Source organism: Erpetoichthys calabaricus, chromosome 3 (assembly GCF_900747795.2).
Source record: "Erpetoichthys calabaricus chromosome 3, fErpCal1.3, whole genome shotgun sequence".
NCBI classification, from domain to species: Eukaryota; Metazoa; Chordata; class Cladistia; order Polypteriformes; family Polypteridae; genus Erpetoichthys; species Erpetoichthys calabaricus.
Genome location: NC_041396.2, coordinates 47,834,836 through 47,904,408, shown reverse-complemented (window position 1 = coordinate 47,904,408; position 69,573 = coordinate 47,834,836). Strand labels below are relative to the sequence as shown.

The 69,573-nt window shown below is 39.1% G+C and overlaps 1 protein-coding gene across 1 annotated transcript; it reads left to right on the top strand.

Annotated features, from left to right (window-relative positions):
* Positions 1-26,004: 26,004 nt before the first annotated feature.
* On the top strand, positions 26,005-67,921 carry LOC114649282 (angiopoietin-related protein 7-like). Its single transcript, XM_028798785.2, has 6 exons — positions 26,005-26,553; positions 40,054-40,285; positions 51,820-51,957; positions 52,619-52,835; positions 59,535-59,730; positions 66,931-67,921. The coding sequence occupies exons 1-6, from the start codon at positions 26,059-26,061 to the stop codon at positions 67,075-67,077; spliced, it is 1,425 nt and encodes a 474-aa protein (XP_028654618.2). The 5' UTR covers positions 26,005-26,058; the 3' UTR covers positions 67,078-67,921.
* Positions 67,922-69,573: the final 1,652 nt, after the last annotated feature.

The following is a 69,573-nucleotide window of genomic DNA, read 5'->3' as shown; positions in this document are numbered from 1 at the left end:
TTTTGGGAATACATTTTGATTTAGTTTTAGTATTAGTCTTCTGACTAAATTGCATTTTAATTTTAGTCACATTTTAGTCATTTAATTATTGTTAGTTTTAATCTATTTTTTGTCGACAAAAAAGAAATAAATTTTAGTCGTGAAAAAATAAATTGGTTTTAGTCAACTAAAACTAAAAGTAAATTAGTCCAACAGTCCAAATCAAATGGATATCTTGTTTAACATATGAATATGCACAGAATATACTGTACCTCTAAACTACTATACTAACATGTACACTAAGGAGCCAAACCACATGTAGTGATTACTGAACATAAAATGAAGAGTAGGTGTAGAAAGAATTTATTCCAAAAGCTCCAGTCAGATAATGGCAACTCTGGTCTGCCATCACAGTTTTCTGGCCTTCAATATGCCTTAGTTATGCTGCTATAAGATTTTATCCAAACAAGGCTGGGCCAAGCAGCACGCGTTTTATTTCAGCACAGAGCCTATAAAGAATGAGATCATCATGGCCTATCAGATTTATCTGATTATGTGCACAGTTTATATTTATTCTCAGATATGTTTTCTCCAGCAACTGAAAATACTGTATAAAATAATACTAAAAATAAAAATTCAAACATTACTGTATCTGTACTGTTGAATTAGTGAATTCCAAAATAATTTAGGATAGTTACATTTAAACATACCCTTAAGAGCTGTTTTTGTAACAAATACTTTTAAAATCTGGTGTGTCAGAGAATCACTCAGTTAGGTTTGCAACATTTGCTATTGTAAGATTTATATTTACATCATTAGCTTGTTAAAAAAACTCACTAAAGAGTAACATTTAACGGATGAGTCCAGTTTTTTACATTAATCCAATATTTCAGAACTCTTGTAAAAGAGCATTTACTGTGCTGTTTCCAAAGCGTCTGACATGAGTGATCAGACTTTGTTTTTGCTAACTGAGGCAGCTAAAGGGCTTGAGTAAGGGCAGTTCCGAGGCATACCGGGATGTGGCAGAGTACAGTCACTCTTTTTCTCCCTTTCCTGTAGACCATTCACAGGAGATTCCACCTGGCTCTCTTGACGTCACTTCCGGGACCGAGCCTATGGAAGGAGACCTTGCCGGCTCTGGCCCCTGTGATGTCACATCCGGGCTCGAACCAATGGCTGAAGAACTTCATGAGCCCGACCCCTATGATCTCACTTCCTGTCTTCCCCTTTAAAAGCCTGCACCTTTTCCTTATTCCCTCAGTTCTGTTTTGGACTCGGTTTTGTGCACAGCAGTGCTGTATTTATATACTCAACTTTGCAGCCAGGAAACCAATTATACGGGTGGCTGCCCCAAACCTTTTCATGACTCTGAGTCGAGTTTCTGACAATATATATACACACACACACAGATAAAGAGCTACTAACTTATCTTTCTCTTGTATTTTCTTTTTTTACCATGCACAATAACTAATTTCCAGCCCCAACAGATACACCTTTGATGGTTAAATCTACTCTATATATATAACAGTCTAAGCCTAAAAGTGCAACGATTTTGTGTAACAGTTGTATGTGACCTTTTTATGTCACATTTTTTGTCATGCTTTAAATCTGGCTTATTTTAAAATCTACATATATGTTTGGTATCATACTTTTCAGAATTTATCGAACTTTATTGTGATGTTGTTAGATTTTCAGACTCTTATTCCATTTTTAAATTATAAACTAATTATAAATGAGACTTTGTGCCAAGAGATGGGGCCGGAAATAAAAGACAAAGAGTAGGACAGCTGCTGTACAGGTTTTTAAATGTTCAAAGCGCTGTGCAAGATGCAGATCATGCGGCACGACAGCAGCAGCAAGCCAGCAGCTGATTGAGATAAGAGGAGGTAAAAAAAACTGTATTTGTTTCCTATTGTTTTACCATTTAAGAGGGGGTTTCAGAGGAGCGACCTTGTCTCCTTGTGGTGTGTTCAGCCCCCCTCTTCACAGCATGAGCAGCAGAGATGCAAAAACTAAATCTTTTTTTTTTTTTCAAGCCAAACCATTTCTTAACATAACCTTAAATACTGGAGTTGAATTCCAACCCACAATCCAAAGATGTTTAGATTAAATTTTTCAGAGATTTGTATTAACCTTGTATGGGCCTGTGAGTATTATGGTCCCAACGTTGCCAGTTTAAGCACAGGCTTCCCAGCAGGATAAATGTAATAGAAAGGAATGGGTTCAATCGTGAATTTTTGTTTTTACCCTTCAAGGCACTATGTGACAAATCTCCTTCATATACTATATTAATCCAGTTTGATCATCTGTGATATGCCAAACAGGGCTCTTCATTTTGCTCAAATTCCTTTACTTGTGATTCCAAACTACAAGTGGGGTTCGAGCCTTTAGCTGTTATCCTCCTAAAGTTGAAATTCACTCCCAATCAGCATTAGGCAGCTGCAGCGTTTAGAAGTGTTCCAAGTTAAGACTTGAGGCTTTTTTTTTTTTACTTGAACAAGTTTATAAATACCATTTAGGTATTTTTATTTAATTTATTTTATATTTTGTATATCTTGTTCTATTTTATGTTGACTTTTAGTATGTTCTGTATGTCATGTGCTTTTATGATGTAAAGTGCCTTAGACACTTGCTGCATAAACGGGCACTGAAATGAAATCCGTGAATCCTTGGATGGTAGATGGACGGATGAGTCTTAGGTGGGACTTGAGTGTCATAGTGGCTTGTTGGTTGGTTGCTTCTGCATTCCTCTTTTATCTCTAATAGCAGTGTGCAATAATGTAGCCTATAACATAAATATTACTGCATTTTGTCATCTTGTGATTTTTAGAATATTGTTTAGAGGTTCAGAATTTCCAACTTTGGCGGTCATATCTGTGAGTTACTCAAGCATATCAGATCAAAGTAACTGAGACCATGCTGGTTACCTGAAGTACTTTAGAATTTATTCTCATATTCACAAAGAATGCATTTTATTGTGCAATGGGATTAATAGTATGTTCAGTAGCAATTCCTAAAAGAAGAGAGTGAACGTGAAATCCTTTGACCTCAAGGACGCTTTAATCAAAGTTTCTTCATAAATAAAAAGTTACTTCTATGCTAAACAAAAGTACCATTTTTGTGTAGTATATAAATGCATATCACAGATGCCTCTATTCTTGTCCTGCCTTTTAGACAGAGTTTGGAATTTAAAGTAACTAGAAAACTTTTTAGGAAAATAATGTGATGAAAAGTTTTACTATAAACATGCGACTATCACATCTCTGAATTCAAAAGACAAATACAATCACATGAAAGTCAAACTCTGAATGAATATCACTTTGCTTTGAAGTCTTTCATCAAAGTTTTCAGTAGTCACCATTATAAGACACAGGAATAGATACAGCATGTCATGTTTCTTTTTAGAGTCTGCTCTGGCCCTACAGGAGCCATGAACTGGGTTAGACAGATTTCAAATCGAATAACTGGAATCATTACATGAGAAATAAGTATTAGGGCAGGGTGACTTGTATAACTCTGTCAGTCCAAGAAGGACCTGCTCCATGAAACAAGAGAGGCCAGAAGCCCTTTAAAGGTTACATAAAAAGTGTGTATGTCTAGAAGATGGGCACTAGGAGGCCGCAAATAAGTGATAGCTTATGCCAACAACCATTTTAGAAGACCTTCTTTATTAACACAATTTACCACCATGGGGTTTGTTGGGCTCACAGAGATGTTATGTCTGACACCTGCAGGTATGTGAATTTCATATCTGGGTGGCCATTCATCTTGAGGTTAGCATTGGATCTTATTTCATGTGGTGGCTGAAGTGGCTGTGGTGTACCATGCTGGTTTTGGATTTCAAAGATCATTTTCTCAAGAAAAGTCTAGGAAGAGGCAACACCGGATGAGCAACATCCTCAATTTCTTTTCGTTTATTAGACTTTTTCTTTTTCCCTTTTCAAACTTTGGCATATTAAATGGGGGTCGACAGTTATGTGTGGTTCCTATTAGAAACTTCACTCTTTTTTCTTGGACTGAATGAAAAATGAGGTGAGATAAAAAGCCAAGGTTTGAACTAAAACATTTTGAGAGACAGGGATCCCAAAATGAACAATCTACCAGAACACTTTAGTTTAGGTGCTGTGAAAATGCATGTATTACTCATTTACTACCGGTATTATGTAACCAGACCTTACCAAACGCTTCTTTAGGTCTTCATAACACTTACAAAGCATCAGACAAGTGTTTATTCATCTCTGCAATGTGACCTCCTAACAAAACTTCACATTGGCCTGGCCTAAGGTGGCTTAACTGATAAGCAGTTCACTTGATGTTACTTATTTAGTGTAAGAATTGTGAATCCTTCATTTTACCAATATGTCAATTCTCCACACTGCACAGAGATGAATAACCTAATCTACTAATGTTTTATAAGTGTTATGATGACCAAAAGCAGACTTTGTTTAACTCTTGTTACATAAAAGTAAATGAGTCAGAGATGCATTTTTGAAGTACCTAAACTAAAGTGTTGCCAAGTTCAAAATGTATGCATTGCACATACATTTCCTGAAACATCTGTACTGTTCCTAAATTAAGATTCCAAAGTCTAAATTGCTTATTTTTTCCTGTCACTCAACAGTAAGCATTAGTGATTCAGCTTAAAAAACATCTGGCTCATTTAACTCAAGGTCACTTTTTGGTGGGCCACAGTGACTGCAGTTTTCTGCTACAACAAATTTAATATTAGACACCAGTTCCTGTTAATGATGCATGTTACTGTTGTAATTGTATGGCTTGTTAGTGGTCTCACTCTGACACACCAGATATTTTGATTGTTGTATATTTCTTTCTTTCTTTCTTTTCATACAAATGTTTTTCTGAATCCTTTCCATGGTTGCTAAACTTTACGTGACATTCCAGACTAGTCCTGTGGCTATTTTCCAAAATAGCATCATTTGAAATGCAAATTCCATTGATATGCATAAAGGAAGACCACCGCCTTTGCTGTAGCAAATCTCTGCCACCATGCGGCTCAGTGTACAGTCTAAACTGACACAACCGAACAGAAACCCAAAGAGTTATGGGACTTCATTGAGATATTTGCTAACTGACTGAACAGCTCTTTGTCTGGAGAGGAGCAGAACAAGCATGAGGCAGATGTGCTTTGTGTGTATATTGTGATTATTAAAAGAGGGTTTTCACAGACATTTCAGGATAGAAACTTGCAGCAGACAAGCCTCCAGAGGTAACTGCCTTGAAGCTGAAATTAGTTTCAGAAAACACATACATAGATTCTGACGGGTGACATGTGAAATGATTTTAGTGAGTCAACAGAAGGCAGCGCTTCACACTGTCCACGAAGAGTTCTGGCAGCAGTGCTTTATTGCGGTCTTCTGAAGTTCATTAGATTGACTTTTTACAAAATCTGTGGGACACAGAGCAAAAATGCCATAATTGTTTGTACTCAACTCTTTTCAACCGCTTTTCAAAATGTGTCATAACAAACCAAGGCATATTTTCTTTAATTTTAGTTAAATTCATTTTTGTGGCAAAAGTGGTTTTTCCAGACATAATTGTATGTACACTCTGTTATTTCTGTTTGAGACTGATTGATTTCTTTTTTCACTAATTGTGTCATTTATTGCTCAAAGACAGCTATAATATAAAGACCAGATGCTTGAACTCCTGAACACTCAGGGACGTGAATAAAGAGCTTCTCATGAAAGTGGGGAGATGTTCTGTGACCTGAATTGGGTTAATCCATCCATCCGTTATCCAACCCTCTATATCCTAACTACAGGGTCATGGGGTCTGCTGGAGCCAATCCCAGCCAACACAGGGCGCAAGGCAGGAAACAAACCCCAGGCAGGGCGCACACACACACACACACACACACACACACACACATACCAAGCACACACTAGGGACAATTTAGGATCGCCAATGCACCTAACCTGCATGTCTTTGGACTGTGGGAGGAAACCAGAGCACCCGTAGGAAACCCACGCCGACACGGGGAGAACTGCGCCACCAATGGCGCCCATTTGGGCTAATCACCCTTGAGAATAAGTAAATGGAATAAAGTCCCTTTGATGACTAAACTGATGGTGTGTGCTACCAAAAATGGAAAGATGACCAGGAGATGAACCAAAAATCAAAAAAGGACTGATCAGAAATCAATGGATAGGCAGAATGAAGCAAAAATACAAATTGTCAAAATGTAAAGAAATACTCCACTCAAAAAATATTTTTTTATGTGTTACTTCCCCCATGTCCTTTGTAGTGGTGACTAAGAAAAAAAAAATTTTTTTTATACAGAATGGAGAGAAACGCTTTTATGACAACGGCAAACAATGGGAAAAACAAAAAAATTCCTGTTACTCTTGTGACATAATCCACACGTCTGTTAGCATGTTGTATGATCAAAACATGCAAAATGCAGGCTAAAATATTGTTATGTAGTTACATCCTCAACTATCAGCACACACATAAAAAGAAAGCCTAAAGCCTTAGTGCAATTGACTTTTTGAACTGACGACAGGAGTCTTGACCAATGGGTCTTTTGTACTGCAAAAAAACATATAATAATAAAAAAAATGACCCAGCCATGTTCCTGGGTCTGCGGTGGGTTGGCACCCTGCCCAGGATTGTTTCCTGCCTTGTGCCCTGTGTTGGCTGGGATTGGCTCCAGCAGACCCCCGTGACCCTGTGTTCGGATTCAGCGGGTTGGACAATGGATGGATGGATGGATGGATGTTCCTGGGTTAGAGAAAGCTTGTAAATGAATAAGCTGTTTTTGATCAGTACTATAGTTGTACTATAATAATACTTACAGTAGGGGAAAAACTAGCTTTGCTTTTAATTGTGTGCATTTAACCAAGAGCTTAGCAAAATGTATGGAGAAAGTTCAATACAGGCCGAGGACAAGAGCACAGGATAAGAAGTGCTGACAAGCCGGTGATTTAGCTCAATGACAACCTCATACTGTCAGGAACAGCCCAAGGAAGGAGGGAGCAGATACAGGTGAATGAAGACTAGTATTTGAGGTGCAGGTCAGAAAGGTGAAAGTTTCAGAAGACAGTGTTGGCCATATATGACAACTTTAGAAATCCACTAGCTCTGTTCATCTTTTGAACCATCAGATAAACAAATTGAGAGAGATATAAAGGTGTTTCAACATAGCTTTGAATTGTAGGATGCAAACAGACATGCTAATAAAGATAACTCGGGGTGAAATATGTAAATATACAGCAGATGTTAGGAAGAAGTGTTGCCTGTTATGTTTAAGCTCAAATAAGCTAACCAGTGTGTATATGCATGTTAGAAAATGTGAAATTGGGGCTTTTGGGGGATTTATTTATCTTGTACTTCATAATTAGTTAATTGTAACTTATGGTTGACAGAAGAGCAAGACCAAGGGTAAATTGACAATCATTTTTGTGGCTAATGTCAGTTAGTAAAAGTAACCATCAAGCCAAGCAAGTAGCTATTGACATGACACTGATGTATATTTACCTCTGAAGAAAGATGAATATGAAACAGACAATATGTTTGCTTTCAAAATGGAGGAATGATGCATGTTTTTAATGTAACGCTATGAAAAGATAAGCTATGAAGACACACCAAAAATGACATGTTGTCTAAGGAGAAAAGTGCAGTGCCAGCTATGAAATAAAGATGGAAGTGGACTAAGCCTGCTTCTTTATGTCACATCTTTATGGAGCACCTTAGCTTGATTAAAAATAATCAACTCTAAATTACATGGGCATCTACAGGTATGTCCTGTTTATACGGAGTCAAACTGATGTTTTAGACACTGATTTGAATCGTTCAGCTTCTATGTTGTCTTCTTCTTCTGACTTCTAGTATTTATTGCCTGGTTTCCCTGCAAATGCACATTAGTAATGAATAAATTAAAGTTTGAGTATTTCCTCACTGACACCTGCCTTTTCTATTGCTATCATCTGCCCCCAGTGTGCTTGTTTAAATAATTTATTATTTGTTTAGCAAGGTAGTGATCTGGCTTTGTTGGAGTGTGTCTTTTATTTTGTTAAAGAGTAAGCTGTGCTTATTCTGTTAGAATTCTGTAGCCCTTTCAGGGGTGATGATGAAGTAGCCAGTATCTTACCCTTGCTAAGGTTTTGAAATGGAGATCGCCAACCCCTACTGCTCTGTTTGATTTGAGCAGCCCTTTCAGGGGAACAGTGCAGGGCAGTGATCCATTGGCATCGGTAAAGGACTTCTTGCACGCTTTGTTTTCAAGCGAAGGTCGCAAGCCTTGGCAATATTGCTTGATTTGGTTTGTGTGCTTGAGATATCACATGGATGTCATGGGTTGCACCTGTAAATCAACGCTAATAATTTAGCCATTTCCAGTATTAACTTGACCACCAATTTAAAATGAATCTCAGAGGTTAAAGTGTCTTTCCTGGGTACTATTACACCTTTAAGACACCAGGCCATCAGGTTAGATGTGCTGCCATATGTTTAGGGCAGGGGTCCTCAATCACAGTCCTGGAAGGCTGCAGTGGCTGCAGGTTTTTTTCTAACCTGATTGCTTAATTAGAAAGCAATTCTTGCCAATAATTTAATTTCATGGCTTGTTAGTGTTTTAACTCTGCTATGTCAGGTCATTCTCATATCCTAGATTTTCTTCCCCTTTCTAAGGATATCATCCAAATGATTTGAAAGGTAAAATGGAGAAGTAATTCTCAGTCCTTCACTTTTTTCTCTGCACTTTCCTTCCAAGTATTTAATTAAACCAAATAGTGCATGATAAATGCACACAGGTGTAAATGGTAACACGTTAAATGAAGAAATGCTGATCTCTTTTGTCATTTGCATGTTATTGCTAATAAGGGGGAATTAAACACCAAGACTACAGCTGTTTAAGACTAAAATAAGCAATAAGGGTTCAAAATCTTAATGAGCGAAACAACTAAAGTGAAGCAGAAGTGTTAATTGAACAATAAGTACTCCTTATTAAGCAGTTGGGTTAGAACAAAAACCTGCAGCCACTGCGGCCCTCCAGGACCGTGATTGGGGACCCCTGGTTTAGGGGAGGGGGTGCCTTTACAAACGAGAAGCCACATGATTAATAATGGTAGTAATAAGTAGTTATAAACTACTAGTTGATTACCCAATGGCTTCGCTCACTGAGTGCAAGGGAAAAAAATAAAATGTAGTCTATAAGCTATTAAACAGTAAAACATTAACATTTAAGAAGTAAAGATATATTGAGCACTACTGAAGTGGTTTGGGATAAACTACATTTTAAAGGCGCTATAACACAACAGGTAAGTAGTACTAACGGCAGCTAAAATGTATTTGGATTATCTCTCGGTAGTAGATCCCTTGTGAAAGGTGCTACACGACCGCTGTGGTATAGAAATTACATTTTCTATGTGATCGCCGAAATTTCTGCCTGACAACCATGTACTATGTGCCTGTGATTTACGTCTTAAAATAATTCATCACAAAAGGAACCTTGAATGTTGCAGGGTTTTAGTGACCCGAACTCACCTTAAGGGACAGTAAGTAGTAGTGCAGGGTAATTTACAAACAGAGTCCTGCTTCGATGGCACCAATTACACTCATTCACAAAGATTTCCACTCTCCCAGGAGCAGACGGGGCACTTGAAGTGTCACAAACAGTGCGAGAAGAGAGGACGCTGCCTGAAACTGCGAAGCTCTCGACCCCGCGGAGCAGCCCAACATTCCGTGCCTCCCAGCATCCACTTTGTTCTCACATACATTGTTTATAGCTCGCCACAGTTAAAAAGTAGAAAGACGCAAAGCTGTTTTCCTCATCTCTTCTACTATCAAGTACTGCCAACTAAAAAAAAGTTACAATGTGGAAGTTTCCGCGACAGTCACATGGACAAATAAATAAAACTTGTCTGTCAGAACACGCCCGGCGGCGGACGGCTCAGTGCTGTAGTCCAGAGAGGATGACGCGGGGTGCACTTCTATGGGATAGATCGGCGTGTTTGTGTTTACTTCTTTTCAATATCAGTAAAATAACTCTCACACAAATAATAACAATTCGTAAAGACGATATAAAAATGGCGTCCACAAACGAAGTGATTAGTATATGTATTATAATATGTTCTGTGGTCATACGTAATTTCCATATCGCGTGGTCATACGTAATTTCCGTTTCAAATGCGAAAATAATTTTATATATATAGATATATTAGTGTCTATGATCTGCATTACAAGCAAAAAATCCCCCAACAAAATTGTGGTGTGTTCACATCACTGCCATAATGTTAAAAATAATTAACAGTAAGCAAAATATATGTAACACATGTCAAAAGAAGGAAAAAAAAATATCTAAAGGTTTTAAAACACAGATTGTGTTGCGTTTCAGCCAGGATTTTTCCTCTGGCTTGTATTTATTTGTTATATTTTTGATTTTCTTTTTAATGTTTTTATGTAATTCCCATTATATTTGCCTATGGTTTTAGTATTATGTACTGTCATTTTAAATGTGTGTCCATTCCTTGTGGTCTGTTGAAGGTACCCACCATGACATCACAATTCCTGAGACCTCCCTCTGGCTATTTAAGACCCCAGCAGTGGTTTGGAGAGGAGTTTGCATGTATTGTTTTCTTTCTTTTAGTTGTATTGTTTTTTTTCTTGCTTTGCTTCCATGGACGATTTTGCCTTTGGGATAGTGATTTTGGACTTGTTTGCTTCAGATTGCCATTTGGGCATATCAGTTTTGTGCTTTTAAACATTTTGTTCATTTTGTCCTCCATTTGTTAATAAGCTCTCAGTTTATAAAGATTGCAGTTTGGGATTGTCTTTAGAAGCCAGTGTGTTTCATGGTTTCTCCCTAGTAAGGCATATTTTGATCTTTTAAAAGTCAGTCCCTGTTTCTAGGTCTCCTTACCCTGATGCCTGGAGGTTGTAGTGGGGGACTGACCGACTTGGGTAAACCCGACCCGGGAACGTCCTGGCATACTTTATAGTCTTTATGAGGCATCAACCCACTTTCATCATGCTATAAACTGCTATAAACCTATTTGTGTTTTCCAGGGACCTCATTTATAAAACTTGCATATGCACAAAAAGACCCTTGAAATGTGCATACGTAACTCCCCACGCAAACACTGGGATTTATAAAAGAAAAGTTGACAAGTGAACACACATACAGTATATTTATGGTGGCTCTAACCCACGTGTACGCAACATTTCAGAGAAACTGGGAAATGATGACACCCTTGATCGAGTAGAGACAAACCAGCTTAATAATTCATATCACCAAGCCATTACTGTAATTGCATTGATGTGACAAACATTACACCTCAAAAGTGATGAATATGATGTAAAGACTTTATTTCAGTACCCTTTTAAGAGGGTCAATGCTACTTGTTTTCACTTCTCAGGGAACTGGCCAACATGTTAGGAATATCCCAGTCAAACTTCACTTTGTTATGCCTGCTGTGCTGGATGTCTTTACCCGACCAGTTCGGTGCTACTTGCAGTTTTTGTTTGGTTTGGCTCTGCGATAAGTGGCAGTGCTTAATGGTGGGGTATGATCCTCCAAATCATAAATGCAGTAGTTCAGTAAACTGTTCAAAATATAATAAGTGTAAACTATATAGTTTCTATAGTGTGTTGCTGTCAATGGTAAACCCATTTTATAACTGTCAAAAATAGGAAATGTACCCAAAAAGCCATATTTTTAAGAGAATTAGGGTCAGAGTTATCCTAAACCTAATATTAAAGATGCCTTCTTTGCTAATTCTAAAGGAAGAGGAACTTTGCAGCATATGTGCTTAATTCAGGTTGACACAGCATGTAATCTCCATGCTCTAATCCTGGAGTAATGAGTTTAAATTAGTGATCCCTCTAAGAAAAAGTCAATCCATTGGTCTGACCTAAGTGCAGCACCACTATACAAAGCAAAACGAATCTGAGAAGAATGCTACTAGTATTTCTCCAAGCTTTGATGAAGTTATAAAATGTTTGGTTAGTCATCAGTAGGGCGGCATGGTGGCGCAGTGGTAGCGCTGCTGCCTCGCAGTTAGGAAACCTGGGTTCGCTTCCCGGGTCCTCCCTGCGTGGAGTTTGCATGTTCTCCCCGTGTCTGCGTGGGTTTCCTTCGGGCGCTCCGGTTTCCTTCCAAAGACATGCAGGTTAGGTGGATTGGCGATTCTAAATTGGCCCAAGTGTGTGCTTGGTGTGTGTGTGTGTTTGTGTGTGTCCTGTGGTGGGTTGGCACCCTGCCCGAGATTGGTTCCTGCCTTGTGCCCTGTGTTGGCTGGGATTGGCTCCAGCAGACCCCCGTGACCCTGTGTTCAGATTCAGCGGGTTGGAAAATGGATGAATGGATAGTCATCAGTAGAGTGGATGTAAACCTTCATTCGTCTTTCGATGCAGACTCTTAAGGATGAATTTGGATTTGATTGAATTAAGTCTGGTCAGCTTTTTCTTGCACTTGTATCTGACATGCACAGTCACAACTCTGAGCATGCATTTGTGTCACTGGATTCCCAAAGCAAGCAAAGGGCGCCACCAATCAAAAAACAGCACTTGCTAGAGCCCACCCTCTTTACTATAACACTGGTCAACAAGCATTTTGCTACTGGGATTCTTTCGCCTGTTCTTTAACAAATGTCACTTGCTGACTCCAAATCTGAAAACCATTTTCATCCAGCATGCCCCATTTTTTAGTTATGATGTTCCAGGTCTTGGACAACTAGGGTGACTGGACAGTAAAGATGGATAACCATTTTGATAAATACCGGTAATTCCACTAGGGATGCCACATGCTACTAACAGCAGTGAGGTGTTTACCTTCACTATTAATTTTATTTAAAAATTATTAATTTTTAATTAGCGGAAAAAATATTTGTTACTGATTACCAAGTCTTATAAGGTGCTGCTGGAGTATGTGAATTTCCCCTTGGGATTAATAAAGTATCTATCTATCTATCTATCTATCTATCTATCTATCTATCTATCTATCTATCTATCTATCTATCTATCTATCTATCTATCTATCTATCTATCTATCTATCTATCTATCTATCTATCTATATGACTCTTAAGCATAATGACATAACTCAAACTTGACGCTGCACTAGTTAGTTGGTTTTACTGTTTCCTTAACATAACATTGCATTTCAGGATGTTTTGTTCATTAGATTCATTATTACTTTGAAAATGTTTTTCAAGGCGATGGACAGAAACGGTGATGCATTTCAGCATTTAAGAAATAAGTTTGATCTCGAGAAAAGCGAAGCCAAAACTAAGGAAGGTGCTTTTGTTGGCCCTGAAATCCATGAACTGATGTTTGACGATGAGTTCAAAAGCGAACTGACGCCAACTGAATCAGCACCTTCATTCGTGCAGGTTGTCCAGAATTCTCTTGGCAGTCACAGAGCAGAGAATTATACTGAGCTCATGGAGAACATGCTGGTATCGTCTTCTGGTTTGTTTTCAGAATAAACACATCAAAACAATTTTGGTGGGACATAGTCCAAACTCCAGATATTGTCTTGATATATTGATATTCAAATGTGTCAAAAACCTGACGTGCTAGCTTAATTCCGATTTCATATATGAAATCAGTGTAAAAAACTTAATAAAGAGCCTGTCGGAAGTTCCCAGTAGCAAACAAAAAATATTTTTTTGTAGACCTGTGTAATTAGTGACAGTGACAGTTTATATTTTAGGGCTTGTGTCATGTTGTGTGAGGTGTCTTTAAATAATTAGATTAATACATACAGAAATAAACAACAAAATATATTTTGTGACATTTTTAATTCTTTATACTCATTTTATGTTGTTACCATTTATTTAATGTCACATTTCACTGTACTTTTATTTATTTGCATATTCATTTATTTATTTATTTTATTTAGCCTGAAATATTCTTCCATAACAGGCAAGAGGGTCTGACGTTCAAATTATCTTCACTTTGACCACAAATGTCTTCAGAACAGCAACATCTCACTAGCAACTTTTATAAGCAATAGTTACTTTATATTACAAAATAGGCCATAAAAACGACAAGCCTGCGGAGTTATCCTTTTAACCTCATGACACATCACAGGGTCTCAAGTGTCGGCTTGCCAGTTTTTGGGATCAGGGCAGATGTGTGCTCTTCTGACAATATGCTACATCAACCATAAGGGAAACTTTCAAAGTGAAAGTTTTAAAGAAATTCATTATTTACAACATGCGTCCACACACACAAATTGAAAGCAAAACAAAATGTGGACAATCAAATTAACCTTTTCACAACAACAATGGGTAAATAATTCTTATGTCAGGCCTTCTGTCCTTCTAGATTAATGTTTAGCTATTTTCCTCTTGCCTTTTTGCTACTTTTATGATCATTTTGTGACCTCCATGTCATACTTCTTGTTTTCACAGATTAGTTTGCCTGCCCATTAATCTGTCCTCAGAGTAACCTGGTCATGTAATGGCTTTGAGTAACTCAGCCTGTGCCGCTTCATTTCCCGCAACACTTTTATTAATAATAATGAACAATAATTACACTGGTCTGCACCAAAATTAGAATACACACACACACACACACACACACACAAAAAGAAGCAGTGTACTTTATAGAGATACAGTATGAGTGCTGAATGCATTTCTGAAATTGGAACTTCTCTACTGCAAACAGTTTCCGTGAGATATCGGATTCAGTGAAAAATGCTGTTTTGAAAAATATTGTTGATTTTTTAAAAAGGTTTTATGGCATAGGCGGCACGGTGGCGCAGTGGGTAGCGCTGCTGCCTCGCAGTTGGGAGACCTGGAGACCTGGGTTCACTTCCCAGGTCCTCTCTGCGTGGAGTTTGTATGTTCTCCCCGTGTCTGCGTGGGTTTCCTCCGGGCGCTCCGGTTTCCTCCCACAGTCCAAAGACATGCAGGTTAGGTGAATTGGCGATTCTAAATTGGCCCTAGTATGTGGGTGGTGTGTGGGTGTGTTTGTGTGTGTCCTGCGGTGGGTTGGCACCCTGCCCGGGATTGTTTCCTGCCTTGTGCCCTGTGTTGGCTGGGATTGGCTCCAGCAGACCCCCGTGACCCTGTGTTCGGATTCAGCGGGTTGGAAAATGGATGGATGGATGGATGGTTTTATGGCATAAGTATTTTTATACTCAGATTATTATTTGAAGTATACTGAGCTGAAAAATGGCTCTTTGTCATTCTTAAAGATACTTGATACTTGAGGATATCAGTAGAAATTAAGGGGAAGTGCATTCAAAACTGAAGCCAGTGAGCCCTTATTTACACAAAGAGTTGTGGGGCTCTGAAACAAACTTCTGAGACATGGAGATGAAGCAGAAACCTGGACAACCTTTAAGAAGGATCTGGATGAGATCCTGGGACAGCTCAGCTAACAGCTAAACAAACGGGCTTGATGGACTTGATGGTCTCCTCTCGCTTGTCAAATTTCTTATGTTTCTTAACATTAGTTGAGGTGGAAACAAACCAAAATCAAGTATTTGCTACACATTTTTTGCTCTCAATCCATATATTTTTCCTCTCTTCTTATCCCTTCAATTTACATTAATTCATTTAATTTAAAGTAAGAAGGTTAGAACTATGCCTTTTATTGTCCAGAACAGAGAAAATTGTTGCTTAAAGTTTTTACAGAAATATGTAAGGCTGGTTGATGCATCCATTGTGTTAACCATATAACCAATAAGTTAATTGTAAAAGAATACACGGCATTCCTTTATTGAAGAAGAAAAAAGGTAAAAGAAATGTGCCGGAATTTTTCTGGGGAATTCAACCAGGACATCGCTCAAATGGAGAGATGTTATAGCAGAAAGTGGAGTGAGTTTGTGTTAACAGACATCTGGTGATGATACTTTCAGAGGATTATAAATAGAAATAACTACTAAGTGACTACTTTTTGTAAGTAACAATTATACTTAAAATAATTATACTGTATATGTAATTTAGAGTTTAGAGTTTTTTCAAGTCTAAATAAATAATTTGAAACAATAATTTCTCTAAAATAGTATACTTCACTTCAAGCCATCACTCAAAAACGAATGTGACAAAGTAATTCTGCTGCCAGTTTTGGATTCAGCACTTTCACGTCTGTTATATTTGCAAAAGGAGGCTGAACTAAGTATTGATGTAATATCTCTGTTGGGGTGCCCAAATTTATGCACCTGTCTAATTTTGTTATGATGCATATTGCATATTTTCTGTTAATCCAATAAACTTAATGTCACTGCTGAAATCCTACTGTTTCCATAAGGCATGTCATGTATTAAAAGGAAGTTGCTACTTTGAAAGCTCAGCCAATGATAAACAAAAATCCAAAGAATTAAGAGGGGTTCCCAAACTTTTTCATATGACTGTACATGCAAAAGCCCAGTTCTGCCCCCAAATGAAGCCCTTATCCCTCTGATTAGCCCCCTGGTTTAGAGCTGTGCTCTTTCTTCCCAGATTAGTATGTCGGCTATTGTTCTGTAAGTGATTATGAGCAAGCCAATTTGCATGTTGCCCATTTTGAAGGTTATCTGGTTAAGCCTTTTGTCCTCTAATCCCTTAAACCTTTACACACACCAAGAGTGAAAACAGTGTCTTTAGTCATATATCCCATAAATATATTCAAAATGCATTTTATCATTATTTAAAGAACACTATAAAATTAGAATAAGCAATTATTAATATAAATTTTGAATTGTAACTTAACTTCTCCTAATTCTGCATTTTCATCTGATTGCAGTTCATAATGTCATGATCTTAATCTGCAGTACTTATGTTAGACTACAAACAAATGGTGCTGTGTTTCCTTGTGAAGTTGATGATGAACACACAAAACTGACAGATACTAAGGCAGAAGGTCTCTTCTACACCTCATCAGAAAACCAAATGTCAGTAAATAGTACACTGGCTGCCGGCACAAAAGACAAGTCGAGGCTTCACTCCATTTCACTACCACTTTACAATTAAACAAGATTGAAGTCTGCAGCAGGTTAAGGTTAAAAGTGTTTGAAGGAAGATGCCAGGTCTAATCACACCGTACATGCAATGGTGCAGCCATTTTGCTACAGAACTTTTTCTGTAATGGTGAACACTTCACACTGCAAAATTACATTTTAATTTAAGTTCGGAAGACAAGTAGGCAGTTAGCTTTCTAGCTGAGGTGATGCCCTGGAAGTGCTGGCTTCTTTAAAACTTCTTTTACGATGCCAATCTCACTATTCTATTATTCTGCCTCCTTTCTTTAAAAACAAAACATTGTAACAGAATACAACTCATTCAGTCCAAAAAGCACAGCTCAGCACTCAGCTCCTCTGAACGCCATCTTTACAATCTAAAGTTAAGGACTATGTTAAAGCAGAAGGATAATGGACTCTGAAATTTGGCATGAGATGAAATGTGCATTGGGCTTGGCCTGGATTATCAGTTTCTTGATGTATGGTCTTTGTGTTAGAGTCTTCATTTACTGTATTTATAGCTTTAGCAATGTTACAATTCCTGTGGATTTCAGTAGATTTTATTTTAATTTTTCATAAGTTTTTTTTCAATATTGTATATTTGTAAATATCACAATAGGGTATGGATGAGTAAATGTGTAGGTCATGCCATGAATTGGGGGGTGTTATGGGTGTTTGTGTATTTAAAGGTATGTCCTTACACACCTTTTAGAGGTTTTCAAGGTGACAAATCTAATTCTGAGGTTAGTTTATTGAATCATTGCTTATTTTTTGTACTGTGAAATATTTTGCTCCATCCTTGCCTCCATTCTGGTTGTTTACAGATAGCGCCATTTATTAATCTTGATGTCAGGTTTGTGTTATTAGAGGCATTTCCTCAAAGGACATCATCTCCTGATGACAATGCGATGCGATGGTTTAAAATGTCATATATTACAGAACATCTCTAAACACTTGTTTTAGTTTCATGCAATATTATAAAATAATGCTTGAATTTGACTGACTGATTGATATTCTAGTAGAAGATGGTCAAAACTTGAGAACAGGGCACTTACGTCTTTACAACACCGCTGCACACTCAGCACTTGCAATCAACATCTTCTCAGGAAATAGAAAATAAAATAAGCCTATTGACATTTTTTAAAATGGGCAGTCTAGCTGATACTTAAAAGTAATGTCAAACATGTGTACCTAGGAGGCAGTTACCAAGCCCTGAGGTGAGTGAAACATCGCGAGATGAAGGGTTGATTTATGGTACTGATGACCTCCTTCTCTTTCTCATCAGTCCAAAAGAAGAAAAGTAATCCAGCTCACTTACCTCACACACTTCCGTGTTCACAAGATGCCTGCCAAAAGTCACTTCCTCATCTGGCTCCCAATGATGACGTCACATCCTGTCTCCCGCTGATGACTTCACTTCTGGCTCCACCTTGATGACATCACGTCCAGTCTCCCGAAGATGACGTAACTTCCGCAATAACATCACTTCCGGTCTCCTCTTGATGACGTCACAACTGTCTTCTAGTTACGACGTCATCTCCTGCCACATCATTTCTGCCAGCCATTTTTGTTCCACTATAAAAACGCCATGTCTCTATTTCATTTTGTCAATTGCTATTTTGAGTACATTGATCTATCTTTTCTCAATTATTTCTTTACTTTGTCTATTGGACATTATACGGGGATGGTCCCCAACTCTTTGTCGTTGTGGAAATCATTTTATTTTAGAACAGTACTGAATGACCACAATAATAACAAGGAGGCATAGTACCCGAACTGTTGACTTTTCATGATATTACCGTATATACGTATAAGTTCTCCCGTGGATATGTCGGGGTCTGATTTTACAGTATAATTTCTGGCGTTTTATAATGTCGGTCGTATAAGTCGAATGCAGAAAACTCACGCTATTGGTCCAAGAGATTATGATATGCTAATGCACACCTGAGAGAGTAACCACTGAGCACACGGCCTTTTTTTTCTATGTGGGTGCGGCAATGCGCTGTATCAGCGTGCGCTCCTAACCTCTCTATCTCTCTCTCTATTGTGCCTACGTGACCACATGGTGATACCCAAACTATTCCGAAGCAACGTTTGCACTGATTTGTGTTTTTTGTATCTCACACCCTCATACACCTTTATCATAAGAGCATCCCTTATCTACAATGGAGCATTCCATCAGAAGAAAATATGAAGCTGGTTTTAAATTAAACGTCATTGAAGTAGCGAAAGAATTTGGTAAATGCGCTGCTGCAACAAAATTCGATGTGTCTGAGAAACTGATGCAAGAAGATGTAAAAAAAAAAAATTGTCGCATTTTTGAATGGGCATATAAGTCGAGGTCTGATTTTATAATCGATTTTTTCGGGTTTCAAAACCCAACTTATATGTGAGTATATACGGTAATTATGGTGCTCTGCGTGTGTTTTTGTTTTAATTGCATTTCTCATTTATAGTGCACACATATTGTAGCTTTTGTGTTTGGACTATTGGAGCTGCCCAGTCTTTCTGGCTGTTTTGTCCACATTAAGGCTTCCAAAAACTCACATAAAAGTTCAGACCTGCCTTATTTCCAAGTCAAGGCTCACTTTCTTGGTCTCACTCTGGGAAGCCTGACCCCAAACTCAAAAATTGAGGTTTTCTGGACTGCACAGGCCCATAAGGGGTCCAAGGCTATTAAACAATAAAAGTATCAAAATGTTCACAGAGGAACATCATGAATCCTCCACTACAAAACAAGGCAAAATCCTTATATTTAAAGATTCATTAAAAGAATTCAGATATTTAAACAGGAAAAACAAAGCAGAAACAAAAAGGAGCAAAATAGGTTTTTCCTAAAAGGCAAAACCTAAAAGTAAACCAACCTAATAAACACCTACCAGAAACAGTAACTTACAGATAACGCAAAATCTAAGAAAGCTCTACGCTGATGCCACACCGCCCTGCACATCTCAATTAAAAATAAACAGATTTTAATGAGTGTGGCTCTTTTGTCAAGAGATTAGACATTAGATGGAAAGGGCAGCTGAAAGTTCTAACAGAATTAAATCCATCCATCCATTATCCAACCCGCTATATCCTAACTACAGGTTCACGGGGGAGGTCAATCGATTATTCGTCAAGCCTTAAAAGAGTTTACTAAATACAGATATTCTAACAAAACGAGAGATGTAACCACGTCACAAGTCACACAGCATATCTGTCACATGCCTATGCAACTGTGTACAGTAGCAGTGTCTATAAAAAATAGAAACACAAACTGAAAGCTCCTATAATAAAAGTCTTACAAAATGAAATAAAATCAGTAGAATAACAGCAAATATAATAAATAAATTATAAAACAGATATGTTTGCTCATTCTTGACATACGTTTATCCATTTCCTTATTGGTGTAGTCTACTCTCATGCTCTCTCAAAAAATAGAGTCTCACTGTCTTCGTCGTGACCAGCAAATGTGCGTCCCCCTGATATAACCCAGACCCCAATGCTACATTGGTCCCCAAGGATATACTAAACATTTGAAAGCTGATACACCCTTTGGTTATATGCCACTTAGAGGAAAAGGTGGCAGCAATCTCCCTTCACCACATGCCATGTACAGTCATATGGAAAAGTTCTCCTCTGAAGAGTGACAGCATGGGATCCTCAAAGCAACTCTCAAAAGATCTGAAAACAAAGATTGTTCAGTCTCATGGTTTAGGGGAAGGCTACAAGAAGCTATCTCAGAGGTTTAAACTGTCAGTTTCAACTGTAAGGAATCAGGAAATGGAAGGCCACAGGCACAGTTGCTGTTAAACCCAGCAGGTCTGGCAGGCCAAGAAAAATACAGAAGCGGCATATGTGCAGGATTGTGAGAATGGTTACAGACAACCCACAGATCACCTCCAAAGACCTGCAAGAACATCTTGCTGCAGATGGAGTATCTGTACATCATTCTACAATTCAGCGCAATTTGCACAAAGAACATCTGTATGGCAGGGTGATGAGAAAGAAGCCCTTTCTGCACTCACGCCACAAACAGAGTTGCTTGTTGTATGCAAATGCTCATTTAGACAAGATTCATTTTGGAACAAAGTGCTTTGGACTGATGGGACAAAAATGGAATTATTTGGTCATAACAAAAAGCGCTTTGCATGGCGAAAGAAGAACATGTCATTCCAAGAAAAACACCTGCTACCTACTGTCAAATTTGGTGGAGGATCCATCATGCTGTGGGACTGTGTGGCTAGTTCAGGGACTGGGGCCCTTGTTAAAGTCAAGGGTCAGATGAATTCAACCCAATATCAACAAATTCTTCAGGATAATGTTCAAGCATCAGTCACAAAGTTGAAGTTACGCAGGGGTTGAATATTCCAACAGGACAGTGACCAAAAACACAGTTCGAAATTTACAAAGGCATTCATGCAGAGGGATGTTCTGTAATATCTCTGTTGAGGTGCCCAAATTTATGCACCTGTCTAATTTTGTTATGATGCATATTGCATATTTTCTGTTAATCCAATAAACTTAATGTCACTGCTGAAATACTACTGTTTCCATAAGGCATGTCATATATTAAAAGGAAGTTGCTACTTTGAAAGCTCAGCCAATGATTATTTCTTAAAAATATTTTTTACTTAAAATCTTAATTTTTTGAAAACTTTATTCAACTAACGGTATATAGGAAAGCAAGCAAATATAGACATCTACAGTACTTATTAAAGAAATTATTATTTTTTGATTTTTGTTTTTGGTTTGCCATCCTGTCCAAGAGATTCTTCCTGTCTTGTACCTATCCTTGCTGGGAGTAACTCTAGCTTCCCCACGACCCTGCCATGGATTACCTGGTTAAAAATAAAAAAAGGATGGTTGGAAAGAAAGTAAAAATGACAGAACGGTGATGCAGTAGATACAGCCTCACAGCTGCATTGCCCCAAGTCTGAGCCTCACACTGGTCAAGGGGTATGTGGAGTATGTAGAGCGTCCCAATGCCCATGTGATTTTGTTTCCTCTGTGCACTCTAGTTGCCCAAAAACGTGCATCTGATTTTGATTGTTGATTCTGAATTGGCCCTGTGTAAGCGCGTCTGCTCATTTGTGTGAGCGTACCCTTCAATGGACACTCCTGCTTGGTTCCCATCTTGGCCCCAGTGCTGGAATAGGCGACAGCTCCCTGGGACCCTGTGCTGGATAAACTTATTACAAAATGAACGAATTTGTAAGACAAATTACTGAAATAAGCTTCTTTTTTGTTTTATCAATGACAAATATCTACAGTGTCATTTTTTTTTGTAATTTTAGGGGAAGACCTATTGCCCACCACAATGGGAACTTGAATGATATTTCTTTTTAGGTTAATAGTTTCACATTGGGTATTATAAAATAATGATAACATTTCACAATTAGCACTTGACATTAGTAAATATTAACACTTAACGTATAATGCGTTTGGAGGTCTCCAACGGAAATAGTACTTAGAATTGTAAGACAAAACAAATGATTTCTTACAGTATAGGTATTACTTCTAAGACACACCAAGTGACCATGCAGAATGTCGTCTTTATACGTCATTGTAAGGTCACCATTCCAGGCTGCTGATTATTTTTTTTATTCAGCCTTATGTTTCTAAAGTAGCCAGTCTTCCTTCCAACTGGAAATCTCATTAGTTGGGATTACTAGAGATAAAGTGAGAGTGCATGTCTCTCCGCCGTTCACTTCCACGTTCATCTGTGTGTAAAATAATCTGAAACGGAAACAGAGATTGATGGTGGACCAAGAGACACAGTTCACGTAATTTTTCAAACTTAAAGGTAGGAAATTAAACTATTATGATTAGGAAATGAACAAATGCAACAATTTTATTATTAGTATTATTTGTTGTTGTTGCTTTTACTGATTTGTTTCATTTCTAGAAGTTGTTGAAAGGTTTAACAAAATGGTTACCATAATAACTGATAAAAATTATATTTATGGAGTATGGCTCAGGTTTTTTTAAATAACTGTTGTTATCCTCTTTATCATCATTCTTCTTAACTTGGGAATATTTTAATTATAAGAATACAGTAATATTTTTAATCCTCAAGTACTGTCCTTTACAAATGAAGGTGTATTTTTGTATTTATGATGTATTGTTTTTGAATTAGAAAAGATATAACAATCAATTTTGGTAGAAAATCATCCATTGAAATGAAATGTCCTCAGCCGTACTGAAGACTGTTGTGTTCTGCTTTTCTGCACCAGCCTGTCGTCTTGAAGGCATTAATGAGGTCAGTAGTGCTTGTTTTCTGGCTGCCTTTAAAGAGTTGGCCCAGAGGAGCCGGACAGTAGCTCATGTTGCTTGTCGCTGCTTGTCATTGTTCACCTGGATTCTTTCTGTGCACAGTTTCAGTATTTTCCTCGTGTTCACACGGATGTCTCCGGTATTCTCTAATAATAAAGATGTTCACGTTATTGTGATTGATGTGATTATGCAGTGGTCCCCAATGCTGCCGCTGCTACCAGGATAGTCTCTGTAACCATCCAACCCAAGTGAAACAGGGTTCAGAAATAGAACGGTTACTATAGAAACTTCCAAAAACAAATGCCTTCACACGAAATAAAGGAAAATTATTTTTAGTATTTTACAGTTCTGGTTATGTTCTCATATACTGCTTACTGAAAATCAAATCAATACAATTTCTCACATGCAATTATAGACACAGTACAATGTGTAGTGAAATGCTTAGTTCTTAAAGTCTAGGGCTGTACATTAAAGAAAAATATAAAGAGAAAATAGATAATAAACAATAATACACAACTTTATAAATATCAATAAAAATCATTATGTTAAATGACAGCAATAGTATGCATTACATTAAAAAATGTAATAACTATACTGTATAAAAATTTACTATATATTGAAACACTCAGGTCTGTGTGTGTGCCCGGTCCCTCAGAGCAGAGTTTGGCTTTGCTGATGCAATTGAAAGAGGAAGTACAAGAGTGAGTAGTAAATGTGTAGGAGGCACGCTGAGAGTCGTCTTCAAAGACAGGAGGTATGAAAGCATACAGGAGGCCAGCTAGGTGCCACCACATGATGGAGTTTGAGTAGCAGGCTTTATGAGAATGCGCTCGAGAGTGCGGACAAGAGAGGGTTGGACACATGAGAATACAGAGGAATGGTGCTGAATGTACATGTAGGCCAAGGGATATCAAATATTATTTAATGTATTCTGTTACTGACAGGTAACGTGACTAGTAAATAAATACAGTAATCCCTCCTCCATCGCGGGGGTTGCGTTCCAGAGCCACCCGCGAAATAAGAAAATCCACGAAGTAGAAACCATATGTTTATATGGTTATTTTTATATTGTCATGCTTGGGTCACAGATTTGCGCAGAAACACAGGAGGTTGTAGAGAGACAGAAACGTTATTCAAACACTGCAAACAAACATTTGTCTCTTTTTCAAAAGTTTAAACTGTGCTCCATGACAAGACAGAGATGACAGTTCAGTCTCACAATTAAAAGAATGCAAACATATCTTCCTCTTCAAAGGAGCACTTGTAAGTATGCGAAGCACCGCGGCACAAAGCTGTTGAAGGCGGCAGCTCACACCCCCTCCGTCAGGAGCAGAGAGAGAGAGAGAGAGAGATAGAGAGAGACAGATAAAAAAATCAATACGTGCCCTTTGAGCTTTTAAGTATACGAAGCACTTAAAAGCTGCACACAGAAGGTAGCAACGTGAAGATAATCTTTCAGCATTTTTAGACGAGCGTCCGTATCGTCTAGGTGTGCAAACAGCCCCCCTGCTCAATCCCCCTACGTCAGGATCACAGATAGTCAGCACAAGAGAGAGAGAAAGAGAAAGTAAGTTGGGTAGCTTCTCAGCCATCTGCCAATAGCGTCCCTTGTATGAAATCAACTGGGCAAACCAACTGAGGAAGCATGTACCAGAAATTAAAAGACCCATTGTCCTCAGAAACCCGCGAAGCAGCGAAAAATCCGCGATATATATTTAAATATGCTTACATATAAAATCCGCGATGGAGTGAAGCCGCGAAAGGCGAAGCGTGATATAGCGAGGGATTACTGTAACTTGATCATTTAAATAACTTAATATAAGAGTATTAACAATAGTGAATCAAGAAGCCCTAGGTACTGTCCTCATTTATGACACAGATGGACTGTGGACTGAAGCTTCTCTTCAGTCTCTCTGAACTGGTCTTCAGCCAGGGCATTTCCCTGACCACAGCACAGAAAGAAGCCATTTTTGGGATGGCTGGTACCTCTCACCCCTGGTTTGACATCACTTGGAATAGATGTCATGATAGTTGCAATAGATAATATACCCAGTGATACATTCAGCTGACCACAGCCCTCTCTGCGGAGCCTTGTGATCCTGCTACATGATGTTTCTAAACCAGACAGGAATATTTCCTATCAGGATCCTTTTGATAATGGAATTGTCGAAGTTCTTTAGTATCTGTGAGGGCAGCTTAAAATCCCAGTGGCATCTGATGTGGTAAAGATGTTGTCGCTGTTTCTTCAACAAAGGGGTCAATGTGCTTAGACCAGGTCAGGTCCTCTATGATTTGGACACCGGGTTGTCTGAAACTGTCCACCCTCTCCACTTGAGTACTGTTAATTCTGAGGGGGCTGTGGTGCCTCTGCTGTTTTCTCCAAACGTCCACAATCAATTCTTAACCATTTTACAAATAAATTAAATGAACAGATAATGGACTCATGATAGATAACATGCAAAGGTCTTTAGGCTTCTTTCCTCATCTTTTCGCTTTATCTGGTATGACATTCTAAATTACAACGCATTAAGCCTTCACAATTAAGCCAAACATCTTGATTATGATGTCGCAAACTGCACTAACACCATCAGTTATCAAATGATGTAGCTGAAATATTTAAACAACTAAAACTATAACATGTGGACCTGGTGCAGTCATAAATGTTGTAATCTTAATTTGATATACTGAAAGATTTCAGATGTCTTCTGCATTTATAAATTTGCAAATTACTGTGCCTGTGCAAACGCATTGTTGACAGACTGTTAGTGTTTAACTCTGCATTTAGAAAAATATCCAGACACGTTTCAAGACCTTTGTTGTCACAAATGTTTTTTTTTCCTTTCTACTATCAAACAGACTATCTAGTGTCCTCTGACAGATCCAGAAGAGCCCCCCAAATGGAAATGTGAATATAATGCTTACCTTTCTGGATAAAGAATGCCACCTCTGCTTCCGTGACCAACTAACCTGCAATTACAATCAAAAAATCATTTTGGGAGGTACCGAACTACAAAAATCAGCTCGCTTGTTCTTACTCAGCGTGTGCAGTACAATGAGGGCTTATCTTTTCAAAGCCTTAGTTTCACTTTTTGTATGGAACTGCCATCTTACATGTGGAAATGACACAGACTCACAGGTGAACAGCCAGCGCATCAACAGTGGGCTCATCCAGTGTGGAGAGTACAGCAATCAGGTGCTTCCCAATGGAAAATGTCGCATCGTGGCTACTTTGCCACAACTTGATGAGCAGCGGTGTCCAGATATGTTCCGATGTGCAGATGAAGTTTCCTACTGGCTACATGAAAATGAAGAAAGAAAACAGCAGATACTAGACCTGAAAGAAACGATATCTGAGCTGCAAGAAGAACTTCGAAATCACCGACATAGGATCAAAGTCCTTGAACTTCAGGTAGGTTCTCTGCACTCTATTATAGCGACATTTTCAAATATAATATGGTCTTATCCTTATCCATTGTATTTTGGACAACTATATCTGTACCCAGGCTGCACTTAGCCATTTGAAGCTGTTTTCCTCATGCTAAATAAATGGAGCTGATTGACTGCCATGTCCTCATGTTTCTGTTAAGTTTATTACACATTTTAGACTTCTGTAATGTAACTCTTAAACTATTAGTATTTTGCAAGACTTATCACCATTTCCTAAATTAGTTTAAGCATTTTCTTTAGGAAATGACGAGAGCCTTTATCAAAAACAAAACTTGTTAGCACTGCTTCAATAGTTCAGTCGTTCTCATTACAAATCTAGTATAACTCCAAAGCCTTACTCCAGCCATCTTACTATTAATGAAGAGATTTAATGCTACCATCTTTAAGAAACTGCTCACGGTGTGTGACTGTCCTGCACCCACTGCAGCCTTAACAATGTCACAGCCTCACTCAGCCTTTTCTGAGCTGCCATCTAGGCTACATAGCCCCCTAAGTAGTGCCCACCTCACAGATAAGTATTTATGTTAAAGAAACATGAGCATTTTTTCAGCCCCACATTAATTATCGCTCTGATTGAAGTTCTCTCTCTTTTAACATTTAATGGCCCTTTTTTTTCTCTAACCGCCTAACCTTCTATCCATCCATCCATCTATCCATCAATTTTCTTTAATTTATCTGTGTCTAGGTCACGGATATTACTTTCATTGCTTTCGTTCCTCACTGCCCTGCCAAGTCACAATAGGTGGGGGTTCAAATATATGACATGTTTTAATCCAGTGTTCTTCATTGTTAAAATGTGTCAGAATTTTATGTGGGTTTATTAAAATAATAATTGCAATAAGATTATATTGATGCATAAAATGTTGCATTTTGTTTGATTTTTACAAAAGATGTACATTCTATCCATGTTCCCTTGTGAGCCCACTGAGCCTACTTTGTTTAATATACTGTACTAGGGGGCTTTGCCCCCTGCTTGCTTTGTTCGCCAAGCGCCTGCACTATGCACTGTTGTGAAGAGGGGGGCTGATCGCACCCCAAGGAGACGCGGTCGCTCCTCCGACACCCCTTCTTAAACGGTGATACAATGGGAAACAAATACAGTTTTTTTTTACCTCCTCTTTGCTCGATCAGCTGCTGGCTTGCTGCTGCTGCTGTGCCACATGATCTGCATCTCGTGTGGCGCTTCAAATGTTTAAAAGCCTGTATTATAGCAGCTGTCCTTTTGTCTCACTGCCTTGTCTCTCTTCTCCCCTAGACATTCTCAAACACTATTCAATCTCTTTTCACTGTTCCGTTATTTCACCAAGTAATATTTTCCGTTTGTTTGTGCTAATGCAATCTTTACTATCATTTTTTTGAGACTTTTGAATTTTAGTACTTTCATTATCTTTAACCTGCTCTGCATGTGTATCGCACCAACATTTTTGAATTCTTTACAATGTTCTACTTTGTCATCTACTCTTTTTCTTTTTCCTGCCCCGGGAGTGGTTAAATCTCTTGGCACAAAGTCTCGTCTCGCAGGACATGAATGTGTCTTTCTGAAAAGGTCACGTCTCGTCTCTCTGAACAGGTCTCATCTCATCCCAAATTTTTTGTATAGAACAGAGAAATGTATTGTGCATTATGTTTACAGAACTGTAATTACAAAATCAGTGAATAATTCACTTCAATTCAAACAATAAATTGCACACTCTTAACACAGAACTGATTGGTGGAAATACACAAACAAACTTTATTGTGCCTTACATATACAGACAGTTTCAATTACTAGAAGGAATAGTTACATACACACTCACACGTACAGCGTGTTGCTCCTCAGTAGTAATGAACGAATCCTGCTGAATTTGCTTCACCATTGCATTCTATTGTGGTTAACCTTCTGCCTGCTTGTTTTGTTGCTTGAGGCCCGGTTGTGCACAGCTCATGTCACATTTTTGGCCACAATAACTGGTCCAGAATAGTTGTCAGATGCTTCCCTAGCCTTTAGGTACAATTATCAGACCATTACACCACTACAATCTTCTTAAAACTAGTTCAGTTCCTGCTTCTCTGTTGACTTTGGTGCACTTCACAGAGTTTGGTGAAGTTCCCAAACATCTTCCGTGATCTTTCGGGACTCTGCAGGGTTCTCGTATCACTAATCATTCATTTCTACGTAGTCACCAGTCAGACATTTACATTCAGTATACAAGGCTCTGTTGGGAAATCGAGTGAAGGTATTTTTTTTCCTTTAAGCTTTGGCACCTCTTGCTTCATTCTGGGTGTGTCGGGATGTGAGCTACCCCTCCGATCTCACTAATTCTTTTAATCTTATGTAACTGTAATTTCTGTTACACTGCCAAGTGAAAGGGGGCTGGGATGAAAATTATTGTCACCAAATCTGACATAATAAAACATTGTGTTTTAACCTGGCTTGCGTTTATATTCTGTTTTCTGGTTGTTTGCATTATTTTTTAATTCTTCTTCTTCTTTTTTATGTAATTTCTGTGATGTCTCCTAATTACTAAATATTTACGTAATGTCTCTTTAAATATTCATCCATTCTCTGTACTTTGTAGAGGCAGGGCCACCCTGATGTTAGTCTCGCAGGGCCAGACATGATTCTCAAACAAGAACACACACCTGGGGACCCATTCAAGAGTGTGTAGTGAAAGGCAGAGAAATCCTGCACTGAAAAGACTACACCTACAGGACTGCTTTCTGTATCAGTCCCCCCCCCCCACCCCCTCCAGTGTTTCACCAGTCTATGCATTTTAAACTGCCATCAAGGATGTTTTAGGGAGAGAGCAAAAGATACTGAACAAATGACTTGACACTGAGAGAAAATAAAAAGCTAAAATTCCTATTATCCATTCAGGAGCTCAGTAGCACAAGGTAACTAAAGCTTAATGATTAACTTCCGCATTGTAATGAGCGCTGCAACAATAGAGACAGACACAGACATGTAGACCACCACAGCTACTGGGCTCCACACATTTAAGATGTGCCTCTGTCCGCTACAATATATTTCTGTCTTTCCAACTATTGCATTATTATCTTCTTATATAATATGCTACCGTGGCTGCCTGTATGTCTGTCCAGGATTTTAAATCACCTGTAGCTCACAAACTGTTTGAACTATTGACCTGAAATTTGGTACACATATACTACGTGGCCTCTACTGTCCGCTTTTGGGGTGATGATTTTTATTACTCTTTTTATTTTTATTTTATTTTATTGTAGAATCAACTCTTGGCAATGGCCAGCAGGGTGGCCGTGTGGCGCATGCATAAGGGCGCCATTCTCATCCCTACCACCTTCGCTGTCACTTCCTTTATCTCTTCATATCTTAAATCATTCTTGAGGCAGATTGAAGACTTAAGTGCCAGCTTAAGTGGAAAATTAAGAAAAATGTACTAAGTAATTGCAACACAAATACTGACTTAATTAGTTCTAACGTGAAAAGAAAGAAGAGAAGAAGCGGGCCGCTAGGGTGGAGAAAAGAAGAGCTGCTCAGGAAGCAGCAAGTGCATCAACCTCTGAACAAACGAATGGTAAACATACAGAGAAAGAGGATGAAAACTAGGAACGCTCAGGTCAAGTGTATTCACTGCACGTTATCGTGCAGTTCGTCGTTACTGGTATGACATAAGAACATCAAATAGAGTTTAGATACGCATTGTGGTCTATGGACATGCAACATGTTATTTTGTCTTGGAACGTTTACATTTCCAAATAGATGGTAATTTTAAAGTTCTTTAGTTCATTTAGATGCGCAGTCAGAAGGTGGATACTATGCAACCTTCTCCTTGATTTTACTGGTGTCATTAGGCAGATCTCTTGATTCAGGTGTTTTGAGCGCTGAAATTTACATCTCCTTTAGTTCTTTGTTATTAGCCCTCTTAATGGCAGTTCTTTTGACAGAGTGTAATACACCATTTACTTAAAATGTATATTTTGCAGTTCATATTTTCATCAAGGTAGCTGCCAGTTCTTTCAAACTTGCATCGACTCCTACACTATCGTTAAAATGCTGAACGTCAGAGGGTGTACACACAGCACCAGTGACAACATATTGATCACGTCTATGATTCGTCCATTGATGCCGTTGAATGCCAATGTATAATCTCATGCTGCAGAAAAGTTTTTCCTTTGCATCAGGTTATGTTTATTTTTAAAATGTGTAATGCCCTCTCTGCACATGCAATACACATTTATATATCTAATAAGGTTTTTTAGGGGACTTTTCAACTGCAGATGGTTCATCGTAAGCAGAAGCTTGCTGTCTGTCAGACAAAGGTAACTTTGTAGTTCAAAATCACTGCCCCTTCTTTGAGCGCTGCCTTTGTAAGGGCATTTGATTTGTTTAGAAATGTGACACTCAGTGAGCCATCAAATTGTTTCCACCCAGTTTTAAGCAAAATTCACTCATGGTTGTTTCCAAACATACATATTGTACATTGTCACAAAAACGACCAAGAGACCAGAACAGAGCTGATGGTATGGAAGCAAGATGGTGGCTTTAAAGGCCAGTACAGGAAGTGACGTCATCAGGACCTGAACTGGAAATGATGTTATCTTGATCAGAAGTGACGTCATCAAAAGCACAGGACCCAGAAGTGCCATCTTTAGGACCAGAAATGACGTCTTCAATGGCACCAGTACCAGAAGTAATGTTATCAATGGTGCCAGAACCTAGCGGGATTTCCCTTGGATGGTGTGCAGAGGATTGAGAGAGAGAGTTAGTGCAGCTCACCACCCCCTGGTCTGGTGTGGTACTTCTGTTATTCAGGCCCTCTAGACTGCCTCCCAATCGTACATGTGTGGCAACGTCTGGATTTGGTGAGGCCACCCTGATGTCATTGCTGTTGGTTTCTACCTCTGATTTTATATTGAAATCAGGGAGAGGATTCCAGCAGCCGACCACTGAGTTTGTATTGTTCTTTGTTTTATTTACTGGTTTCTGCAGCCTTTTGCTCCATTGATTGGATTTCTGGCATTGGATTGTGTATTGGGTCATGCCTACTTTGAACTGCCATTTTAGGCAAATGCTTTTTTGCCCTTTTGTACCTTTCTTCATATTTTTTTGATTTTTGTTAATAAATCCATAAATAATAAACATTATTGTTTTGGACTGCCTCTATATGCCAGAGTTTTATAGTTTTCTCTCCCTTGCTGGACATTTCTGATATAGTTTTGAACATTTGAAATAGGAATGAGACAAATACTGCCAATATGAAAGGTAGCATTGTATCTTATATTGCATAGCATTGTGACATAATTGAAATAAAACAATAATTCCAAAGAAAATGTAATTCATTGAAAGTCCAGGATTCAAAAATTGGATAGCAAAACAACTAAGATATAACTTGCCAAAATGAAAATGCATTTTGCGATCGTCATTCACCATTTGCACAATAAAGTGAAGGAGAAAGTTGTTGAGACAGTATCTCCATAAATTATTGTGAGATGTAGGAAGACCAGGAGATGTCATGTCAGACATTCTCGTAGTGAGGGTAAGGCAAATGTCAACACCGAAAGGAAATGAAATAACTAGCAAACTAACTAAGAGGATAAATCAAAAGAGTAGTCAGGGACTGAAGCACATCAAAACTGAAATGAACCCTAGCACTAGGCCTACTTGGAGAAAAATCTCTTGAAAGTTTTATTGAAGGAATTTACCCAGCAAGGGATGGCTTTATGTAGCAGAGCCCCCATATTTATAGCAGAACATCCACATATGTTACAGATGTCCAGCTTGCAATCATGTAACGAAAACTGCGTGTCACTTAATCAAAAGACAGTAACAACCAAAATTAAATATTAACCTTTGCTCATACAGTATAATAAAAACAGCTTAAAACACCACAAAATGAATTTTCCATTATAAAAAAAAATAAAATTCAGCACAATATATGACAATAACTTTTGTCAGCAATATTTACATCACTGAACATGAAAGTTAACTGAGACTGCAGTTTAAGTGTTTTGTACACAAGTTAATTTAGTAAGATGAGTACATCAAATCGCAACAACGTTTCATAAATGCACCACTCCATCCACATGCTTGTTGTCAAATCAGTTGGGGCCAGCAAAGCACAAGTTTACCGTCATATTGGAACAATTGTTATGAAATACAAGCGGCTGAAATGAGTTTCTTCCACAGGGTGTCTGGGCTCTCCCTTAAAGATAGGGTGAGAAGATCAGTCATCTGGGAGGGGATCAGAGTAGAGCCGCTGGTCCTCCGCATCGAGAGGAATCAGATGAAGTGGCTCAGGCATCTGATCAGGATGCCTCCTGGACGCCTCCCTGATGAGGTGTTCCAGGCACGTCCAACCGGGAGGAGGCCCTGGGGAAGACCCAGGACACGCTGGAGGGACTATGTCTCCTGGCTGGCCTGGGAACGCCTCGGGATTCTCCCGGAAGAGCTAGAAGAAGTGGCCGGGGAGACGGAAGTCTGGGCATCTCTGCTCAAGCTGCTGCCCCCGCGACCCGACCTCGGATAAGCGGAAGAGAATGGATGGATGGATGGATGGATGGATGGATGTTATGAAATACTCAAATGGTAGCAGTAAGCTACCGTTAGTGACCATCTCACACACGATTCAGAACAATTGGTCAAGTTATCGATATACACCTTTCACTGATACTGAGTCACAAGTAGGATTAGATTACAGAAAGAGGAATTATACAGCACTGAATCTTCCATTGCTGTCAACAGCAGTCCACTGACATGGTGGAGTAAGAAAGCAGCCAAATTCTCAATGTTTTCATTTCTGGTTAAGTCATACATGTGTCCCTGCTACGTCTGTCCTCAGTGAGTGAAGGGGACATTGTCACAGTGGATATCTTCAGAATATTGCCATTTATAACCTTATAAATTCTTCACATATCCAGTCAGGACCCACAGCTAACAGGTCAGGATGGCAAGGAAGCAGAAAATTAAAGGACAGCCATTGTTGGAGCAATGCTTGATTTGATGTGAACTCTGAAAACAAAAAATATATTTAAATTTGAGTGGTTCTGTACCAAAGTACCTTTATATTAATCATTTATTATAGGCTCATTAGTGTCACATGTACAGAGTACAGTGAAATTCTTACTTGAATGTGTTAGTCAACATTCATGATGTCTTCTCTTACTACAGTGCAAATATTTTAAGTTAATCTTAAAAGATTATTTTATTTTAATAAAAAAGAAAAAGCTTTCAAAACCTTGCATTACACCTTGTGTATTCTTGCATTGGTCTGAATTTTTTTGGCAGTGTTCTGATTTATGATATGACCTTCTCCAGTCATGGGGGTTCACTGTGGAGCCCACTCATGCACATATAGTTAGGTTATTTGGCAATCCCAGGTCATGCCCATGTCAATTTAGGTGTGTGCGTGATTGAGACTGCCAGGATAGACTTGAGTATCCCAAGACACCAAATTGCATTAACAAGACTTTTGGATATTATCCTGTATGTTAAAATAGGAATGAGACAAATACTGCCAATATGAAAGGTAGCATTGTATCTTATATTGCATAGCATTGTGACATAATTGAAATAAAACAATAATTCCAAAGAAAATGTAATTCATTGAAAGTCCAGGATTCAAAAATTGGATAGCAAAACAACTAAGATATAACTTGCCAAAATGAAAATGCATTTTGCGATCGTCATTCACCATTTTCTTCTTAAAATATTTAAACTTTATTTCTCAGTGTATAATGGATTATCTCATTATCTCTAGGTAGCCTTGTTAGCTCAATAAACGGCAGATGGGATTACAAGATGGACACAGCAGGCAGTCCCTCTGATTGCAACAGCCTGGAGGATCTGGTAGCGCACACAAATACTCGGTAATACCTCCTGAGCCTGACCAGTGGAACAGTGCGTCCCAAAGTCTCCCCTTCCTCTACTCATGTATCAGCATTTTGATCACAATAAACTGCTTGCATGTCTATTAATAATAATAATCATCATAATAATTCTTTACATTTATATAGTGCTTTTCTCATTATTCAAAGTGCTTTTCATAGTGAATGGGTGGCCACGTCAACCACTACTAATGTGCAGCATCCATCTGGATGAAGCTGCAGCAGCCATTTTTGCACCAGTACATTTACCACACATTAGCTATTAGGTGGTGAAGGGGGGAGTGATAATTAGCCAATTAGAGAGAGGGGATCATTAGGGGGCAGGAATGACTACACTGAGTTGGGCAATTTAGCAAGGACATACTACTTTATGAAAGATGCCCAAGGATCTTTTATGACCACAGAGAGTCAGGGCCTCTGTTTTATTTCTCATCCGAAGGATGGTGCCATTTTACAGCATAGTGTTCCCATCATGGCACTGGGCATTGGGATCCACACGCAGACCACAGGGTAAGTGCTTTTAAGCCTGGAGCCAGAGAGACATTGGGAATACTTCGGGTTACCTGGCACCATTTACAGTATAAGCCCATTGCAACCCTTGAGATACTCCCCGTAGCTTCTCCAGGTTTCAAAAGAGTTAAGTTACAGACCTCCAGAGCTCTACTCCATTACTGAGCCAATCAAATCGCACACATCCTCTAACATTTAGCTTCGTTTGCATTACAAGTCAGTCATGTTATGTGGCATTCCCTGTCATTTGTGTGTTTCCCATTTCAAAGTGTACCTCATACATCGTTTTCATAGAACATTCTTCCACTTTGTAAAGATGTAATGATGACTATTGATTGTGAATAGCTTGTAGTAGGGGTGTCATGTAGGCAGCCAGGCCTTTTTCAGAGTTTTTGCCGTATATATCATGTAACTTAAATGATCAGTAAAACTCCTAAAACACAAACCTCTGCAACAAGACCCTTCTCCCAGATTTCCTTGAAAGCACCAAATACCATAGAGTGCCAGGACTGGCTAACCTCTTGAGCACACTTTTGTGAGCCTAAATCCTACTGCTCTCTAGCAGCTTAGGGAACATGTACAATATTAATAGAGCCCACTAACATTCATAGTTCTAATCAAGAAAATTCACCAAAGTGTTTTTCACAGTGAGTATGCTCTATTCGCCAATGACCTTATTCACTGAATATACAGTATTTTTCTGGAATTCTGCCTTGCATCCAGCATAGATGAACATGTTTTTCCTAGCACCCCATGATGCTTTGTGAGGCCAGTATGACCACAGAGCTGTAGAAGCCATGAGCAGAACTTTCACGACTTTCTGACTTTTGCTGATCTGCTTCAGGCATGTGTGATGTCATGATCTGATCAGTACTACCGGCTTTCACCCCACATGTGTGTGGTACATTAGCTGACTATAATGAGAATATTATGAGTACTGATAAATAATAGTAATCCCCGTGGGCAGTGCCGCATGGCTAATTGCATACTGTGGTTAAATGCTGGGGCGCCAACCCAGTCATCCCCATTTAATATACTGTAGTCACAAAAATAAAACAAAAGGGGCCACTATGGGCACCAGTATAGGTAATAGAACTAAATAGCGAGGCAAAGTACGCTGTTTCTCTAGTAATCTTTGTTAGGTTTTGGGGAGCTCCGCTCTGTGGTTGAGTTGGTTCAAAACTGACCACCTCTTTCTGGCAGTTGCGGGGTTTAAAAATGGAAGCCTAGGAGGGGTGGAGTCAATTCCCCTCACTGGGTGTCTTCTCAATGCTGTGGATGAAAAAGAAGAGAAGGTCAGCGTGAGGACCTTCTCTCTACCCAGGGTGGTGGTAGCTGCTTCAGATGGGCCTGGAGGGTGATCCACAGATGTGCATGTGCGACAATGTATAATTAGCTATGTGCTGCACGTACCACCCAAAACAAACCTCTACAAAGCTATCTTTTTCCCCCTTCTTTTTGAGTCAGAATGAGACCCAGTGAAATAATAACAATAATTCTTCATGGAAAGAGAAGTACAATGCATTTGCACAGATATATCGGAAATAAAAAAGACATTCCAGCTGTGCCTGGAGCTGCAACTTCAAACAGTGAGAGAGCCAGTCCCACACTGTGCTATCCTTACACGACTGTGTGCCGCACGATCGGAACTCTGTGACTGCAGTGATACATACTGTATATATATTTTTTACTTAGTGCTAGTTTGTGGCCGTTTCATTTATTTTGCTTGGAGTTATCCTTCTGTCTGCTTCTTTTGATGCTTTAGTGCACTGCTGCCTGACAGCTCAGGTCACATTGTTTGCTGCAGTAATTGGTCCAGCTTTGTTAGCAGATGCTTCCCTCACACTCAGAAACACTTAAAACACCATTGCACCATTATAATCCACTTAAAACTAGTTCAGTTCCTGCTTCTCCATTGACTTCAATGCATTTTGCAGAGTTTGGTGAAATTTATAAACATTTCTGTGATTTTGACAAACTCACAACAAAGCAAACTCTGCAGGCTTTGTTCATCACTAATCTTTCATTTCTAGGTTGTCACCAATCAAACCTTTACATTGGAAATAAAAAATAAATGGAAATGTCTATCTATCTATCTATCTATCTATCTATCTATCTATCTATCTATCTATCTATCTATCTATCTATCTATCTATCTATCTATCTATCTATCTATCTATCTATCTATCTATCTATCTATCTATCTATCTATCTATCTATCAGCCTACATATAACAGAACTAGGGCAGAAATGCAGTTTGACTGCAAAAGGCAATAAAACTGAGTTTAGGTTTCAGTGGAAAGAATGTTATACCTAAAGATTCAGTTTTAGAGACGAGTACTCAAATAACAGCTCTAATGTATGTTCTGAGTTTTTAGATTAGATTAATTTTTTTGATCCCAAATCGAAATTCACATGCATAGAGCAGCATCATCATAAAACAAGGATACAGACTCACAGGACAAATAATATAGGCAATCAATCATTATCCATCCATCCATTTTCCAACCCGCTGAATCCAAACACAGGGTCACGGGGGTCTGCAGGAGCCAATCCCAGCCAACACAGGGCACAAGGCAGGAACCAATCCCAGGCAGGGTGCCAACCCACCGCAGGACACACACAAACACACCAAGCACACACTAGAGCCAATTTAGAATCGCCAATCCACCTAACCTGCATGTCTTTGGACTGTGGGAGGAAACCCACGCAGACACGGGGAGAACATGCAAACTCCATGCAGGGAGGACCCGGGAAGCGGTCTCCCAACTGTGAGGCGGCAGTGCTACCACTGCGCCACCGTGCCGCCCATCAATCATTATGTAAAAATAAATAAATGTATATTGTTCAGATACTTCAAAATGGTATTTGAAAATACACTTACTAAGTACATTGGGAGGAAGCATTGAATTGCCTGATAGCAGTGGGAAGAAAAGACCCCAAGGGGCACTTCTTAGCACACCGTGGTGAAATGAGCCTGTGGCTAAAAGTGCTCCAAACGAACACCTCCTGGAGGGGATTTTTCTTGATGGCATTAAATTTTGCCACACTCTCTTTTCCACAACAGCTTGCACTGTGTCCTGGGTTTGCCTCGTAATGTAGCAGGCTTTCCTGGTAAGTTTGTTCAGGCATTGTGCTGTTTTTGTGCTCAGGTTGCTTTCCCAGGAGACCACAGCATAAAACACCAACAGGCTACTATGGTCTAATAGAACATTTCCAGCAGCTTTACTGCACACACAAAAAGATCTGACTGAGTACAGTCTGCTCTAGCCTTTTATGTGATGTCAGACCAGTCCTGTTTGTTGTTTATATGGACCCTAGGTGACTGTGGTGACTGGTCTCAGATGCTGTTTGGCAAATCGGGAGTCCACCAACAGCTCTTTTGTCTTGCTGATGTTGAGTTGCAGGTTGTTGTCCCTGCAGTACAAGACAAAGTCCTCCACAACTTTATGCACTCTGACTCATCTCCAATATTAAGGCAGCCTATGATGGATGAGTCATCTGAAAATTTTGTGGATGACAAGTGCTAGTATTGTACTGGAAGTCTGTTGTGTAGATGGGGAACAGGAAGGGAGACAGGGAACTCCCCTGAGGTGCTCCAGTATTACACACCACCATATCTGACACACAGTCCATCACGTCAGCCTTACAAACTGCTGTCTGTTGGTCAGGTAGTCCATGATCCAGGAAATTGTGGGGGCATCAAGATGTCAAGCATTCAGCTTTTCTCCCTGTCAATGAGGCAGAATGGTGTTAAAAGCACTGGAAAAGTCAAAGAACATGATCCTCACTGTGGTGTCTGCTTTTTTCAAATGGGAGTAGGTTCAGTAGAACATATAGATGAGTCCACACCTAGGTATGTCTAATAAGCAAACTGGAAAGGATCCAGTTGTTCTGAAACCAGGGGACGTAGCTGTTGTAGGACCAGCCTCTCAAAGTTGTTCATGATGTATGAAGTAAGAGCAACTGGTCTGAAGTCCTTGGGATCACTGGATTGCCCTGTCTTTCACTCTGGGGCCACACAAGATGTTTTCCACAGCTAGAGAACCTTCTGCAAATGCAGGGAAAAGGAGAACAGGTGTCGTAAGACCCCACAGAGCTGGCTAGCACAGGTTTTCAGTACCTTAGGGCTGATTCTGTCCAGCCCTGAAGCCTTGTTTATACAGAGTTTTACTAGCTCTCTCCTCACTTCATCAGCAGAAACACAAAGTCCATAGATTGGACTGTACATATATATGTATGATTACTGTACCAATAACTTTTTTTATACAGAATAGGCTGGAAAATCACAGGTGTAAGACCAAACTATCAATAATGAAAACCCAGAAAATCACCTCAGATTCTTTGCACATTCTGAACACTGTGTTTTACATTTCCATCAGACCTGCATTTCTGGGTTCATCTGTGTAGATTAAAAAAATATTGCCATACTTACGTATTGATTTCAATAAAGACCTCTAATAGTGGGAAAAAGACATTCATGGCCTGTTGGGTTTAATTATAAGCTGGATACTTATTAGGTGCTCATGGAATTTATATGTTGATGTGTTTTTAATTAAACTTTGCCTTTATGAAAATAGTTCTGTTATATTTAAGATAGATAGATAGATAGATAGATAGATAGATAGATAGATAGATAGATAGATAGATAGATAATTGTCTGTTTAGCCTTGAATCTCAAATTAATGCACATACATGTTGTATTCATTCTGGAATATTTATTTTATGGTGGCCTCCATTGTAAACATTCAGAGCTTTTACATTTATCTGCAATGTAAAGGTTTGATTGGAGACAACTTACAAATGAAAGATTAGTGATGAGCAAAGCCTGCAGAGTTTGCTTTGTTGTGAGTTTGCCTGGCGTAGCTGGGCTGAAGGAGCCCCAGTAGTGTTTCTTGACACACTTCTTTGAATAATTGATAATTAATAAAACTGTTACCTGATCATATCTAATGTTAAATATCTACAGTAAACAGAATTGTGAAGATACTATTTGCTATTTGGATATAACTTGCTATTGTCAAAACATTTTCTCGTACTGTGGTGAACTGGATTGTGTACCTAATCCTGATGTATTTTTGATCAGTCAATGTATTTTTATCATTTACAGATTGAAGAGAAGAATGGCCAGAACTCATCTCTGGAGCACAGGTTTCATGAGCTGGAGCAGCGTTACAATGAAGCCAACACTCTCCTGCACATTCACGGCTCTCTGATTTATGACGTGCAAGCACAAATGCACAATTTATCAGTCCTAGTTGAAAAAGTGCGTCGGAACCCTGGGTGTATGATCAACATTGTTAGAAGTGCCCGTCTCAACATCCAAGAAGCGCTGCACCCAGGTAAACCCTGCACTGTAAACAGTGGAAAGACGTCTCAGATATCACAAAACATGCAATGCCATATAAGACTGTTTCTTTTTCATTGAATATTCTTAATTTATATTCTGAAGGCAAATTTATATGATTTCTGAATGTTCTGGCAAGTTTTAAAGTCTCAGTGTTGTTAATCTGTATTGCCAGTATTTATTCACGTTACCTGATCAGCCAACTCTGACCAGAGCATTTGCTAAAGTATTTCTGTAATGGCTGGTTATGTAGACACACAGAAAGGCAACCTTATGGGACGTCCTGTTGTGTTATATGGGCTTTCCTTATTTCTTGGACTTTTGCATTCTGATTGCTTCCCTCTTTGCCATTGTGGAAGGTCAGCCCCCGGACAGACAGATAGACACCGGAATGTCCAAAACACACAAGTTTATTTACTTGTCTCCTCACAATGTACAAAACAGCAACCCCGTTTCTCTTCTCTCTCTCACCTCTACTCCTCTCCTCACAAGCTCCGTCTCCTTACTCCCAACTCTGGCTCGTCTACTGGAGGGAGGCGTCCCCTTTTATAATAACCCAGAAGGGCTCCAGGTCATAGACATTTATAGATAGACGGCACATTCACTGTGTTTCCCAGTCGACATGATACGTCTGCGCGTACGCCATATTGCGGGTGGCAAAAGTGCCATTTAACCTAATACAGGTAGACGTGGAAACCGGGTTTTCTGATGAAAAAACAATAACATTTAAAACAGTATCGTTTACATACAACAGATTTTGGCAAATCGTTTAAATGCAATTATTGTATTTATATCCATTTATACACTAATAATGACAATGATTAAATAATAATTATTATTATTACATAATTCCTCCTATATAAGTAACATTTCGGGGACTGCCTTCTTCCATCTCCGAAACATTTCCAGACTTTGTCCTGTTCTTACGCAACACAGTACTGAAGTATTGTTTAATGCCCGAGTCACCTCACGTATAGATTACTGTAATGCTATTCTATCTGGCATCCCACAAAAACTCATCCATCGCTTACAACTTCTTCAAAATGCTGCTGCCAGGATAATATCCTGCTGTTCTAAATCCACTGAACATATTACACCAATTCTCTCTCTACTTCACTGGCTCCCTGTTAACTACAGAATACAATACTAAATACCGCTCTTAACATTTAAAGCTCTCCACAACCTCACTGATCTCCTACAGACTTACAATCCCTCTTGCTCACTCAGATCCTCATCTGCAGCTCGACTTTCTGTACCGCACATCAAACTCTGTTCTATGGGAGCGTGAGTGTCTCTCATTGTGCTCCTCAACTGCCAGTTGTCTTTGTTTGTCTTTCTTTTAACAGTGAAATGATACACTCAATGACAAAAATAAACAATTTTGTATACAAATTGGCTTAATAATTTCTGAAAACACTTCACTCATTCCTCTCTCAACCTCTCTCTCTCTCACACACACACAATGTGGTTACTTAAATATATACAGGATAGGATCTAAAATCTTTGAAACAGAACTGTCTTCCATAGCTTTTTCCGTGTGTTGCCACTCTGTAATTTGAGATTATTCAGTCTGGCAATATGGTGCAGCCTTAGTTTGTGGAAGACAAACACAACTAAAGACATGAGCATAAAATGATGGTTGTCAATTTCAAACTGTGTTTCCTTGATGTGAGAAAAACACATCATCTGAACCAATCTCAGCCCGAACAAACTGATTGATCAAGGATACACTGACAGCTTGCCCTAATGTCGACTGTCGGATAACATGCTCAGCTACTTTGACCACCTTGACTGTACCCTCAGAAGGAATCATCAAACCTCACTTTGTTTCTTAATGTGAGCAAGTGGTAGCTTTGATCATATGATGCCGGTACAGCATCTGTTACCAAACTAGCACGGCACACATCACAGGACAGCTTTCTCAAAATCCCGTCTAAGGGCTATCTCCCACTGCTTCCAGAGGTGGATTTCCTTGGGAAACTTTCAAAGTTTGAGAAATGTTAACAGTGAATAACAATCTACATAGTTAGTGACTAAATACGCTTAGCCAAGATATTGTTTGGAGGCTCACTTGAGCACATAAATGCAAAGCTTTGCTAGCCTAGCCTGGCGAAGCTAAAGTTAAGATTATAAAATGGGATTTTCTAATGGCCAAATATAACCAAAACAATTGTTCAGCTTTACCTATGAAATGTAATCCTTGTGATCTGGTTTGGAGCATACAGCGGTTGCACAATCCCAAGCAGCACATGCGTGAGGCATCTTTATCCATTACTTCACTCCACAGCAGTGCCACTCGCAATATGGCGGCGACGTTGACGTACGATGCTGCTGGTCATGAGGCGTCTAGTAATTCTATGTCTATGCTCCAGGTGCTCTGTCCAACGACACTTCCTGGTGTGGCGGAAGTATCAGATGAGCACCCAGAAGCCCTCCAGGTGCCCCTGAGATTTCTTCCGGCAGCACTTCCTGGTGTGGCGGAAGTGCTGCCATCCAGGGTTCCATAAACGTCCGGGCGCCCCCTGGCAGTGGCCATATCCTCCCACAGCTCCGTGACCCCATGCAGTCCAGGGAAGCTAACCTCCTGCGCTTCTGGGAAAGTACTGCCCCATTTCTGGTCCTCTGCTTCTTCCGGCGTCCCAGTGGGGCAACGTCCCCAGACGTCTGTCACACCAGGTTTGGTTGTGGTTGGTAATAAAAATCGTTTTGACTTTTCTGCTTTTTTGGGTTGTGAGTTCATTGTACACTTGGAGCAGAACAATTGTGCTGCTCAGATAAGGCTGCATGAAAATTTTAAATCTAAAGACCTCAGGTTTCCACAATTTGTCTTCACAATTCTTTTGTTAGCAGCCACAAAATGAAATATTTCAGGTTTACATGCATGTGTTTTAATAAGTCATATTCTAATTTTATACCTACAGGTTTAATTGATCTGATTTCCTTAACTACATCTGAGTTATGGTTCCATGACTGTCATTGATATTTACTCAGGTGGCTTAAAGATAGCTTCTGATATTATAATGCTGGGACAGCAAAGACACACAATTTCATGTCCTTTAATAACTAACAATTCAGCTTGTCTTAGAAATTTAAATATTGACAAGTGTCTTTCTTCCAACCTCAATTATATGTCAGGGGATGGGACAAAGGCCTGATGGATAAGAGAAAAGACGGATAACAGCACAGCTCCTTTAAAAATGATATACTGTAGAATTAGCAAATAGTCATATTTATTTACAAAACAAAATATAATACAGTATTAACAAAATTAATTCATTCATATAATATTGTAATGATCAGCGCAATAAGCAAATACAAGTCAGAGGTAATGGAGTTTTCTACGTTTTTGCTTGGAGTAGAACTTGGAGTAATAAATGGTGATCTGTCTTATACTCCATCATCTGGGTTACAGAGCACACCTCCAAATCACGTTCCTTTTTTCTCTATATCGCAAACACTCTGGTTCCTTCAACCAAAGCACAATGGTGTGTAAACAAGAAGCCGTAAAGCCAGTTTTTGAACAAACTGAAGCTGGACCCTTAGTTAAATCAAGCAATGTAAATTGGCTATCAGATGCATACATGGATAATAAAACTGATGGGCCAGAGATGGAATGGCGGGGCTTAATGATGGCAGGAGTGGAAGCAACATCAGAAGTCTTCCAGACTAGTCTCCTCCATTCTAAAGGGAACAAAAATTGTATTAGTGGCGATGTTGCACCAAAACCCTTCCCCATATTACTAATCGAAACCACTCCCATGAGACACTCCTGATGCTCATGTCTGAGGCACCACATATACACCATACGATATGAGAAAATAAGGGAAATGAACGCCATTATCAGTTACTGACAAGTAACTCCAAAATACACCATTTTCATAAACTTACAATTTTTAAAAGCATTATATGAAGTAGGCACTTAATATGTATGGAACTCTTTTGGTTCAAACTTAACTCTCATTTTTTGTATTATTATTTTGTTATGTTAAAAAAACAACTCGTGTGAAAATACTGCCCTGACAAAAATGCCTCACCCCAAGTGCCAGCCCTACACATGAGTGTGCCATATTGGACCGGTGCCACATCTAAGGTTAGTCATCGGCTTGTTCTCAATCCTGCCAGACTTGAACCAGATTAAGTGGGTTCAAAAATGGGTTCATAATTGAATACTAGACATGTGTAAACATTTTATTCATTAAATAGGGTCGGCTCATTCACAGTCCCTCATTTAATTTTTTTTTTCATGAAATAACCAATTTATATGTTTAACAGTAAAATTAAGCTTCATACCATATTTGGATATTTCAGTGTAGCTAAGTGATTAGCAGTGTGGCTTTACTTGGGTTTCTGTCTCAGCCAGCATGGCATTTGTACATTGTATATTTGCTCGTATGGGTTTACCCCTCATATTTGTCAGATGTATATATTAAATTGATTGGTGGCTCTGAATTTTTCTGGTATGAGTGTGAACATGCTCAACAATAGATTGGCACTCTATCCAGAATGGGTTCCCACCTTGCACCAAATTCTGAAAGGATATGCATTGGCATCCCACAATGTTCTGTAGACCTAGAACAACCTTCTTTAAAGTTAACCCAGTATGCCATTTTACTGGCAGCTGGACAAACTGTGGCATTGAGTGGATGATGGACTCCTGACACACTCCATGCAGTTGTTCATGGATTAGGAGAGATGGGCAGCTGTCAGACAGAGAGCCTCCTGCCAAAGATAAAGACGACTGATCTTATCCGATTTTAATCTGGTTAAATACAGTATGTCTTATAAGGAACAAACCACCATCTACAAGTGAGCTGATTAGCCAGGGCAGATCTGCAAGTCCGTCTTTGCTCTTGGTAAGAGAATTCAGAAAGATTTTCATTAATAGAAATTCCAACCTGAAATCTTTCACTTCTTGGTCTATTTTCTTTGCTGGGACCATTAGATAAACTGAATTATGAGATTTATTTCAGTAAGAGGGACAGAATGGTGAATGAGCATATAGAATAGCCATCTCGCAACTTGTTGACCCGACTTGTTCCTTTGGCAGATTTGTCTGCTGTATGATGGGCCAGTATTATCATGATATTTCACTCCCCTTATCCTTTACCTAGGGGTAAGTGTACTTGTCAAGTTTGTTACCGGGTTGGTCTGCTGTTGCATTTTAAGATTAACAAACACATACATAAATATACGCATACACATAGAAACTCAACAGTGCCCTATGAATGACACACACACAGCTGGTTAACCTCTAGAACTTTAAACCACACAAGTGCCTTAGGAATAACACAATTTGTCACATTCTCAGCACTTCAAGAGACTTACTTATTAGCGGCACGAACAACATACAATGTTTTAAATATATCTCAGACCTAAATATTACTTTTGGTCACCAAGAAAATATTCAAACATACAAAGGCTCAGCATCCTTGACTTATAGGCCATTTATCAGCCAAGAATGCCTTACTTTACGTACTGTTCCCTACTATTGGGTGGAGCTCTCACCCGCAGCCTTAATAAACCTCGCAGCACAGAGGTAATGGTAAACCTCCGGCTGCACCAGGTGCTCAGAGAAATCTACCTTATTACTTCAATCACTCCAGACATTAAGACAAAGCACAGAAAGTTAAAAGCAGCATGGGGCAGAGCAAGGGGAAGGACTCCCTCTTTCAGGCAGTGTCTGTTTGATCCGGTAGTGCTTCCTTCAGACTATGCCCTGGTACCGGAAATACTCCCGGGTCCAACATAAAAGAGAGCCATCCAGTCAGTGTCAGGAGGCAGAAAGGAAAGCTCACCAGAAGGAGGAAGAGGAGGAGTGTTTATTGAAAGGCTGTGGATTGGTTGGCAAAGAGGTGGTTTGTGAAAATAAAAGCTTTTATTTTACACCTGGGACTGTTTAGGGTAATCTGTCTGGGGTTTTGGGGTTCAGTGATGCTCCCTGCCTTTTATTGTACATAATATGTTTGATAGAATTTTAGTGCATAAGAACTTGTTTAAAATAAAGCATATGCAGCACGCTTACAAATGACACCAAATTCAGCTTTAAGAAAATCTACGAATGAGGCCAAACAAATCACACTACTACAGATGGCCACTGGAGATGGGACTGCGTCCTTAAATTGTGAGAAGATGAGACAGTGACATTTACTTTTTCGCAAAACAGCTAATGATTTTGTTAATATTTTATTATCTTTTTTTTTGCACTTAAATATTTGTAGCTGCTTTTATTCAAAAAAAGAGTTAAAGTGAAATAAAAGGCACATGCATAATAAATGAAAGTGAGTGAGTCTTTATTATTTCATTAAATAATCTTTGTATGAAAATTACAAATTTAAATCTGGTCAGACTCTCGCTTATCTTCGTGATCTGACGAACGTCATGGAAGCTTATGAAAGTCAGAGTAAAATTCAATGATATAACCATTAACGTCATGAATATTCCCTCAGAATAATGGCAACAAGTTTTAATTCATATTTGAGATTCAGCAGAGATTTTAGTTTAAATGTATTAAATCCTGCAAATTTAAAAAATATGCTGAGAAATCAAAATAAAGAAATAATTTAGAAAGAAATCATCAAAGTCTGTAAAAATTAGCATATAGCTAAGTGAGTTTCCTACCATTGCATAAATACAGTAATTACAAGAAGTTATATTTTATAGTACAACATATACTTGATATTTCCATCTGGTGCAAAGAACCCCAAATTCCATTAAATAACTCTTGTGACAATATGGCCTCAACCAGGGCAGCTCTGGGCCATGAAAAAAAAGTGAGTGAAATGCCTAAATTGAAGAAAAAGTAAAAATACAACGACCAAGAGTCAACGGCACGCTTGCTAACCCCTCACATCGCCATCATAACTGTGCAGTTGCGTTCCTCTGTCATCAGAGCACCAGATCACTTAACCTAAGTCACCACTGCCATTCTCTGGAAGGACAAGGCCTAAAGTTAAGTCAAAAAACTTACTTATGGCCATGAAGTAGCTGTGTGCTAAATCTCAAATTTGTGGCTCCAAAACAAAGCTGTGCTCAAAGAACAAACAAACAAATGGAGATTGTGCTTTATAGATATACAGACGTCAACTTACCTCGACATTCTCATCGTAAGCAGCAGAAATCAAGTGGAGTTTGTGTAATTGTCTCACTCTGTGGGTCCATGTTGTCATTGCGGTTTTCCACTTGAATTTTAAACTGTGTCTTGATGGAAAACAGATCATAAAGGTTAGAAATATATCTGTGTCCCCAGGGCATTTCAAGCTTTTGAAAGTTGTGTGTTCCTGAAAGAGTCACTCTAGCCAAATTAGTGCAAAGCTGAGAGGATTGAAGATGAACTCTCATTATCAATTAGAGAAGATAATGTGGTATGTGCCTGGCATCTCAGTTTCACCCTCCAGCTAGGACATCAGAACCATGAAGAGATCTGTATGATTTACAAAGAAAGCTCACAAATTGGTCAAAGCCCGCTGAGCTTTCCTACTGAATTTAGGAAGAGAAACTTATAAGAGCTACACAGTGTCACACACATGTGCTTATGGGGCAGCCAAAGGGCTCAAACAAGTGTGAAAGATCTAAAGATGAAGGATTAGAGTAGAATTTAGAATAGAGTACTAATACCTTTTCTCTTTCTTCACCAGAAAAACAGAAGAACAACAATGAGGAAATACCTCGATTCTACAACAACACGCCACTTCAGCCTCTCATAACGACTTCACTTCCACCTCCCTCTGCCTAAGACATACCTTCCGGTCCCGTATTAATCACCTCACGTCACCTCATCCCCTGATGAAGACGTCATCTCCATCCTCATCAATTCATATCACTTCCTGCCAACTTATTTCCTTCGATTGTATTTCCTCTTTATTGTAGATATAAAGCACCCAAGCAACTGGAATATTTTGTCATATGTCTGTTTGATATTTACTGCATGACCTGGTATCAGACATTTATGATAACTCTCTGATCCAGAATTATAAGGGGAAATTCCCCAACTCTTAATCCTTGTTCTCTGTGTTTTGATTTCTTCACAACAGGTTATTACTTTTCAGTTACAGTGATAACAATGACCAGCTGGCTTTATCCTAACTACTAAGTTACAATGACTAGTTCTTGTACTTATGCTTTGGTTCCTGCTGATTTCGTTTATAGGTGTTGCTTTGTCCTGATTCCTTTGGTTGTTGGCTTTCTGCAGCACATGTGTAAAGATGTTCAGCACACTTTTTCTTCTCCTTCTTTACTTTTGTCACATTTTTTTGGATGTTTCACAAAGTGGTCCTTGTTTGCTAGTATAATATTTACATGTGCAGGGTAGTCGGTGATCATTTGACTTCCTTCTTCAGCAAAACAAAAACGTTGCTTTATGTAAGGTCACTCCGGCTTGTGCACCTTGCTTTACTATAGCAAGGTTTATTTTTCTCATGGCACCCTCATCCAACTCCACTGCAGACAGTTGTCCACTCTGCAGAGCGCGACATCTTGCACAAAACTCACATTCTGCCACATGTTGTCCTTCTTGAAAGCAAAGTGGGTAAGCGACATGATGTTCATGTTCGTAAAAATGAAAAATGAAAGTAACTTAATTTATTTGGACATTTATGAAAGATTGCTTGATGACACATGCTACAGTGAGTAAATGTGTCCACAGTATTTCCCTTACCCTAAAAAAAATTTTGCACTGCATTATCTAAAGATTATAAAGACTCAGTATTTCACTGATATGTTGATTTATCAACAAAGTGCTAATAAGGTCCACTGTCTACCATGATCTGATGCAGCCTATAATTTTAGCTTGAGACTTCTGCACAGATTTTAATTTTTCATCAGGTACTTCCTTAAAAAAATTATGTTTAAGAAATCTGAGCTCCAGTTAGCCACTGACCCTCCACATCTGACAACTAACAACAGCGCATGCATCTTTTCAGCATTTGAGTTGGGATCTGCCACATGAGGTTGTAAAATGGTATTAAAAACATATTTTTGTACACTGTCAGTTAATTTAATTGCATTCTGTCATCAAAGCTATTTTTGATAATGACTCAGTGTTACAAAAAATATGTAATAAGTGAAATTGAGATAACAAATATTGAAGCGACTAGAAAATTTCAAAATGCTCCAATTATCAAACCAGCTAAGCCAGTTTCCAGACACACCTAATTGTTATGCCATGCATACATTTTGGTAACACTTTAGCTCAGGTACTACAAAATGCATCAGCGCACATTTACTATTACGTAACAGTAAAGTGTTTATTCATCTCTGCAATGTGGTCTCCTAACAAAACGTCACATTGGAGTGGTCTGAGGTGGCTTAACCGAGATAGATAGATAGATAGATAGATAGATAGATAGATAGATAGATAGATAGATAGATAGATAGATACTTTATTAATCCCAAGGGGAAATTCACATACTCCTCTGCAGCATCTTATTGCAGATGTTGAAGGACGCCAGCCTTCTAAGGAAGTATAACCGGCTCTGTCCTTTCTTACACAGAGCATCAGTATTGGCAGTCCAGTCTAATTTATCATCCAGCTGCACTCCCAGGTATTTATAGGTCTGCACCATCTGCACACAGTCACCTCTGATGATCACGGGGTTCATGAGAGGCCTGGGCCTCCTAAAATCCACCACCAGCTCTTTGGTTTTGCTGGTGTTCAGGTGTAGGTGGTTTGAGTCGCACCATTTAACAAAGTCTTTGATTAGGTCCCCATACTCCTCCTTTTGCCCACTCCTGATGCAGCCCACGATAGCAGTGTCATCAGCGAACTTTTGCACGTGGCAGGACTCCGAGTTGTATTGGAAGTCCGATGTATATAGGCTGAACACAGTTCTTTCATATTACATACAGTATGTAGTATAAGACCTGTGTATCCTTCATACTAACAAGTAATTTGACCATCACGTCAATACACCACACAGCATATAACCTATCTACGGATTGTTTATACGTGTTATGAAGACCCAAAGAAGTCTTTGCTCAGGTCTTGTTACTTAAGAGAAAATGATTCATTTTTGCAGTAACAGGGTAAGGTGTTATAGACATTTTTTTCTGTGTTTCTTCAAGAGCATGTTTCAAATTATACTGTTGTGCACCTGCTGTCCTGAGTAAAACGCAACATTACTGCCAGGCTGTAAATCAGTTTATTCCCAAAAAGCATAATCCTTAATTATTCTTGCTGGACATTCATTCTTCCTTATGCTATGCTACAGAATAATTCATATTTACTTTTTTTTTATTAAGTCTTGTTTAGAAAAAATAATACAAAACACTGAATTACATGTAAGAAGAGGAAGGTTATGTTTTACTAACATGGTGGAATTCTATGAGGAAGCAACAAAAGGATACGATCAAAGTGGTGCATATGATATTATTTATCTTGACTTTCAGAAAGTATTTCATAAGGTGCCACATGAGAGGTTGGGCATCAGACTAAATGAAGTGGGAGTTCGGGGTGATGTTTTTAGATGGCTGCAGAGCTGGCTCAGACACAGGAAGCAGAGGGTAATGGTGCGAGGAATCTCATCAGAATTGGCCGATGTTAAGAGTGGTGTCGGTCACTGCTATTTTTAATATATAAATGATTTAGATAGAAATGTAAGTAACAAGCTGGTTAAGTTTGCTGATGATACCAAGATAGGTGGATTATCAGATAATCTGGAATCCGTTAAATTATCACACAGGAACTTGGACAGCATTCAGGCTTGGGCAGATTTGTGGCAGATGAAATTTAATGTCAGTAAATGTAAAGTATTACACATAGGAAGTAAAAATGTTAGGTTTGAATACACAATGGGAGGTCGGAATAATTGAGAGTACACCTTATGAGAAGGATATAGACGTCTTAGTGGACTCTAAGCTATTGACATTCTGACAGTGTTCAGAAGCCATTAAGAAGGCTAACAGAATGTAAGGTTATATAGCACGATACGTGGAGTACAAGTCCAAGGAGGTTCTGCTCAAGCTTTATAACACACTGATGAGGCCTCATCTGGAGTACTGTGTGCAGTTTTGGTCTCCAGGCTACAAAAAGGACATAGCAGCACTAGAAAATGTCCAGAGAAGAGCGACTAGGCTGATTCCTGGAGTAAAGGGGATGAATTATGAAGAAAGATTAAAAGAGCTGAGCCTATACAGTTTAAGCAAAAGAAGATTAAGAGGTGACATGATTGAAGTGTTTAAAATTATGAAGTGAATTAGTACAGTAGATCGAGACAGTTATTTTAAAATGAGTTCATCAAGAACACATGGACACAGTTGGAAACTTGTTAAGGGTAAATTTCTTAGAAATATTAGGAAGTTTTTCTTTGCACAAAGAACGATAGACACTTGGAATAAGCTACCAAGTAGTGTGGTAGACAATAAGACTTTTAGTGACTTTCAAAACTCGACTTGATTTTTATAAGAATTAATTTGATAGAACAAGCTTTGTTGGGCTGAATGGCCTGTTCTCGTCTAGAGTGTTCTAATGTTCTAATGTACTAATGTAAATTAAATTAGTGTCATTATTTGCTGTATGTCTTTGCTTTATTATAGAAGTGCAGCGTGTCCGAAACTGCCCAATTGACTGTGCATCCATTTATTACAACGGTGTGCGGCGGTCTGGCATCTACACAATCGTACCCTCCATGGGAGGGGTGCCTGTTGAAGTCTACTGCGATATGGACACTGAGAGTAAGGCATTGTATTTTTACAACATTTTTAAAAATATTTAAAGAAACTCAGTTTTCAATCAGAATATCATTATGGAGTAATATTTCATACAAGACTGTAATTTTATTTTACATCTTTGTTTTAAAAAATGGACAAAGCAGTGCACTGCATATGAAGGGGTGTATTTTGACAGTGACTATAAAGAAATTGCCTTAAGTTGCATAATAACTTTTTTTTTAATGAGTCAGGGAATATTTAAGGCCCCCCACCCCATATATATTATTATAAGATAGATAGATAGATAGATAGATAGATAGATAGATAGATAGATAGATAGATAGATAGATAGATAGATAGATAACATTTCAGCTGTACACCTTCTTTCCTTTTCACCCTAATAATAACCTTTTTTTCCCCCTTTGCAGATGCAGACAAACGCAGCCCTACACTAACTCCAAATATGTGTTCAGTTTTAAATTTTACATTTGGTACTTTCTTAAGTCTCTGTACACTTGAATTTGCAAATGTTTATTCTGTGTAAGACATGTTTTAATAATTCAACCTCATAAGTTGAATTTCTTCATATCGTATCCTTCCCGTGAGTCCTTAAACTATGATCAATTCAATTTAATTGAAGATCAGAGCTGTAATGTAACCATTGACCCTTTTATCTACATGCCAGGTGGAGGCTGGACAGTAATTCAGCGACGGCAGGATGGTTCAGTAAATTTCAACCGCAGTTGGAAAGAATACAAAGAAGGCTTTGGGGATCTAAACAGTGAATTCTGGATGGGAAACGAGCACATCCACGACATTTCAACTCAAGGCGACTACACCCTCCGCATTGACCTGGAGGACTGGAGCAGCAAGCACAAACATGCTTCGTACGAAACCTTCAGGTACTCTGATCCTGATTTTACTGCCATAAGAAGGCCAATAACAGTATGTGTCATCATATTTGGTAAATTTGTATACTTAAATTGATGCAGCATGAGTGAGTGTGGCCTGCCTCGGACTGGTGCCCCAGTCATTCATTTGGTGTTGCTTTATTGGAAACTCCAAATAGGCTAACACAGTTGAAGGAAGCCTCAGTGAGCCTTCATAACTTAAAGCAAGTATAGCCAGTGAAGCACAAGGCAAGGAGGGTCTGTCTTCACACCATGTGGGGGGGTCTACTTAGCCCAGTCTCCTGAGGAGCTCTTCATCTAACCTGTGCTTCTATGTCCATTAGGCTCCTGGTTGTTCCTTTAATAGTTGGCCAACCTCTCATCATACCAGTATACCAGGAATTTATTTCATCACCATTATTTAGTGCTATTATAAATTCTGTAGGATATATTAATAATAACTGACATTAATGAATAATAATATACATGGAGCATGAATTTCAGTCCTGTGCCCAGTTATTGTCGGTGTGAAATTTACACGTTCACTTCAGGTTTGTGTGTTTTTTTCTCTACGGTTTTCCTCACACATTTCCACAGCCGTGCAAGTTAGCATAACTGACAACTCTAAAATGGCTCAAAGTCTGGAAAATTAAACAAGTGGGCCCTGCAATGGTATAGCACCTCATCCAATGTCGATTCCTGCTTTACAGCCAAGACCCTGAATTGGATTACAAAGATCTGAAATTTTGTTTGATATTATTGCACAAAAATATGGTATTGAACATCAATATCATTTCTATTGTCTGTTTTGAAAAATCACCCCAAACATCCATCCATCCATCCATTTTCCAACCCGCTGAATCCGAACACAGGGTCACGGGGGTCTGCTGGAGCTAATCCCAGCCAACACAGGGCACAAGGCAGGGAACCAGTCCCGGGCAGGGTGCCAACCCACCACAGGACACACACAAACACACCCACACACCAAGCACACACTAGGGCCAATTTAGAATCGCCAATCCACCTAACCAGCATGTCTTTGGACTGTGGGAGGAAACCAGAGCGCCCGGAGGAAACCCACGCAGACACGGGGAGAACATGCAAACTCCACGCAGGGAGGACCCGGGAAGTGAACCCGGGTCCCCAGATCTCCCAACTGCGAGGCAGCAGCGCTACCCACTGCGCCACCGTGCCGCCCCACCCCAAACATTTGTAACTTTTTTCAAAACTTAGACCTGCTAGCTTATTTTTTCCTATACGTTATGGTATTATTGTGGGATGATTGTGTGGACGATCACTTAGACAAGACAGCAGGTGTGGTCATATAGCAGCTTTATTTTCACATCGTCACAGTGAGCAGGTTTCAGAAAAGCAGGCAATCAATATTACATGACAGCGTCAGGGCTCTTCTGAACCCTGTTTATTGGGTGGGGCAAGTTTTTATACCCCTAGAATGCAAAATGCAACAGTCAACACTTTATTATACACAATCCTTGAGCCCCTTCAATGCTCCTTGTGCAACTTGATTCCTTGGCTCCTTGTTATGGCGTTCAGATGTAAACAAAGGGAGAACGTGATAAGGCAGTCTCAGTGTGGAAGCTTAGACCTTGAGTCCTTCTGACAAATATTTTTTCTGTTTGCTCAGCAAAGCATGTTTTTAAAGCTTACTTCTGCTTAACTCCTTAGACAAGGATTAGTACAAAGGCACGAAGAGAACATTCATTTTCCACAATTGGAAGTTAAAAGTTCATTATGGGTTGGCCTACTCTTATCACACACACACACACACACACACACGTATACCCTGTCTACTTAAACATGGATTATAAGTGATGCCTGCTCAGCCAATCTCTCCTCAGGACCCACACAGGGATGCAGTAGCTTTTGTGCAATACATGGACGTCCCCAGATTGAACTAATGGCTACTTTAGTCCCCAGTTAAAGCATAAACTCATAAAGGCTCCTGGATATAACAAAGACTTAAAGGCTGACACACCATCATCTCCAAAAATAATATGGACACATGAAGGCTAATATACCTTAATAATAATTCATTACATTTATATAGCACTTTTACTTAAAGCGCTACCACATAGAGAGGACCCAGGATACAATTACAATACAATTTATTTTTGTATAGCCCAAAATCACACAAGAAGTGCCGCAATGGGCTTTAACAGGCCGTGTCTCTTGACAGCCCCACAGCCTTGACTCTCTAAGAAGTCAGGGAAAAACTCCCAAAAAAACTTTGTAGGAAAAAATGGGAGAAACCTTTGGAAAGGCACTTCAAAGAGAGACCCCTTTCCAGGTAGGTTGGGTTGCAAACCTATGATCTCCTTACTGCGAGGCAGTAGCGCTACATCTGCACCTCCTGTGTGATGGCTAATGCCACTTTCCAACCATCAATGTTTTACTCCCAAACATCTCCCCTCAGCCTGCTAACCCTGTGGAAAAGTAACTGGAAAATAAAAGTGGTACTACCAAGTCTGTTTTTCCCTCTCTAAGATTATGAGTTACACAATTGATCACAGCGAAAGAACAATTTAAAGTAAATGCTACAAAACATTAACAAAGTGTATGTAAACCCACTGGAATTATGATAAAGTGAAATAATCTGTCTGTGAACATTGTTAGAAAAAAATACTTTTGCTCTTCACAAAGTAGATGTCTTAAATGATATTCCAAATTTATAGTTTGTTAGTATAAAATCTGTGGAGGGGTTATAGAGTGTATGGAAAGAGTACGGAAATGTCTGACTTTAGCTGTAAATCAGTAAAATAAAAGACCTCCCCACATCAGGTGCCAGGTGACTACTTTACTACTTCAATCACTCAAAATATTCTAGCAAAGAATAGAAATTCAAAAGTAGAGCAGCATTTATTAAAATACAATAGTAAAAAAATGAATTAAGCTGAAACAAATGATAGGAAACAGTGAATAATTGTAAAGCCCCTTGTGATATTATAATGTGTTTATATGTCTATTTTGGTTCCGTTAGGTTTTTTCTTATCAGGATTCTTTTTGTGAAGTTTAATCTCTGTTTTGATTTGGTTTGACAAAATTTTATTTTGTGACTAAAATAAGCAATAAGGGATCAAATCTTAACGAGCGAAACAACTAAAGTGAAGCAGAAGTGTTACTTGAACAATAAGTGCTCCTTATTAAGCAGTTGGGTTGGAACAAAAACCTGCAGCCACTGCGGCCCTCCAGGACCGTGATTGAGGACCCCTGGACTAAGCAAACATTCACTCATGACATGCCACTAATTTTTTGCCTTTAACTCTTTTAGGGCTGATTTTTTTTTCTATTTTCCCCCAGGGCTGAATATTTTTCCAAAAAATTCAGTTTTGTGAACACACAAAACAATAATTTCTCACATAAAATGTCTATTGCTGTCTGCATTGCCCTGTGTGCTACCACAGCAGTGTGGAGGGGCGAGGGCAGCGAGTAGTGAGGTGCTGCTGCTGGGCCGTTTTCTGAAAAGCAGACAAAGCAATAGTTTCTCGCATAAATCAACATAAAACAACCTACGTGTTTTTTCTGGCATTTCCACTTTGTTTTGATGAAATATACAATCGCGAGTCTTTTTGACTGTGTTCTTTCTTCTTTGATCTCATACAGTGGTTGGCAGCCTTTTTTGGGCACAATATTTGGTCCAGTATAGTTGGCAGATGTTTCCTTAACCCTCAGGGGCACTTTAAAAATGATTGCACCATTATAATCCAATCAAATCTAGTTCAGTTAGTCTTTTCCCATTGACTTCAATGCATTTTGCCAAGTTTGGCAATATTCGCAAACACTTCTGTTATTTCTCAGAACTTGAGGTGAAGCGAACACCATTGAGTTCGCTCATCATGAGTCTTCAACATATCGAGGGCTTGGAGCACATCTGACTCATCTATTTTAAAATCTAGGAACTTGGAGCTTGTTTTTACTTCTAACCATAACCCTAATTCCATTTGTTTCTTCCTTTAAAAACACTTGGCTAAAACATTTGTTTAGTTCCTTTGCCATTTCCCTTTTATTTTCAATGATTTCTCCTTTTTTGTCCCTAAGGTTTCCTAAATTCTCTTTATCATCTCTTTGCTGGAGTGGTACTCAAAAATTTCTTGCTGTTTGTTTTGACTTCACTTTGTAATCTTTTTTACTTTTTTGACCTCTCAAATGCTTTTTTTGATCTCTTACTGTAGTGTCCATTATTCTTCTAAGCCAAAATTATTTGGCTATTTTGTAATTTCCATGTAAAGTGATCTTTTCGGTTTTGCTTTTTTTAATAAGGTCATTGTTCATCCATTTCAGCTTGATTTTTCATCTGTTTTTAGTTTAAGGAGTATGTTTATGTTGAGCCTGAACCAATGAGCTTCCTTTGAAGAGCCCAGTTGCTGCTCTTAACTGTCACTTTGCCTTTAAAAGGGCTGGATGTCTAGTTTCAGAAGAGAGACTCAGCTGCATGTTTAAGAAAAGTGAAGGAATTTGCATAGCAAATGATCTGCACAGAGCGTCTTTGCTCATCACTAATCTTTTATTTCTAGGTTGTCACCAATCAAACTGTTACATTGCAGATAAATGTAAAAGCTCTGAATGTGTACAATGGAGGCCACCATAAAATAAATATTCCAGAATGAATATGACATGTATGTGCATTAATTTGAGATACAAGGCAAAACAGACAATTATCTATCTATCTATCTATCTATCTATCTATCTATCTATCTATCTATCTATCTATCTATCTTTAGAACCTGATCATCTTCACACTCAATCCAAATACACCTCACTGTAGCCTGCAGAAAGGAGTGCAGCTTGGCGTTTTGGACAGGGCTAGAGGTTGGTGATTTGCAATCAGTCTCATTCATTTTCACAGTTAATACGTTCAGATACTCGCCAGCAGCCTGCAGCGAGGTTTGCTTATGGGTACACACAATGTGGTTCACTTGTCCCGTTCACATATCTTTTTGAATTATCAAGCATCATGTCTCCAAAAGAGATCATAAATTACTGTAGTTAGAAAAGTTACATAATGATCTGTTCAATGCATCAGGCAGGGTGGTCCAGAGTCTCTTTTTAAGGGGCAGTGGCACAGAACACCACCTGGCATCTACATTACCCCATTCCACAACATACAGCCACTTGTATTATCAGCCTGGCAGTTTCACTAACTACCCTATCATGTGTTCCTGCTCTGAACAAACAAACTTTTTCTATGCTCCGGTATTGAACATACTGGACTATCACTTCTTCTCTACTATGGCTTCCATGCAAACTGGACCTACTGATACACAGTTAATCTGTTCCTAAATCCATCCATCCATTATTATCCCCTGCTATATCCTAACTACAGAGTCATGGGGGTCTGCTGGAGCCAATCCCAGCAAGCACAGGGCGCAAGGTAGGATACAAACCCTGGGCAGGGCTACCCACTGCGCCACCGTTCTGCCCTCTGCTCCTACAACCCCTTACTAAAGTGAATTTTCATAAAGTGAACACCTAATTATCATTAATTTTTAAAGAAAATATAAGTGTTCACTGAATCCGAAAGTGACAGCTATTTTTTTCAAATAACACTGAACTACATGAAAATTGACATAATTACCATGGTTTAATAATGTTAGTCATCAAAATAAACCCAAATAAGTCATTCATTAAATAATGTTAAATAAAAATGTTTACCTATGTTTAATCACATTCAAAATAATGACCTTTTGATTTTTCTTCGGGTTTTCTAACTGCAGTAATTTATGATCTCTTTTGGAGACATGATACTTGATAATTCAAAATGACAGAAACAAAATCCTGTTGAATGTGAATACATATAATGTGTTAGCCACCACATACACTGCTAGGCTCAGAGGGCTTAGGTGTTTATTATGTTTCATGTCTTATTCTCCTGTGTTGTCTTCATAATTGTAATTATTCCTTTACTTTTAAAAAAAGTTGTTACTTTGGTCTGCTGGATCAACATCTGGCATTGTGGATGGCTCATGAATGGCCCAGAGTTCATGCAGGCATCTAATACAAATATTAACTGAGGGAACAGACATGACCACCAACGAAATGTTGGGGCACCAGCCAGGTCACCCCTTTTAATAACTAATAAGTCCCACAAAATAAACAGGTACTCAATGGTGCAAACCAAAACAAAAAGGTAGTATTGGCTGGTAAAGCTTGGGATTGATGCAAGGCTCTGTACACCGGTCACAATGTCAGGTTGGATCTCCATCTGGTGGTCCACCCTTCCTGGAATGAGACAACCCCTGCCAGGAGCGTCTTGGTTTTATAGTCTCTGGACTGGAAAGGGCAGAGTCAGTTATCCTTACTGGGTGGTTTCGCCATACCATCAGTGACAGTGCCCTCCAGTGTCCCGGAATGGTAGTGCTTCCCTCTGATGTGCCTGGAACGTGATCCTCTGATGTGCATGTGTGACATTATAAAACTGGATGTGCCCCCTTGGACCACTAAAGACCATCAGGTGGGTTTGGGGAATTGTGAAGTCACAATAATTTTATTAGCGCTATCAGAGAATTGAAACTGAAACCAATATTTAAAGAATGCCACAAAATGAGATGCTAGAAACTGAGCTCATGTCTGAGTAATTTGACTGACGGTCACTTGCTTCCTTTTGAAGTACAAACTACGTGGTGGACAGTTGCTAACAAAAAGCAATGTAAGTGAAGCTGAGCTAACATTTCTTGTTGTTTGTTATATTTGCAGCATTGAAGATGAAGCAAACCAGTACCGGCTACACGTGACAGGCTTCCGTGGGACTGTAGAAGACTCCTTCAGCTGGTATCACAACAAGCACAGTTTCAGCACTCCAGATACTGGAAATATCTGTGCAGAGATATCTCATGGAGGTTGGTGGTTTCATCAGTGCTTCTTCACAAATCTCAATGGAGTTTATTACAAGGTATGGAAAATGCAAGCATCTGTAAACGTGTGGGCACAGGCATATTTCATGTGCATATTCTTAAGTTATTATTTAATAGAGACAATGCGTTTCATGTAATTACAGTTCAACAGTCAGAGCTTGGAGCTGATGTTCTGTATTTAAAGATTAGAACTACTGCTAATTTCCAGTGTGTGTTCCTCATTAGGCTTTTTATATACAACAAAGTTAAAAAAACTACAAATGAATATATTTCTGATTTGCTTTCTGCTAACATTTACTCTGTACGTGTATCTCTGAGGGGACTCTGAGAGATACAAATATCTGTCATGGTTTACTTAAATTAGAATTGACTGTAAAACTTCCATGATGTTCCATTGATAAGCAATTTATTTGGGATTTTGTTAGTGCTGAATGTAAAAACCCTTAATAGTTTGAAAGCAGACATCCTGACACATTCATTTCACATCTTAACTATCAAAGGACGAGTCCAGTTTTCATTTTGTCTGTGTCTTGAATCTGAACAGACAGTTAAAAGTTTAATGGCGGGATCAGTAGACAGGAGAGACCCAAAACTGAAGCCATGGTCTTAACTGAGAATCAAACTGATTAATGAATGAATCAAAAACTAAAGGTCTTTAGCTAGAAATAAGGTCAGAATGCCAAAACATTTTATAGCTTTTATTGCAATCACAAATGATCTGGAAATGCATGTGCTGTCCCTGATACATTTGCACAACAGACTGTATACACTGCACATTCCTGGGTCATTCTGGGATTGATTGTCATGGCAACAAGTGATGCACCAATGCAAATATGGCGGCACCCATTGGTAAACAAAATGGGATTGTGAAATAGACGTTAGAAATACACAACTTTAAAATACACACTCCCAAAAATACACCACTATTAGAATCAGATTCCATGATGTAAAAAACTCCCACATAAATCTTTGAAAAACACCTCTAAAAAGATACAAAAATGTATTTAAAAAACACAAATCAAAAAAGTCTGTCACAGCTTCCCCTGTGAATTGGAACAAACTGCCATGCAGCTCATTTTGTTTCCTATTATATTCCTGTAACCAGAAAGGACAGTCCACGCTTTTCCTCGTTGGCCTTCTTAAAGCTTGTTCATCGCAGGAGCGAGCAAGTACAGAATAAGGATAATATTAAGAAGGACCACCACGATTTGTTTGTCGGTTGATTTGTTTTCGATCTTATGTTTGTAAAAATTGAGTTATTTGTATGGAGTAATGTGTGATTTTAATAAAATCAATAAAAATAAATAAATAAAGGACCACCATGTAAACTGGAGTCTACAAGACAAATATGACTTTGTCAATGACTAAAATAAGTGGGTGACCCCATTCATGCAGAATTCATTCTGAGTGGGACTTTTCCGCTACATTATAATTCTCTACTACAATGTTGGTAATGTCAGTATTAGAATGAATAATTCTGTCTTCTGCCATTGATAAAAATGTTCATAACACTTTGAAGTTTTTTTTTCCTTTTTCACTTTTGAAGATTTGAAAACCATTATTATTAATTATTATTATTATTATTATTAATTGTTGAGATTTCCTAATTATTTTTTCCCTAACCAGTGTGAGGAAGCACAGAAGTATTTCTCATATGAAACTCCGGCCTGTTTTGCGGTGTCATCAATCAGCCATTTACCAAACAGTAACAAAACTGTCCACCTGCTTAAATAAAACTTCAAACTGTCACACTCCTACACTTGCCTTCTTTCTGCCAGTCTCAGGTGACTCACCTAGGTGCTCCCACACTAACTCTTCTTGTATCTTAAAGACAACGATAGCCCAACATTCCTCCATTTCCAGTGCTATCTTTCTTTTTTACCGAGTTTGCTAGTCTCCAGTAAGCCAGTGCTGTTATTCAGATTCCCCAATTAACTGACATGCCCATCCCTTTTTTCAATGTAACCACCCCCTTCAATAAAAGGCAGATCGATACTGAACAGGTAGTATGAACAACAGAAGAAGATGATCACATCAGAGCAAGACAAACTCAACAAAACATATTACTAAAAAAGGAAAAAGAACACGACATTAGGACCTGTGACACTCGGCCAAGGCTAAACATTAAGCTGATGTCATATTCCATGTGTTCATTTTGTTGGATATGTCAGACTTGCTGACTTCTTTTGATGATCTCATCGCCAAAACCATATCAATTTAGACGACTGAAAATTGCTGGGAATGTCTACTGATTATATGCCAACCTTCCAGCGTAGTCGTGTGCCCCTTTTTCTGGCAGCCAATAGTGTGCTGCCTGACAGAGCTGATGTTGTACGAAGGGTTGACATGTACAGCGAGTTCAGCTACAATCTTGACAATTTTTTTTTGTCTTTCTGTCATGTTACATAAAACACAAGACATCAGACAGATGAGTCTCTCTTCTGTTTGCAAGGTCCAAAACACCCGTGTTCTTCATTCCTCATCACTGCATTCCATGCATTGTAATTCTGGTTCAGCATTCATTGGTTGTCAGCTCCAATGCACACAAAAACCGACCCTACAACTAAAGGGAAAGTTTTTTTTTGTTGGGACGAGTCATGGACTGGTTGGAGTGATTTGCTGGGTATGTCACACTAGATGACGGGCCTTCACTGGAGTGTGCCGACAAATGACTCTGACTTGTTAAGATTTTGTACTACCACTGAAAATTGCTTATACATTTGTTGCACTGCTTTTGTAATGGAGTTATTGTATCGGCTTCATGTTTATTTTATTGTTAGTTTTCATTTGAGCTGTGGATAAAGTTGTTTTTTGTACCGCATTATACAGTATCTGTTGCAGTGTCAATTATACATTATTTTTAACAAGGGGGCTCCACCCCCTGCTCGCTTCGCTCGCCTACCCCCGGCATTGGGTATCCTGAAATACATTAGTCGAGCTCGTTCGTTTTGGAGCCGTGCCCGCTTTGCCCGCGGCATTTCAGACGCGCGTTGTAGGCGCCTGCGTTCATTGATTTTATCCAGGCGGGCTCGTGTTTGTATATCCGTCAGTTGAGCTCGTTCATTTTGAACCCGTGCCTGCTGTGCTTCCGCAGTTTCAGACGTGTGTTGTAGGCGCCTGCGTTCATTGATCTTATCCAGGTGGGCTCGTGTTTGTATCGTTGAGCTGTATTGTGTTTGAATTTGGTGTAAAGCATTCAGCGGTTTGTACAATCCCAAGCAGCACATTATTCCTAACTTCACTCCGCAGTAGTGCCACTCACAATATGGCGGTGACGCCTGCACCTTCACTCCGCAGTGGTGCCACTCACAATATGGCGGTGACGCCTGCGCCTTTCGTACTATGTCGGGTTTCACTATGCTGTGTAGGCGCCTTTGCCTTTCGTACTTTCCCGCGCCTTCCGTACCATCTTTGTGGGCCTGTGGGGCCTCCGTAGCCTCTTCCGTTTGAATCTGGGCTGCAGCGCAGAATCCTCTTTTTTGTGTGGCTGTGTCGGTAGTCGTTAGCTATGGGCGCGTTGTTGCTTCATTTCTCATTCACATCAGTTGAGTTCTTTCGTTTTTGGGCCGTGACTCCTTCGTGCGCGGTGGATACGACTTCGCTTGTGGTTTATGAGACGTGCGCTGTACGCGCCTGCGCAGTACGTCTCATGGTCCCATCGCCGTGTAGCTGCGTCCATGCCATCCGGTTTACCATTCTTGGGTAGTAATAGATAGATAGATAATATGGATACAACATAAATTGCTTCCCTCTAACATTGCAAAATGATAATCTACTCTCTATATATAAAATCATAAGCCTAAAAGTGTAATGATTTTGCGCAACGATTTTATGTGACATTTTTATGTCATGCTTTAAATCAGGCTTATTTTAAAACCTACATATACATGTTTGGTATCATTCTTTTCAGAATTTATCAAACTTTAATGTGATGTTGTTAGATTTTCAGGTTCTTATTCCATTTTTAAATTATAAACTAAAATAACAAGAACTCGCATCCTGCGAGACGAGACTTTGTGTCATGCCTGGGGACGGAAATAAAAGACAAAGAGTAGATGACAAACACAGCTGCTGTACAGGCGTTTAAATGTTTGAAGCGCCGCGCAAGATGCAGATCACGCGGCACGGCAGCAGCAAGCCAGCAGCTGATCAAGCAAAGAGAAGGTAAAAAAAAACAACTATATGTTTCCTATTGTATCACTGTTTAAGAGGGGGTTTCAGAGGAGCGACCGCATCTCCTTGGGGTGCGTTCAGCCCCCCTCTTCACAACGCGAGCGGCAAAGACATGAACTGGCTGGCGTGTAGCGCAGGCCAGGGAGGTCGGTGAGAGAAGCAAGCAGGGGATAAGCCCCTTAGTATGAATAATAAAATATTTATTTAGGCAGACCATTCCCATATCTGCTATTGACTGCTTCTGTAGTGTTCTCCTTCCACAATGTGCATGTGCTATTGTGATGATTTTGCTAGTAGCAGACTGCAGTTATAGAAGATAAACAGGTAAACATTTTGAACACATGCTTCTTGTTTTCTTTACACTTTACAAAACATGAATTGTTTTTTTTTTTCCAATAACGTGTTATAACTTAAGATGCACCAAATAGGTAAAGTGATAGTTCTAGAGTGAATCTTCCTGGTCTCACAGTTATGTCTCCCAAACTAGGTTGGTACCGAGGCCCACCACCTTTGCAGTTTCTGTCCTCAGTTCCTTATCTGTCTATTCTCTAACCCGATTGTCCTAATTAATTAATGTAGACCATTTTTCACATTAAAAAGTCTTTTTTCTGTTCATCATTATCTAAAAACAAATTGAATTCACTGTGATTTAATGTTGTAGAGCAGTGTTTTTTAACCAGTGTTCTGTGGAACAGTGGTGAGCTGTGAAAGCTACCCAGGTGTGCAGTGAAAATAAAAGTGTAGTGCAACCTGAGAGGGACAAGCTCTGCAGGTAGTCGAGACCTGTGTGAGGAGCACAACATTACATGGAGAAGCTGGCATAAAACAGCTCTGTGATTGTGATGTTGCAGACACAGCACTTCAAGCAGGCTGCTACAGTCCACCTGCCACGGGTGTGTGGTCACCAGCGAGCCTCACAGTGAATAAGACAGGCTTAGCAATGTTTATTTATTTGTAATATGCAGTCTATAAAAAGCATTCACCTCTGTTCACATTTTATTGTTCTACAATGGTGATTCCCAACCTTTTTTCTTTGGTGGCAAACTTTTTGCAACCAAAAATATCCCAAGGCACATCACTACCTTACTAACCACAAAGACGTACAGTATACAATATATCTCATACACACGTTCAACTGCCCAAAATAGCCGGTAAAAAAAGCATTCACAGACATGGCAGTTAAGTGAGCAGTTTGGTGGCATCTCCCAGCTGCTTTGTCCCTTTGCCCTCCCCCCTCTCTGCCTCAGAGGCAATTTGTATGCCCACTATCCACTGGTCCTGTAAGACTCACTGGCAACTGCACACCCAGGACAGATGGACTCTGGCAGCCTGAAGGCATGTCTGATGTGCTCAAACTGCTGTGTCTGCAACTTAACGATCACAAGGTGCTTTAATGCTAGCTTTTCTGGGTAGTCCTGTGTCCTCCTCAGACATGTCTTGACCACCCAAGGAAGTTGTCCCTCTCAGGTTCAGACACAAGTGAGCTACACTGTTATTTCCACAGCACATCTGGGTAGCTCTCATGGCCTACTATTGTGCCATGACACACTAGTTGAAAAACATTCTGCGTTTTTCAAAAAGATGTTTTAGATCTTGTATCCCTGTTGTTGTTCACAATGATTTGGTACCAATACTTTGAAACAATAAACATGGAAAGCAAAAAGAGGCATACATATGCCACATCCAGTTAACCAACTCCATTTGCCATAACAAGAATGGAAAAACTCTCTGTAAGCTCGTGCGCGATCACTTGCCTCCTGCTGAATTCTTAAAACAGGTTGGTCCAATCCACACTCTTTTATCTCCTTTTTTCCTTCAAGTGAATGATTTATGAAAGAGTGTTTCATTAAAGAAATAACCAAATTTTCCTTGATTTCTGAAGCTCCGCTTAAAGTCACACTCGCTCATTTGTACTTACATAACATTAAAGTCAGGTGTGGACTATGAACCATTGACATGAAAATGAAATAGTACGTCGACAACTGTCCAATCACATTGGATTAAAAAAACCTAAAAAGCCAACAATTAAAGGGCAGCCTCAGGTCACCTGCTTCCAAAAAGATCAAGGACTTACATACATAATAATAATAATAATAATTCATTACATTTATATAGCGCTTTTCTCAGTACTCCAAGCACTATCCACACAGGGAGGAACCGGGAAGCGAACCCACAATCTTCCACAGTCTCCTTCATCCTCATTTGGCTGGTATCCTTCACTCATGAAATACAGGTATAGGTATTCACACAGAAATTAAACAATTACAAGTTGGAACACCCCAGCGCCCAGCATTACAAACTGCCACTGGCCTCCTCGTAATCTTCTTTTGCTTACCTGAAAAGGCTCAGCTCTTTCAATCTTTCCTCATAACTTGTCCCCTCCAGCCGTCCTGGATTCAATCTATTTGCTCTTTTCCTGACCTTTTCTAGCATTATGTTCATTTTGTAGCCTGCAGACCAAAATTGCACACAGTACTGCAGAGGAGGCCTTTCCGTAATAAACCTTAAGAATAATCTCCTTTGTCTTGTACTCCACAGATCGTTGTATATAAAATAACATTCTGTTAGCCTTCTTAATGGCTTCTGAACACTGTCTGCAGTTGATAGTGTTGAGATCCACTACGACTCCTAAATCCTTCTCATAAGGTGTACTTTCAATTTTCAGATCTCTCATTGTGTATTCAAACCTATCAATTTTACTTGCTATCTGCAATACTAGAATAGAAATCTGCCCAAGACTGTATGCTGTCCAAGCCCCTCTAGCTTGGTATCATCTGCAAACTTAATCAGCTTGTTATTTACAGTCTATTCCTATCTAACTTATTTGTATATACTAAAAATCGCAGCGGCCCTAGCACTGACCACAGAGAGGCACCACTCTCAATGTCACCAAATACACTGTCAGCCTGTCCTTCCTTATATAATTCTGCATTCAAAAGTATGGAGCAACACTGTAATGTTAAATATTTGTTGTCTAGTCTTTGTACATTGTATCATTTGATTGAAGTTTCAGGTTTCTTGATTCTCAGTTCAGTAAAAGTAAAAACATAATTGTGACCTTTCAGGGAGGATGGTACTCTTCAAAAAGGAAAAACCACCTGGGACCTGATGGAATTGTCTGGTACAGCTGGAAAGACTCTGATTATTACTCTCTGAAGAAAGTTTCCATGATGATCCGACCTCGTACCTTTCGACCAAGGTTGTCCCCTTAAAATGAAGTGAATATTTATTTCAGGAACTTTTTTCTCCAGAAGAAAACCTCCTCAGCTGAATTGAAGAACCAAGCTGATCTCATTTGATTGGACATGATGCTTGCCAAGTCAACATTTTGCTTTACATAAAATCTGTGATTCAGTTTATGTGTGTATCTTTAAAAAATATTTGCCTTTAAGCCTTGTTGTACTTGGTTTCACTATGTAGCTTAGCTGAATTCATGAGACCTTGGAGCCAGAGTATGAATCCTGTCAAGGACAGTCGCTGTGAGTTTGTACATGTCTTCACTATGTCCACATGACTTTTCCTCTGGGAGCTCCTAGAGATGAGTGTGTGTGCACTGCAATGGACTCCCTTTCCATTCAGGATGGGTTTTAGCCTTTTCTTTGATACTTTACATGACCCAACAATGGAAAAGGTAGGTTGAACAATAAGAACATACAATGTTTGACAAATGAGAGAAGACTATTCAGTCCATCAAGCTTGTTATTTAATAGCAAAACTGTTCTAACAGATGGATGAAGAGGTTGGCATGCAGTGACTTTTTGCAGCAACAATTGATTGAATAACAAATTCATTCTTTAACGGCCTACATGCACCAGAATCAGAGAGCACCATTTCCTTAAGCTGTAGCCATTTAGAATATTCTCATAAAGATCACTCGATTAGTCATGTAAAATGGTGTACAATTATAAACCTTTGAAATAAGGTGCAGTTATTTTTTTTTTAAGAGGTTTGGTGCTACTTTATTTAAGAGTTTATGAGAGAAGTAATATTTAAGGTCTTTGCATTGCATCTTCTGTCTTCACTTGTTTTTTGCTGTCTTGTACATGAATTTTGCTCATATTTACCATGTGTCATTGTTATTTTTTGATTTCAAGATAATAAAAATAATCATACATGTTCTTTATTTGTATCTTTGCAGATGCTAACATAAACATTGTGTATATATATATATATATATATATATATATATATATATATTTGTAGCTAGAGATTAACAAAGGGAGAAAATGAGTCTCATATTTTAAAACAGTTTTCATTCCTACGCTTTCAACAACCTACCAGATGTGATCATTAGTGGAAAATTATTAGACACACAGGAATCAAAGGCAATATGTACCAGGTGAAATGGAGGTTGTAAAGAGGGATTTGATTTATAAGGTGGGGTTGGGAAGGTGATGGTCATAGTCTTTTTTATTATTCGGATGTTATTCTTTTTAAGCCTGCATATGCTACGTTCAAGTCCAGGTGTCTGTTAATGGCATATTATAGATAGATACATACACATATACAGTACATATACATACATACATACATACATATATACAGTTAGGTCCATAAATATTTGGACAGAGACAACTTTTTTCTAATTTTGGTTCTGTACATTACCACAATGAATTTTAAATGAAACAACTCAGATGCAGCTGAAGTGCAGACTTTCAGCTTTAATTCAGTGGGGTGAACAAAACGATTCCATAAAAATGTGAGGCAACTAAAGCATTTTTTTTAACACAATCCCTTCATTTCAGGGGCTCAAAAGTAATTGGACAAATTAAATAACTGGAAATAAAATGTTCATTTCTAATACTTGGTTCAAAACCCTCTGCTGGCAATGACAGCCTGAAGTCTTGAACTCATGGACATCACCACATGCTTGATTTCCTCCTTTTTAATGTTCTGCCAGGCCTTTACTGCAGTGGCTTTCAGTTGCTGTTTGTTTGTGGGCCTTTCTGTCTGAAGTTTAGTATTCAACAAGTGAAATGCATGCTCAATTGGGTTAAGATCAGGTGACTGACTTGGCCATTCAAGAATTTTCCACTTCTTTGCTTTAATAAACTACTGGGTTGCTTTGGCTATATGTTTTGGGTCATTGTCCATCTGTATCATGAAACGCCGCCCAATCAATTTGACTGCATTTAGCTGGATTTGAGCAGACAGTATGTCTCTGAACACCTCAGAATTCATTCGGCTGCTTCTGTCCTGTGTCACATCATCAATAAACACTAGTGTCCCAGTGCCACTGGCAGCCATGCATGCCCAAGCCATCACACTGCCTCCACCGTGTTTTACAGATGATGTGGTATGCTTTGGATAATGAGCTGTTCCACGCCTTCTCCATACTTTTTTCTTGCCATCATTCTGGTAGAGGTTGATCTTGGTTTCATCTGTCCAATGAATGTTTTTCCAGAACTGTGCTGGCTTTTTTAGTTCTTTAGCAAAGTCCAATCTAGCCTTTCTATTCTTGAGGCTTATGAGTCGATGGCTTCTTTCACCTGCATGGAGAGCTCCTTTGACCGCATGTTGTCTGTTCACAGCAAAATCTTCCACATGCAAGCACCACACCTCAAATCAACTTCAGGCCATTTATCTGCTTAATTGATAATGACATAACGACGGACTTGCCCACACCTGCCCATGAAATAGCCTTTGAGTCAATTGTCCAATTACTTTTGAGCCCCTGAAATGAAGGGATTGTATTAAAAAAATGCTTT

Excerpts from the sequence above, each read along its gene's own strand:
- LOC114649282 (XM_028798785.2), top strand. The coding sequence starts at position 26,059 with ATGCTTACCTTTCTGGATAAAGAATGCCACCTCTGCTTCCGTGACCAA. Across the intron at positions 40,286-51,819 it reads CCAAGAAGCGCTGCACCCAG|AAGTGCAGCGTGTCCGAAAC; the intron begins GTAAACCCTGCA and ends GCTTTATTATAG. Across the intron at positions 52,836-59,534 it reads GCTTCGTACGAAACCTTCAG|CATTGAAGATGAAGCAAACC; the intron begins GTACTCTGATCC and ends TTATATTTGCAG.